At 42.7% G+C, this 72089-nt stretch overlaps 1 protein-coding gene across 2 annotated transcripts; it reads left to right on the top strand.

The window, feature by feature from the left end:
- Positions 1–32823: 32823 nt before the first annotated feature.
- On the top strand, positions 32824–70197 carry nsmfb (NMDA receptor synaptonuclear signaling and neuronal migration factor b). Of its 2 annotated transcripts, XM_052461780.1 has the most exons (16): positions 32824–33191; positions 42687–42748; positions 43287–44057; positions 45561–45633; positions 46716–46721; positions 49234–49311; positions 61018–61082; positions 62123–62212; positions 63766–63893; positions 64186–64269; positions 64524–64557; positions 64693–64763; positions 64923–65002; positions 65137–65239; positions 67648–67723; positions 68310–70197. In XM_052461780.1, exons 1-16 carry the CDS (start codon positions 33121–33123, stop codon positions 68405–68407), a joined length of 1890 nt encoding a protein of 629 aa, XP_052317740.1. In that variant the 5' UTR covers positions 32824–33120; the 3' UTR covers positions 68408–70197. The 2 variants fall into 2 exon arrangements, 1 of the variants encoding a protein (XP_052317740.1); XR_004827558.2 differs by lacking the exons at positions 32824–33191; positions 42687–42748; positions 43287–44057; ... (10 more) ...; positions 67648–67723; positions 68310–70197 and adding exons at positions 51221–51306; positions 51594–51714; positions 51868–53067 and having other exon boundaries at positions 48880–49311.
- Positions 70198–72089: the final 1892 nt, after the last annotated feature.

The following is a 72089-nucleotide window of genomic DNA, read 5'->3' as shown; positions in this document are numbered from 1 at the left end:
GATCTCTTTTAGTCCCCATTTGGACAAATTTTCCAAGTCTTGAACATTAAAATACAATTTATAATACGAACACATTTTCACATATAACACACTATTACAAACATACATAATATTTTATTTCTTTATTTTTATTTCACCTTTATTTAACCAGGTAGGCAAGTTGAGAACAAGTTCTCATTTACAATTGCGACCTGGCCAAGATAAAGCAAAGCAGTTCGACACATACAATGACACAGAGTTACACATGGAGTAAAACAAACATTACAGTCAATAATACAGTATAAACAAGTCTATATACGATGTGAGCAAATGAGGTGAGATAAGGGAGGTAAAGGCAAAAAAAAAAAAAAAGTCCAAAAAGTCCATGGTGGCAAAGTAAATACAATATAGCAAGTAAAACACTGGAACGGTAGATTTGCAGTGGAAGAATGTGCAAAGTGGAAATAAAAATAATGGGGTGCAAAGGAACAAAATTAATAAATAAATACAGTAGGGAAAGAGGTAGTTGTTTGGGCTAAATTATAGGTGGGCTATGTACAGGTGCAGTAATCTGTGAGCTGATCTGACAGTTGGTGCTTAAAGCTAGTGAGAGAGATAAGTGTTTCCAGTTTCAGAGATTTTTGTAGTTCGTTCCAGTCATTGGCAACAGAGAACTAGAAGGAGAGGCGGCCAAAGAAAGAATTGGTTTTGGGGGTGACCAGAGAGATATACCTGCTGGAGCGCGTGCTACAGGTGGGTGATGCTATGGTGACCAGCTAAGAGATAAGGGGGGACTTTACCTAGCAGGTTCTTGTAGATGACATGGAGCCAGTGGGTTTGGCAACGAGTATGAAGCGAGGGCCAGCCAACGAGAGCGTACAGGTCGCAATGGTGGGTAGTATATGGGGCTTTGGTGACAAAACGGATTGCACTGTGATAGACTGCATCCAATTTGTTGAGTAGGGTATTGGAGGCTATTTTGTAAATGACATCGCCGAAGTCGAGGATTGGTAGGATGGTCAGTTTTACAAGGGTATGTTTGGCAGCATGAGTGAAGGATGCTTTGTTGCGAAATAGGAAGCCAATTCTAAATTTACATTTGGATTGGAGATGTTTGATGTGGGTCTGGAAGGAGAGTTTACAGTCTAACCAGACACCTAGGTATTTGTAGTTGTCCACGTATTCTAAGTCAGAGCCGTCCAGAGTAGTGATGTTGGACAGGCGGGCAGGTGCAGGCAGCGATCGGTTGAAGAGCATGCATTTAGTTTTACTTGTATTTAAGAGCAATTGGAGGCCACGGAAGGAGAGTTGTATGACACACTGAACTCTATCAGAAAAGTAGTTGGTGAACCCGGCGAGGCAATCATTTGAGAAACCAAGGCTGTCTAGTCTGCCGATGAGGATGTGGTGATTGACAGAGTCGAAAGCCTTGGCCAGATCAATGAATACGGCTGCACAGTAATGCTTCTTATCGATGGCGGTTAAGATATCGTTTAGGACCTTGAGCATGGCTGAGCTCCCATGACCAGCTCTGAAACCAGATTGCATAGCAGAGAAGGTATGGTGAGATTCGAAATGGTCGGTAATCTGTTTGTTGACTTGGCTTTCAAAGACCTTAGAAAGGCAGGGTAGGATAGATATAGGTCTGTAGCAGTTTGGGTCAAGAGTGTTCCCCCCTTTGAAGAGGGGGATGACCGCAGCTGCTTTCCAATATTTGGGAATCTCAGACGATCAGCCCGGCTGATTTGTAGGGGTCCAGATTTTGCAGCTTTTTCAGAACATCAGCTGACTGGATTTGGGAGAAGGAAAAATGGGGAAGGCTTGGGCGAGTTGCTGTGGGGGGGGTGCAGTGCTGTTGACTGGGGTAGGAGTAGCCAGGTGGAAAGCATGGCCAGCCATAGAAAAATGCTTATTGAAATTCTCAATTATAGTGGATTTATCAGTGGTGACAGTGTTTCCTATCTTCAGTGCAGTGGGCAGCTGGGAGGAGGTGTTCTAATTCTCCATGGACTTTACAGTGTCCCAGAACTTTTTTGAGTTAGTGTTGCAGGAAGCAAATTTCTGCTTGAAAAAGCTAGCCTTGGTTTTTCTAACTGCCTGTGTATAATGGTTTCTAGCTTCCCTGAACATCTGCATATCACGGGCGCTGTTCGATGCTAATGCACAACGCCATAGGATGTTTTTGTGTTGGTTAAGGGCAGTCAGGGCTGGGGAGAACCAAGGGCTATATCTGTTCCTGGTTCTAAATTTCTTGAATGGGGCATGCTTATTTAAGATGGTTAGGAAGGCATTTTAAAAATAAATAAATAAACAAATAAATGTAAAAAATTAAAACTTTTTTTTTTTTAAATAACCAGGCATCCTCTACTGATGGGATGAGATCAATATCACTCCAGGATACCCTGGCCAGGTCGATTAGAAAGGCCTGCTCGCTTAAGTGTTTCAGGGAGCGTTTGACAGAGATGAATGGAGGTCGTTTGACCGCTGACCCATTACGGATGCAGGCAATGAGGCTGTGATCGCTGAGATCTTGGTTGAAGACAGCAGAGGTGTATTTAGAGGGCAAGTTGGTTAGAATGATATCTATGAGGGTGCCCGTGTTTAAGGCTTTGGGGAGGTACCTGGTAGGTTCATTGATAATTTGTGTGAGATTGAGGGCATCAAGCTTTGATTGTAGGATGGCTGGGGTGTTAAGCATGTTCCAGTTTAGGTCACCTAGCAGCACGAGCTCTGAAGATAGATGGGGGGCAATCAGTTCACATATGGTGTCCAGAGCACAGCTGGGGGCAGAGGGTGGTCTATAGCAGGCGGCAATGGTGAGAGACTTGTTTTTAGAGAGGTGGATTTTTAAAATTAGAAGTTCATATTGTTTGGGTACAGACCTGGATAGTAGGACAGAACTCTGCAGGCTATCTTTGCAGTAGATTGCAACACCGCCCCCTTTGGCAGTTCTATCTTGTCTGAAAATGTTGTAGTTTGGGATGAACATTTCCAAATTTTTGCTGGTCTTCCTAAGCCAGGATTCAGACACAGCTAGAACATCCGGGTTGGCAGAGTGTGCTAAAGCAGTGAATAGAACAAACTTATGGAGGAGGCTTCTAATGTTAACATGCATGAAACCAAGGCTATTACGGTTACAGAAGTCATCAAAGGAGAGCGCCTGGGGAATAGGAGTGGAGCTAGGCACTGCAGGGCCTGGATTCACCTCTACATCGCCAGAGGAACAGTGGACGAGTAGGATAAGGGTACGGCTAAAAGCAATAAGAATTGGTCGTCTAGAACGTCTGGAAGAGAGAGTAAAAGGAGGTTTCTGGGGACCATAAAATAGCTTCAAGGTATAATGTACAGACAAAGGTATGGTAGAACGTGAATACAGTGGAGGTAAACCTAGGTATTGAGTGATGATGAGAGAGATATTGTCTCTAGAAACATCATTGAACCCAGGAGATGTCATCGCATGTGTGGGTGGTGGAACTAATAGGTTGGATAAGGTATAGTGAGCAGGACTAGAGGCTCTACAGTGAAATAAGCCAATAAACACTAACCAGAACAGCAATGGACAAGGAATATAGACATTAAGGAGAGGCATGCTTAGTCGAGTGATCAAAAGGGTCCAGTGAGTAGTGAGGTTGGTTGGGGTCACGGCGATTTAGACAGCTAGCCGGGCCATCGGTAGAAAGCTAGCATAGGATGGAGGTCTGTTATGAGCCACCTCGTGCGTTTCCGTCGGTAGGATTAATGGGGTTCCTTGTGGTAGAGGGGATGAATCCAATTCGGAAAAGAAATACACAAAAAAACTATAGATATAGTTATGGAGGCCCAAGATTTTTTTTAAATAAAAAAAAATATATATATATACTAACATAATGACCCAATAAATACTCAATCTAAAAAATATTGATTCTTCATGTACTATAGTCCCACAACATTTCTATGTATTATATTTAAATCATTTTAAAATAATGTTTACATTTATATATTGAAAGGTTTCTGGTTTGCTCAGTCAATTTCTTTATTGCTCTAAATTCGAAATGTTCTTTTGCCTATTTCTCTTTTCTGTCTGAATAACACATAGATGGTGGACAATCTATTCCTAGTATTTACGGAATGTCTGTCTCTTACCAACTGAATACCGTTGTGAATAGAACTTGGCCGTTTCAAATGATGTATATTATGAAATAAAATAAGCATGTTTTTTTCCAATTATTTTCAGTTATTGAAAGTGTTCTTCTATGGGGACAGCCAAAGAACCCTTTTAGGTTCTAGATAGCAACTTTTTCTTCTAAGAGTGTAGTTTCAGGGGCTCCCGAGGCTCTCGAGTCGGATCCCGAGTGGCGCAGCGGTCTAATGCACTGCATCTCAGTGCAAGAGGTATCACTAGAGACCCTGGTTTGATCCCGGGCTGTATCACAACCGGCCGTGATCGGGAGTCCCATAGGGCGCCGCACAACTGGCCCAGTGTCGTCCGGGTTAGGGGAATGTTTGGCCGGGGTAGGCCGTCATTGTAAAATAAGAATATGTTCTTAACTGACTTGCCTAGTTAAATAAAGGTAAAATAAAATAACCTAAGAGTGTTTTCCATAGTGCACTACTTTCGACCAAAAAAAAGGTTTTCTTTGATGGAGTATATAAGGACCTTTGAAAACTTGATTTTAAGTGTGGACCGTCTACACAGAATCTTATGTTTCAAGAGTCTATGAGGAGTTCAAAGACAACACCAATCTGAAATATCTATTATTGAACTTGACATGGGGAATACGAAGCAAGCGCAGTTGATTATCCATTTTGATCCAGCATTTTCTATACCGTATATATAAATAAATACATTCATAGAGATTCAGCCTTGAACTAGGTGTCCACACACATACATTCCCAGAATAGGAAAGGCAGATTGTCTAGTTATGGAGCTAAAGCTTTTTAAGACTCTACAGTGCAGATGGAATGCTTTGGCAGGTGATGATGCTATGGCCAAAAATAGTTACAAAAATAGTTGTGGCCAAAAATAGTTACATCAAAGGGTTCTCCTAAAGGAACAGCCGAACAACCCTTTTAGGTTCTAGATAGCACATTTTTTTTCTTAAAGACTGTTGGGTGCTATTGGGGCCTGCGCCTTGGCCTCTTGTTGACAGTAAGGGAGCTGGTCTCATTGGTCCAGTATTAGGGAGTGATGATGGACGGATCTGCAGGTAAGAATAGCACCTACTGAGGCTGCATCCCGAATGGCCTGTAAGGAGTGTGTATTGGAGGCGAAGTCAGGTGCAGGAGAGCAGAGTGTAGTGAACAGGCACACTTTTTATTCCGTTCCAAAATGACAGCACAAAGTAACATAAAATGTGCCCAAACACGGAACATAGACAAAAGTAATGCGCGTAACAATATCCACAATTCCAAAATACACGTAACACAAACAATCTTAGACAAAGACATGATGGGGAACAGAGGAATAAATACATATATAGATTGATTGGGGAATGAAAGACAGGTGTGAAGGGAACAAGACAAAACAAATGGATACATGAAAAATGGAGCGGCGATGGCTAGAAAGCCTAGAAAGCCGGTGACGTCGACCGCCGAACGCCGCCCGAACAAGGAGAGGAGCCGACTTCGGCGGATGTCGTGACAGGCACCCTATTCTCTATATAGTGCACTACTTTTGGCCTGGGCCTGTAGGGCTCTGGTCAAAAGTAGTGTGCTATGTAGGGAATAGGGTGCCATTTTGTGCAAACCCAAGTTCCGTTGTGCAGCTATTTCTGTCTGCTGCTGTTTGCTGAGTGGGAGGGTATATGTTAATGTACCTCTGATGTGCGTCAGCAAGCAGTGAAGCCTCTAAAAACAGCTCTTGCACCCCGGGAGGGCGCTGAGCTTTACACCCCTACAAGTCCAGTAAAATCTATGAGCAATGTGCATACTACCGCACAACAGTACAGATAATTAGGATGGAACCCCTATGATAATGCGCTTAATATGTGCATTCAATTCAGAGAAAGGCCCATATGGGATTGGTATGTTATTAATCTCAGCAACTCAGAACCAATTTTATAGACTAGGTTCTGAAATATATCCTAGTTTGAGTGATGAATGGTTTGGAAAGGTTGGTTTGATAGATTATGCTATGGTAGAAGGATCATTCTGCCCTGTGATGGTGTTCCAGTGTGCGTATGTGTGTGTAGGTGTGTGTGTGTGTGTGTGAATGTAATTCTCTTCTGGTTAGATGGATTCTGCCCTGTGATGGCACACGGCCAAGTTGTGCTCTCAAAGTGCTTAATGATGGGGAGAGGATGTGATATACCCACTGCACCATGTGATCAACACATGAGTGAACACTCACCCTCATACTGATTAGTAGGCTATGGCACGTGATGTAGACATCTACGCTATATGCCGGGAGGGATTCTCTTCCTCCTCATTGCACCCTGGAGTCGTTTCTTCACATTTCTATTTGGATCCATCCAAAATGATGCCCTATTCCCTTCATAGTGCATTACTTTAGACCAAGGCCCATAGTGCTCTTGTCAAAAGTAGTAAAATATCTATCGAATAGGGTGACATTTAGGAGACACAATCCACGACATTTAGAAATCTCAACATATGGCTAGTTTTCTCTACATTCATTGTTGTGGGTCTTGATGGAAGTTCAAAAGGTCATACTTTGTCATCATCACACTCCTCTTCCCCCTCTCCTCCATCCTTTCTCACCATCTCTCACACTGATTTGCAGTGTCCTTCTCCCACACCGTTGACAGTCTCTCTCCTACATACTCTCCACGGCTCCACACTTCCCTGTCACTCTCCAGGTTGCGTGCTGTGGGAAATGTCCTTCATGCCTCTTCTCATATGCTTTAATTGGAAATGGAGAACGAGTGTAATAACCAGTTCTGCAATCAGAACTGCGTCTCAGTAATTCAAGCATTCAAATGTATGTATGGAAGAAGACATTTTGGCAGGTTATTCTACAGTTTATAAACAACACAGTTACGCTCTCTGGTTCCTCTCCCCTTTTTGTTTACAGAATCCCTATTTCTCTCTCTCATTTCATGGCTCACTTGAATTGCAGGGAAAAGGAGAGGTGAGGATGATGATTATTTTGTGGTCATTTACATAAACCTGAATGACTTTTGTTTGCCTTTCTCCTCTGTTGTTGCAGAATACATTGGAGGTGAGGTGACTCTGAGACATTATGACTATAAAGGTGCATTTAAATACATGCGGAACTGAACTCACTTCAATGTCGGATAGAATGAATTCTAACGCTGTTAGGATTCAATCAAATTCTACAGATGCTAGACCTGAATTACTTTTGTTTACCTTTCCCCCTCGGTTGTTACAGAATACAGTGGAGAGAGGTGACCGTGACACTCTCTTTCCGAGAAACCTGCCATTTAAAGGAAAACGGCTCCATTTCAATGCCTCTTGGCAAGCTTTGGAATCCTCTAGGGCAGTGGGGAACCTTCTACACCTTCAGAGAAGGCTTAAGGATTTATGAAATAATTATTGTAGTTTGAACATATACGTTTCCTTTTCATTTATATTTGATCTTCTCAATAATATTAAAATTATATTCTGATTTAATGTCTTCAGTTTGTGTTGGAAAGGATAGACCTACTGTACTGTTTAGTATTGTAACAAGGGTTAGTTTGGGTTACTATGGTTACTGGTAACCGTTTCCTGTTAGCCAAGAGTATATAAGGATTTATTGTATAATATCCGGTTTGTTATAGCTTTGTATGATGTACACTCAAATTGGCTGGTCAGGACGGTCAAGATATTCCCGTTCTGTCAGAGCTAGACTGCACCTACAACTTCAATCAACTACAGAGATGAAACAATGAATTCGGAAATCTAAACTGTTGTGTCATGAGTGGTCCAAGTCTCCATGTGAGTATCTTATATCCATGAAAAGAGGTCTGTGCCTAAGCTAGCAAGCCTACCTAGATGTGCCAATCTCCATCACGCGTGGATAAGAAGATAACTTCAGTAAATGAAATGTATGACAGTATTGTACTGTACTGACAGACCTATCACATTATCAAGTCACAATAGATAACTCAAAGTACCTGAGTGTTTTTTGTTTTTGTTTTTAGAGCGTAGATCAGCTTTAATATTGCAGATATATTGCGGATTATATCAATTATATCAATCAATTGTCTGCATAATTTCAAATCCCCCATAAATGTTTTTAAATAATTGTTTTAAATATATTGTCCTTCTTTTTCCCATAACTCTACCACCAACTCCCCTAATTGGAGTAAACTAAATGACAACAATAAGAGTGTTTGTTTGTGCATCACTAGAATGCACACTTCCTCAAAACTTGAGGATAGAGCAGTGAGTGTTCCACACATTTAGCTGTGAAATGCACTTTGAGGATCAATTGTACTGTAATACTGCTGACCAGCTGTTACTGAGTAGGGTTTGTGTGCCACCCAACAGGTTGTAGGTACCAGTAATGTGCAGGGGTGATGGATGGAGACAGACCCAATTAGAATCGAGGTAGGAGGGAGCATCATCTGCTCCCTGCTTTCTCTTTACATACCAGACCTGTGTTCAAACACTATTTGAAATCTTTCAAATACTTTAAGCATTTGCTTTAGACAGCCTGGAGTGACAGATAAGCAGGGTTTGCAGTTTTGCAACTATTGTATTGGTTCCATTGTACCAGTCAAACCCAGCTAAAGTATTTGAAATGGTTCCCAATAGTGTTGGAACACAGGTCTGGTATACAGTAGTCCCAGGCAGGCAGTACTCTGTGTGCATACTAGATAAGCGACCCCATTATGGCTGGCTCAGGCTCTGTGTTGTTTAGCATGCAGCCAGTGTGTCCATTGGACATGTGCTACTGTTCATCCATCACGCTAACAGCACTGTCCAACATGAGCCAAGACACACACACACACACATCTATCACCCTAACAGTAATGTCTGACATCAGCAGAGCAGCCATAACTGCACTCTGGGGGACTGACATTTTATTTGTGTGTGTGTGTTGGAAGGTAGTGTACAGTAGCAGCAATGACATGACTCAGCTCTGTGACTCACTGTCCATGCCTGCCAAACGCACGCTGGAGAGCCAATAAACCAGCCCCGTACGTACGCACACAGAGAAAAATTGCACAGATACAATCACACGCACAAATACACATGCACACTCACCTTAACCATTGTCAGTTGTATATTGGGGAATAGGAGAATACAAATCATGTATAATCTTGACCTTGAATCCATTTACTGCCACTATGGTAATTACCATATCGTATTATGATAACATTGCAAAGCTTATGGTATAATTTGCACATTCAAGAAGGTTTGCAATATTGCTCATTAGTATTCCGACCTTGCTCAAAATATATAGCAAGATACCAATAATTCACCAGCGGCAATGTAATGAGAAGCCATTTAAATATGGCATCAGAGGGCAAACTGACAATACAAACATTCAGCTGCCTCCAATGAGATGACACTCCTGTTGAGATAGTCATTTTGCTGTTTAATGTTCGCATGGGGTTATATTGGATGGTGAGCTGGTGGAGGAGAGGAAGTGGAGGAGGGATGAAAGAGGAGAGGAGGGCTGGAGGAAGAGGTGAAGGGATGGAGGAGGAGGAGGTAGATAGGAGAGGGAATATTATCAGTATCATCAGGTGATGTTTGGCAGCATTGGCTGTGTTGCGTTGGGGGGTTAGACAGTGAGTAGGCTGCAGATCATGTGTAGGCAGTTAATTGGATTACTGGAATGGCTAATTAGATAGGCCTTCTGCCAAGCAGAAGAGTGTCTGAGCCATACATTTTCTGGGGTCCTCCCGCATAATATTTTTGGTTTATATGAAACTCATTTCCTGCATTCCAACACAATCTAATATGACCCATGGCCCTTCTAGCCATCTATATTTAGAACAACAAAAAGTTGGCAAAAATGCCCACAGTCATCAAGCTAGGTAAGAGGTCATTATTGAATATGTTAAAGTGAGACTGAACTAGATCAAAGGTAATTCAATAGTCAATATTGTGTTGCACCTTTAGCCAGTAGCCTAACAAATGAACAACTCTTTCAAATAAAGTACAAAGACTTATCGTTAGATAGTCTTTATTAAGACATCCTCTATGTCAAATTTCAGGCAGTCCGAGCCGCCTGGATGCCCGACCTCACCAGTCTAGTCAATAACTCAACTCTCTCCCCAACACAATTTCCTTCCCACTTTTTTTTTGTCTCAAGGGCAAGGTTTAGAAAACAGAAGTTTATTAAAATGCATACACCTAAACGTTAACACATAGAAACAATACATCCACCATATAATTCACATCATAGGTCTAATAGTACTGTAGAGCTCTTTTTACTTGGACACAATAGAGCTGTGTCACCCTGTTGTCATGACGTTGGCCTGGGGCGGTAGGTTTATGACAGTCATAAATACCTCTTCCCTCCTTTTTCCTCTCTTTACCCTACTGAAGTTACATTTGAAAAACCCTTGGTTAACATAGAGATTCTGGGAACATCAGAAGGTGGGGGGAAATGAACTATACTCTGGTAATCTGAACAATGAAACATATGCGGTGGTACTTACATTTAAGTCATTTAGCAGACGCTCTTATCCAGAGCGACTTACAAATTGGTGCATTCACCTTATGACATCGAGTGGAACAGCCACTTTACAATAGTGCATCTAAATCTTTTAAGGGGGGGGGGGGTGAGAAGGATTACTTTATCCTATCCTAGGTATTCCTTAAAGAGGTGGGGTTTCAGGTGTCTCCGGAAGGTGGTGATTGACTCCGCTGTCCTGGCGTCGTGAGGGAGTTTGTTCCACCATTGGGGGGCCAGAGCAGCGAACAGTTTTGACTGGGCTGAGCGGGAACTGTACTTCCTCAGTGGTAGGGAGGCGAGCAGGCCAGAGGTGGATGAACGCAGTGCCCTTGTTTGGGTGTAGGGCCTGATCAGAGCCTGGAGGTACTGAGGTGCCGTTCCCCTCACAGCTCCGTAGGCAAGCACCATTAATGAATATGATGTCAGTTCGATGTCATCTGAGACATTCTCATCAATGATCAGATGACATAAACTCTACAGTGGAAAGTCTACACATCAGAGTTATCGGATTCAATGGTATTGTTGTTCAATTTAAATGTTTGAATATGACATTTTTCGTGATGGGATGAAATGTGATTTTAGCTTCTAAAATGTGAGATTTGAGTTTTCATAAGATAGGGCTCTGCTCAATCAGTGGCCCGCCCCTGTGAAGGGACATAGGCTATAAAACTTTTCAAACACGCCCTCCTCTTCCCTTCCTATATAAGCCCTTGACGACAATATAACCTCCTGTTCCGAGGACGTGAGGACGACGGTCCTATGTCAGAATGGTTCAGATAATAACTACAGAACGAAGCCAACATCAGCGTGAGCTTGGTTTGAGAATGGTATGAACTTTGAACTCTTATTCACTACAGAAGTGATACCTCCTCGCCGTTGAGTTAGCAACAGGAGATGCAAACGAGGGTTAGGAAGGAACAGACAGAGTATCCCGTCTATCACCCAACGACGTTACTACAACGTATCCAATTGACAACCAGATACATTCTTCAAAGGACTCGGTTGGGCAACACGGCCTTCCATCTACCACCAACCTAACGAAGCGCAGCTCAGAGTAAATATTTATTACATTTTCCTTTTCCAAATGGGCGGTAATTCCTTTTTTCCTCAGTCTTCCCGCTCTTTCACTCAAACCCAGCCCCTTTTCTTTTGTGTAACAAGCTGTCATATCTGTTCCGCCCACCATGGACGTTTTCCTTTATGACGTGATTTTGAAATCAAGTTATGATTTAATTATTTGTATGTGTAATTCTGTGTGATTAGTTAGGTATTTAGTAAATAAATAATTAAACCCAATTTTGTATTGCTGATTCAACTTGTTAGCCAGGGTTCGTGAAGATAACCAAGAATTTACAACTTTCAGATGAGATTGAATTAAGATGACGATTAATATTGACTGCTATTGATGTAAAATATTACTAGGTCTTTAATAGGCAGAAATAATAGTGTTAATTTCGCCATCAGCTGGAAGAAAGTGTCCCCTTTTCTCAGCGGAGGGATGGTAAGGCCCGTGTATACTACTGGCAGCACCCTGCAGTGAAACACTGTTTCACATTCATTTTCAATGGAAGGAAAGCAGTGAGGCAGCCTCTGCTCTCTCCCTCCCCTCAAACAGACCATCAGATGCAGGCCACCAGTCCAGTAAAATAAAACAAAACAATGATTATGCTCACTCAAAAGTAATACAACAAATGATCTATTACAAGTGTGATCGTATACCTACATTTTTTTTAAATATATAATTTCAAAATAGTCTGCGAAGAACAACATTGGCAGGGCAATTCAAGCATAGCCAACATGCAGTGATAGTGTATTGGGCAGGTAGTTTACTACAAACCTCATTGCTCATTTTAGTAGGTTAATGTTGTATAGGCTTACATTTTTTTAAGTCATGTTTAAAAAAAGACGTCTGAGCAGTAGATCTCGGCTTGCATTTTGATTCAGAAAGTGATCATGACTTATAAAAGGTGACCACTGATCTAATTGCTTGGCCTTTTCACCAAATCAATGCATGAACAAACAAGCACTTGCAGTAAATGTCAACAGGTTCCATCTTGTTCCCATTCTGGCCCATGTTTGACAAACACATCAGTCTCGGGTTCCATTAGCTAATATCCATCTGTAGAATTAGACTGATATCCAATGAAAGTATAATTAATTCCATGAGCTATTGAAAAGTTTTCCTCTTTTCAAATGGAGTCGCTGGAGCGTCTTCAAATGATGATGTTGAAGATAGATGTTTTTGTGAGGGAGAATACATTTTTGGGATAGAAAAACGCTTCCAGTGTAACCCAGGGCTGTCCCGACGAAAAAAATATTGGTGGACCGAAAGTTGTCTGTTCTTTTGACCAATCGATTGCTTGAAATGTTTAAATGTGTAATCAACTGTGTGCATTGAGCTTGTCTGATGCTTTAAACTTACAGTTTGATGCCTCGAGAGAAGCAGAAGAAAAAAAACTTAACCTGACCCAACTATTCTCCTCTAGCTTGTGCTGGCTTTCGCAGATTCTGCCATTACTCCCCTGAAGTTGCCGATAATAGACTACACGAGGAGTCGGCAAACCTTCTCATCTGGAATGCCGATTTAACTTACCATTTCTACCGATCTGCATGCCAGTTGTAGTTTTCATTTGCACATTTTCATGAAACAGTTTCCTTTAACTAATATCTTCACATCTTCATATCTCAAAATCATTGTCATGTGGTTAATCAACATTTTATCCAAATCTAAATTAAAATGATTCAAACTTAAAAAGTAACTTCTATTGTCAACTATGTAAAAAAAAAAAGCCAACCTAAAGCCATAAAGCTGTTGGGACAGCTTTATCCTGATTAAAAATACATATCATATGAATCACATTGGTTTCACATGGCCTGTCTGCAACGAACTTGAAACATTGAATCAACTATTAACTTGTGTTCGGCCCACAGTTTGCACTAGCGAGTTTCCAACATTGTATAAAATATTCTAGGCACACAGTTTCCCGGGCTGGTGTGCTCGGGACAGACACAGCTGTAGACTATTTGCACAAGGGATAAGAAGCAGTGCTTGACTTAGGCAGGAGCTCACTGGAGCTGAGTAGCAGCATCTCAAATGTTCTACTGCTTGAGCCCCTGTATCTCTTATAGAATATCAGCTCAAAAGTATTGTGGAGCTCCTGCACCATATAAACAGTACCAGCAACCAAACTAAGTATGGGAATTTATTTCAGTCCAAGTCAAGCACTGATAAGAAGCCACTTTATGACGTTTCCACTGAATCAGAGCTTTACATTTTTCCCTCCTCATGTTGAGTGGTTATCGAAAAGGAAAGCTGGAAAGATGTTTCAAATACCTTGAGGAACTATTGTAATTCTCAATGGATGTAAAAACAGACTTTGTTTGCTTGCTGTTTGAGGTGAAGAAAACATTTATTTGAGAAGCTCCACAGTTCATTAGTGGTGGTGCGTTAAGCCAATCAGAAATATTATCAGATACCGAAATGGGCACATTTATATTCCTACATTTCCACGCTGGCCAGGTAGTCTATAGGCCTAATTTCTATGCGTGTGTGTCCTTACTCAACATCGACAGGAGCTCTCCAAACAAAAGACAATGACTAAATTGACAGAACTCGTCAATAAATAAGCCAAAACTTGTTTATCACAAGTGTAGCACAGGTTGTGCACTCTCAGTGGCGACCCTTAATAAAACATTTTTTGGGGGGTGGCTGCCTGTTTTGCATGTTATTTTGCCATTAATACGTGTCACATATCAGTTTGCAAACAATGTCAAATATATATACAGTTAAAGTCGGAATTGTACATACACCTTAGCCAAATACATTTAAATTCAGTTTTTCACAATTCCTGACAATTAATCCAAGTAGAACTTACCTGTTTTAGGTCAGTTAGGATCACCACTTTATTTTAAGAATGTGGAATGTCAGAATAATAGTAGAGAGAATGATTTATTTCAGCTGTTATTTCTTTCATCACATTCCCAGTGGGTCAGAAGTTTACTCAATTGGTATTTGGTAGCATTGCCTTTAAATTGTTGAACTTGGGTCGAACTTTTCGGGTAGCCTTCCACGTACCCTTCCACAAGATTCCCACAATAAGTTGGGTGAATTTTGACCCATTCCTCCTGACAGAGCTGGTGTAACTGAGTCAGGTTTGTAAGCCTCCTTGCTCACACACACTTTTTCAGTTCTGCCCACAAATGTTCTATTTTCTTGAGGTCAGGGCTTTGTGATGGTCACTCCAATACCTTGACTTTGTTGTCCTTAAGCCATTTTGCCACAACTTTGGAAGTCATTGTCCATTTGGAAGACCCACTTGCGACTAAGCTTTAATTTCCTGACTGATTTCTTGAGATATTGCTTCAATATATCCCCATGATTTTCCTATCTCATGATGCGATTTATTTTGTGAAGTGCACCAGTCCCTCCTGCAGCAAAGCACCCCCACAACATGATGCTGCCACCCCCGTGCTTCACGGTTGGGATGGTATTATTCGGCTTGCAAGCATCCCCTTTTTCCTCCTAACATAACGATGGTCATTATGGCCAAACAGTTCTGTTTTTGTTTCATCAGACCAGAGGACATTTCTCCAAAAAGTCCAATCTTTTTCCCCATGTGCAGTTGCAAGCCGTAGTCTGACTTTTTTATGGCTGTTGTGGATCAGTGGCTTCTTCCTTGCTGAGCGGCCTTTCAGCTTGTTTTACTGTGGATATAGATACTTTTGTACCTGTTTCCTCCAGCATCTTCACAATGTCCTTTGCTGTTGCTCTGGGATTTATTTGCACTTTTCACGCGTCTCGTTCCTGAGCGGTATGACGGCTGCGTGGTCCCATGGTGTTTATAATAGTGTACTATTGTTTGTACAGATGAGCGTGGTACCTTCAGGCATTTGGAAATTGCTCCCAAGGATGAACCAGACTTGTGGAGGTCTACAATTTTTATTTTTTTGGTCTTGGCTGATATCCTTTGATTTTCCCATGATGTCAAGCAAAGAGGCACTGAGTTTGAAGGACGGCCTTGAAATACAATCACAGGTAGACCTCCAATTGAATCAAATGATGTCAATTATCCTATCATAAGCTTTTAAAGCCATGACATAATTTTCTGGAATTTTCCAAGCAGTTTAAAGGCACAGTCAACTTAGTGTATGTAAAATTCTGACCCACTGGAATTGTGATACAATGAATTATAAGTGAAATAATCTGTCTGTAAACAATTGTTGGAAAAATGACTTGTGTCATGCACAAGTAGATGTCCGAACCGACTTTCCAAAACTATAGTTTGTTAACAAGAAATTTGTGGAGTGGTTGAAAAATAGGTTTTTATGACTCCAACCTAAGCATATGTAAACTGTATATATATAATTGTGTCGATAAGGCCTCCATACAAACATGGTCTCTTTTTTGCTTTCTTGAATAAGGCAGCTCCAAAATGCTGGTGTTTCAACCTAGCTAATTTCTCTCTGTAGTGGTGGGGCAACCAGTGGAAAGTACGGAGCGTAGGGGTTGGTAATGTTCTCTAGTTGTGCCGTGATTGGCTCAGTGTTCTGTCACTCATGGGGACACTACGTCACTGCCAAACCTAAGGGTAGAGCAAAAAAATTCAAGCCCCTTAGAGCTACATTAGAAGTGCCCATCCAAGAAGGTTCAAGGTCATTGGCCACAGATAAAACAATGTCAAATCACATTATATCTACAGTAGCTTGATTGGACTGATCATCATATTTTCAAAATCTTAGCTAGTAGTCATCGTGAATCAAGTCGACAATCTACTTCCAAATCCTTTTTAATCCTGGTTATAAGAAGAGAAATAAGGAAGAGAAATTATAGATAAAATGTATCGGTGCTCATCAGCCAATGGACATGAATATTACACAACAAGTTGGAAATCGCAAATTCAACAATGAGTGGTTTTGAAGGAATCAGTGACTAACTGCAAGCATTGCAAAGCAATCACTAGCCTGCTATTCAGTGGAGTGGGTGTGTGGTCCCAATTCTCGGTTTAAGGTTCTCTTTTCTTAGTTTAAAATTATAAACATTCAACATTGGCCATGCTGTCAATCCAACATGATTCCTACCACGCTCAAAACAACAACTCCGAACTGGGAAATTTGACTTCAGTGAGTTCAAGACAACTGGGGAAAAAACAGCTCGGACAGGGAAAATACACTTTGAATGGTCATCTAACTAGGAATTGTAAGTAGGGAACTCGGGCCTCTTTCTAGAGCTACAATCTGAAAATGACTGACGTCATCATGATTCAACCTTCTTCTTTCCGAGTTGCCAGTTGTCTTGGAAGCAGCATAAATCCAGAGAATGCCAGACTTTAATGAAAGAGTTTGATGCCACGAAGGAGCGCGGCGGCACCACCTTCCTGTTCAAGTGGGCACAGCACAACAAGGTGAGTCCAAAAATGTTTTGTGTGTTGCTGAAATAATTATGTAATATGCCAGGGAGATATGTATACTGCAGCTAAAAAAGTAATACTAAGTAAATGTTGTGTAGTAAGCTGTTAGTAGCCCATGTGTCTCACCCTAATAATTTGGTATATTTTCCCCTCTTCATTTCGCCTACTGTTCTGACTTGGTGGTGCACATGTAGTCTATAACCTGTTTTAGAGAAATGTAATCATCAAATATTGTAAGAGCTTTCATTGTCTGCTTTTATATGCCCCCTTTCTTTATCCTACGGTTCTGACTTGGTGTACAGGGAGAACACTGTAAGAAAGGAATGTTCAGAATTCTTTCGCTGTACATTTCAAAAGTGCTGAACAAATAGTTATATTGACTCCGTCCGTCTTATCTCGCTTATTAATGTCTTAATCGAAATCATGGATTGCCTCGTTTCCGCTCGACGTCCCCTTATGCCGTAGTTTGTACATCTCAATTGTCAGTAGAAACCCCATTTGTTTAAGCAAGTCAGCCATATCAGCTGTGTTTTTTTGAAGGCAGTAAATGAGGCTGAATGAACTGTTTCACTGCCAGACAAGACTCTGCTAGGTGTAGCAGTGGTAAGATGTTGGGACTGCTGTTGCGACTCTGCTATTGGGATAACTTTATGTAGGCCCTAACAGTTTGTGGGCACCGTTTTTCACTGTTATAGTGCAATTCATGTATTGTTTAGTGTTGTGTTGAGGTTTTACTGGCATGCATTCCCCAATAAAATTGCCCCACCAAGATTTACGTGCTAAAATCGCCACTATGCACTCTGCAAACAATGTGTCAACTCTGACAATGAGAACAGGAAGATTGGAACAATATTGAATGCATAATTTTTTTTAACCTTAACCAAAGTAACAAACATTGTAGATTAGAAATTCTAGGAATTCATGGTAAATGTTCTACTGGTGATATATGGGGAATTGATATACACTAACAATCAAACGCAAACAATTCACACAATGAAGTTATTAAGCAATGTGCACAAATTGGCAGGAGAGACTGCATTCTGGAGAGAGAGGTGCATTGTGACTCATTCAACTGAGACTGCTCTTCTCTGTATCACGGAGGCGCTCCGCACTGCTAAAGCTAACTCTCTCTCCTCTGCTCTCATCCTTCTAGACCTATCGACTGCCTTCGATACTGTGAACCATCAGATCCTCCTCTCCACCCTCTCCGAGTTGGGCATCTCCGGTGCGGCCCACGCTTGGATTGCGTCCTACCTGACAGGTCGCTCCTACCAGGTGGCGTGGCGAGAATCTGTCTCCTCACCACGCGCTCTCACCACTGGTGTCCCCCAGGGCTCTGTTCTAGGCCCTCTCCTATTCTCGCTATACACCAAGTCACTTGGCTCTGTCATAACCTCACATGGTCTCTCCTATCATTGCTATGCAGACGACACACAATTAATCTTCTCCTTTCCCCTTCTGATGACCAGGTGGCGAATCGCATCTCTGCATGTCTGGCAGACATATCAGTGTGGATGACGGATCACCACCTCAAGCTGAACCTCGGCAAGACGGAGCTGCTCTTCCTTCCGGGGAAGGACTGCCCGTTCCATGATCTCGCCATCACGGTTGACAACTCCATTGTGTCCTCCTCCCAGAGCGCTAAGAACCTTGGCGTGATCCTGGACAACACCCTGTCGTTCTCAACTAACATCAAGGCGGTGGCCCGTTCCTGTAGGTTCATGCTCTACAACATCCGCAGAGTACGACCCTGCCTCACACAGGAAGCGGCGCAGGTCCTAATCCAGGCACTTGTCATCTCCCGTCTGGATTACTGCAACTCGCTGTTGGCTGGGCTCCCTGCCTGTGCCATTAAACCCCTACAACTCATCCAGAACGCCGCAGCCCGTCTGGTGTTCAACCTTCCCAAGTTCTCTCACGTCACCCCGCTCCTCCGCTCTCTCCACTGGCTTCCAGTTGAAGCTCGCATCCGCTACAAGACCATGGTGCTTGCCTACGGAGCTGTGAGGGGAACGGCACCTCAGTACCTCCAGGCTCTGATCAGGCCCTACACCCAAACAAGGGCACTGCGTTCATCCACCTCTGGCCTGCTCGCCTCCCTACCACTGAGGAAGTACAGTTCCCGCTCAGCCCAGTCAAAACTGTTCGCTGCTCTGGCTCCCCAATGGTGGAACAAACTCCCTCACGACGCCAGGACAGCGGAGTCAATCACCACCTTCCGGAGACACCTGAAACCCCACCTCTTTAAGGAATACCTAGGATAGGATAAAGTAATCCTTCTCACCCCCCACCCCCCTTAAAAGATTTAGATGCACTATTGTAAAGTGGCTGTTCCACTCGATGTCATAAGGTGAATGCACCAATTTGTAAGTCGCTCTGGATAAGAGCATCTGCTAAATGACTTAAATGTAAATGTAAAATTGTGCATTTGGGCGCATAGTCAATCCGACTTCTGCATTGGCTATGTAGCATTTACGGTGATATGGCCTCAGCAGAAGTCAGAGCAAGATTGGCCTCAGCAGAAGTCAGGACATTCATACATCTTGTGCTTCGAGGAGCAGTGCAAAGCTGTTGTCAAGGAAGTGAGTTTGTGTTTATACAGGATGTACCGCCCCCACTTACCGTCAACCAATCATGTCAATGCGGTTTGTGGACTTCAGAAAACAGCAGAGGGAGCACCCCACTATCCACATCGACAGAACAATAGTGGAGAAGGTGGAAAATTCCTCGGCGTACACATTACGGACAAATTGAAATGGTCCACCCACACAGACAGCGTGGTGAATAAGGCTCAACAGCGCTTTTGGCTTGTCACCAAAAACACACACAAAATTTTACAGATGCACAATCGAGAGCATCCTGTCAGGCTATAACACAGCCTGGTACGGCAATTGCTCCGCCCACAACTGTAAAGCTCTCCGGAGGGTAGTGAGGTCTGCACAACGCATCACCAGGGGCAAACTACCTGTCCTCCAGGACACCTACACCACCCGATGTCACAGGAAGGCCAAAAATATCATCAAGGACAACAACCACCCGAGCCACTATTTGTTCACCCCACTATCATCTAGAAGGCGAGGTCAGTACAGCTGCATCAAAGCTGGGACTGAGAGACTGAAAAACAGCTTTTATCTCAAGGCCATCAGACTGTTAAACAGCCATTGCTAACATTGAGTGGCTGCTGCCGACATAGACTCAAATCTCTAGCCACTTAATCATTAAAAATTGGATGTAATAAATGTATCACTAGTCACTTTAAACAGTGCCATTGTACAATGCCATAATACAATGGCAACAGATCCCTAGCGGACCAACACAATATGATACTTGTTCCACAAGATGATGATTTAAAGAAAGAGGGCTAGAGAGGAAAGCAAGAGAGAAAAGCAACACTTGGACCCATTTGTAAACTACGCTTAGTTTAGCCCTAACACCTTGCCCCGAACTGCCGCTCTTATGGGTCAGAATTGTTATTATTTGTTATTGATTATTTACGTGTTGAAGGTCTCCGTTGGGTATCTCTGATGGTCTGGTCTTTTGTTTTCAGGTGTAAGTCTCTGATTGTCCACAAGATGTCACAATGTCCCTTCTCTTAGTTGTCTGTTCCCTTGCACTCGTTCTGTGAGAGTGGGCTTCTGAGGAGGCTAATCAGCTGTGTCGATGCTCCCAGCGTGGGTAGGAGGGCTGTGTAGACAACTGGTGACTTGAAAAGAATAACCAGGTGCTCCTGCTTGAATTCACCTTCCTAGACACTGTAATCAACCCTAGCATTGATTGTTAAGAGGTTCCTTTGTCTTCCTCAACCTTGTGTTGCATTTTGGGATCGTGACTAATCGTGGACCCTGGCTGCAGTGCGTGGTCCTCTAGTCTGATATGTAAATTCTTAACTCACATGTTTTCTACCCTAGGGTAGAAAGGGGCATTTCCGTCTTTATGACACTCTTTCTGGGTTCCCTGAGGCTTAGCTAGTTATGAGGTAAAGTCTCACAATATACTATGATCTTGTTAGACAACTAAAATCAGCCTCTTCCATCACAAAAATATTCTCTTTGATCTGGATATTTTCTACAGAACGCACAGGATGTCAATATCATACACACATTATGAAACTCTTCAAGTCATAATGTTTCCATTATAACGTCCTTATTTAACTTTTAATGACATCACAAAATCGACCTTCATTTTCATATTCCAGCTATCATCGTTACCACCATTTTGGCTGATGAAATATAATGTCCCAAAGTCCATTTATTGCATGTTACAGTTCTGAGGTAGACATTCCAATCCCCAACACTAAAGGAAAAAGGATTGTAAAAAGAAATAGATGAAAATGGTGGTTAAATCAACTAGTTGCTAAAACAGTTGATTAATACATCAATGGTTATGAGTTCTTATCCCACATGGGACAGATATCCCTTTCAAATCCTTTATTTACAATCTTCATCTTCATCCGCTATGTTCATCCCATGCCCACACACTTCTATTTCTGAAAAGTGAATTCATACCTGTGAGATGGGTCGCCCTGGTAGTAGTTGTAGGTTTTTATACAGTACCCAAGACCAATCTGTGAGTTCATTTGACCATTGGAGAAGGAGCTACTGCGTAAATACTGCGATTGGATTGAGCATCTAATCTTCACCTAGCTAACGTTAGCCACAACAAATTGGAATTTGCTACATATCATATGTTTTTCAAATTCGTAACATAGACGATACCAACATGTTTCAAGCAGACCACCATAGTCCCTGTACCCAAGAACACTAAGGTAGCCTGCCTAAATGACTACCGACCCATAGCACTCACGTTTCATGTAGACATGAAATGCTTAGAAAGGCTGGTCATGGCTCACATCAACACCATTATCCCAGAAACCCTAGACCCACTCCAATTTGCATACCACTCCAACAGATCCACAGATGATGCAATATCTACTGCACTCCACACTGCCCGTTCCCACCTGGACAAAAGGAACACCTATGTGAGAATGCTATTCATTGACTACAGCTCAGCGTTCAACAGCATAGTGCCCTCAAATCTCATCACTAAGCTAAGGACCCTGGCACTAAACACCTCCCTCTGCAACTGGATCCTAGGCTTCCTGACAGGCCACCCCCAGGTGGTCCTCAACACGGGGGCCCCTCAGGGGTGCGTGCTCAGTCCCGTCCTGTACTCCCTGTTCACTCATGACTGCACGGCCAGGCACCAATGCAATACCATCATTAAGTTCACTGATGACACAACAGTGGTAGGCCTGATCACAGACAACTATGACACAGCCTATAGGGAGGAGGTCAGAGATCTGACCGAGTGGTGCAAGGACAACATCCTCTCCCTCAACGTGATCAAGACTAAGGAGATGATTGTGGACTTCAGGAAAAGGAGGACCGAGCACGCCCCCATTCTCATCAACGGTGCTATAGTGGAGCACGTTGAGAGCTTCAAGTTCCTTAGCGGCCACATCACCAACAAACTAACATGGTCCAAGTACACTAAGACAGTCGTGAAGAGGGCACGACACAAACTATTCCCCCTCAGGAGACTGAAAAGATTTGGCAACAGTCCTCAGATCCTCAAAAGGTTTTACAGCTGCAACATCAAGAGCATCCTGACAAGTTACATCACTGCCTGGTATGGCAACTGCTCTGCCTCCGACCACAAGGCACTAACAGAGGGTAGTGCGTACGGCCCAGTACATCACCGGGGCCAAGCTTCCTGTCATCCAGCCATCCACCTCTACACCAGGCGGGGTCAGAGAAAGGCCCTAAAAATTGTAAAAGACTCCAGCCACCCTAGTCATAGACAGTTCTCTCCGCTACAGCACAGCAAGCGGTACCGGAGTGCCAAGTCTAGGTCCTAGATGCTTCTAAACAGCTTCTACACCCAAGCCATATGAACAGCTAATCAAATGGCTAATCAGACTATTTGCAGCCCCCCATACGCTGCTGCTACACTCTGTTATTATCTATGCATAGTCACTTTAATAACCCTACCTGCATGTACATAATTAACTCAATCACCTCGACACCAGTGCCCCCACACATTGACACATTGACTCTGTACCGGTACCTCCTGTATATAGCCCCACTATTGTTATTTACTGTTATCTCTTACTTTTTTTTCTTAAAACTGCATTGTTGGTTAAGGGCTTGTAAAGTAAGCATTTCACTGTAAGGTATACACCGATTGTATTCAGCGCATGTGACTAAAGTTTGATTTGGAACAGAAATGGCGCCCCACCAAATTGGACGTCTTCCGACTAGCTTGGAAAGAGAGTACCGTGCAATATCGAAAAGCTCTCATTGCTGCTCGATCAGCTTACTTTTCCAACCTGATTGTGGAAAATAAAAACGATCTAAAATATATTTATGATACTGTAGCGAAGCTAACTAAAAAGTAAAATTCCCAAAGTGAGGATGGCCTTCACTTCAGCAGTGATGAATTAATGTACATCTTCGACGAAAATATCATGATCATTAGAAAGCAAATTACGGACTATGCGTATTTCTCCAAAACTCAGTTGTCCAGAACTGCCAGGACCTCGGATCAATGGAGACACAATTTTTACCCCCTGTATCTTTTAATGGCATCAGACCAAGACTCTGCTTCTTTCCTCGTGCTCCTTCACCTTAGTGCCGCTTTCAACACCATTGATCACCACATTCTTTTGGAGAGATTGGAAACTGTAAATGGTCTACACCGACAAGTTTTTGCCTGATTTACATATTTTCTGTGGGAAAGATATCACTATTATTTTCACTGTACACTGAGCATACAAAACATTAAGAACATCTGATCTTTCCATGACATACACTGACCAGGTGAATCCCGTTGAAAGATATGATCCCTTAATGATGTCACAGGTTAACAAAGGATTTTTAAGTCTTGAGACATGGATTATGTATGTGTGCCATTCAGACGGTGAATGGGCAAGACAAAAGATTTAAGTGCCTTTGAACAGGCACTTTAATGTTTGGTATACTCAGTGTATACTTCCATATTTAAAAAAAACTGGTACTGTGTTACCTTCAGATGAGTCTTGTGAGGCTTGTGGGGTATGTAGGTGTTTGTGAGAGTCTCACTTTTCCATATTAGTGTGTAGCCAAAAGTGTTTTGGACTCTACAGACAGATGTTGACAGATCGACGTTACCGACTTCAGACGAGTCCTGTGACACTTGTAGGGGTCGTAGAGCAAAACGGAGACACCACAAACACTTGCACGCTACAGTAGTTTTCACGAGAAGACAGATTTTTGGGATGTCTCATGGTCTGACAAACACCGCTGTAGCTCGTCCACCTTCCACCGCTGATGCGGAAGGCCCCCATTGGTGGGTGCAGTGGATTGAGATGCAGCCCAAGCAAAAAACAGATATATCTAGTGTAAACAGACAGATTCATTTTTTCTAATGCTGATTTGATTTCCGCGGGGGCACGGCCATCGACTCTAGGGGGTTAACAACTGCTTCCAAACTGGCAGCGACTACAGGCCAAAATAGATCAAAAGAACATGTCAAAATGCTCAGACTTGCTGCCACTCCAATCGGTCCCCTATACATGTTTTATTGATGGGGCACTACTACCACATACCAGTTAAGTTGGTAAAGTATTCTTACTAACTAACATATACCAGTTAGATTGGTACAGTATTCCCACTAACGGGTGCAACAAATATAACCTCTCACAAGGCACGTCTCACAATATATTAATGAACAAGAAACAAAAATATCATGCACTCACATGTGGTCAAAAAAGGGTTTTTGGCGCTCCAAAAATATAGTACGGTATTGTATTCTGTGGGAAGGAATTACTGATACCTGCACGTTCACAATGAGGAGGCCTGCACTCTAGGCCTCGCATGCTAGCAGTGAAAATGTAGCAGAAACAAAACGTAATGTTGCATATCACACTGCTTTCTTCCATGTGCTGTGCTCTCCTGACAACAAATAATCAACACAACATAGTAATTCAGTGAATTGTGCTCAGTTAGCCCATGGAATATGGTGTTAGGTAATTGCGTAGCTACTGTTACGATAATATTTATATACATCTATTAGCAAGTACAAACTACAAGTGCATAACTAGATGGAAAAAGCATTTTTTTTATAGTTATTTAGTTGCAATGTTTTCAGAAACCATGTATAACATTTGATTGGCAATGAAAAAGCCTCATGTTGATGTTGGTCACATTACTAATGTGAGTTTGTAATGCTGTGCGCACTGTGCAGTTCCAAAATAATTCAAAGGGTGGAACCCTAGACCACAAATGAATGTTTTACATGAAATAATGTTCTGGTTATGTGCAACACAGCAGGATTGGGATTTGAGGCTGCTATCCTTTGGAGTATTGTGGAACTGCATAAACTCACATCAGCAGTAGGCTTGTATTTTAACTGTAGAGTAGTAGGACACAGACACAGCTTTTGCAGATAATATGTACAAAACTCGTTAAAAAAAATATTATTTCACCTTTATTTAACCAGGTAGGCTAGTTGAGATTCTCATTTGCAACTGCGACCTGGCCAAGATAAAGCAAAGCAGTGTGACACAGACAAAAACACAGAGTTACACATGGAGTAAACAATAAACAAGCCAATAACACAATAAACAAATCAATGACACAGTAGAAAAAATTAAATATATACAGTGTGTGCAAAAGGCATGAGGAGGTAGGCAATAATAGGCCATAGGAGCGAATAGTTACAATTTAGCATATTAACACTGGAGTGATAAATGAGCAGATGATGATGTGCAAGTAGAGATACTGGTGTGCAAAAGAGCAGAAAAGTACATAAATAAAAACAGTATGGGGATGAGATAGATAGATTGGGTGGGCTATTTACAGATGGACTATGTACTGCTGCAGCTATCGGTTAGCTGCTCAGATAGTTGATGTTTAAAGTTGGTGAGGGAAATAAAAGTCTCCAACTTCAGCGATTTTTGCAATTCATTTCAAATCAAATCAAATCAAATTTATTTATATAGCCCTTCGTACATCAGCTGATATCTCAAAGTGCTGTACAGAAACCCAGCCTAAAACCCCAAGCAGCAAGCAATGCAGGTGTAGAAGCACGGTGGCTAGGAAAAACTCCCTAGAAAGGCCAAAACCTAGGAAGAAACCTAGAGAGGAACCAGGCTATGTGGGGTGGCCAGTCCTCTTCTGGCTGTGCCAGGTGGAGATTATAACAGAACATGGCCAAGATGTTCAAATGTTCATAAATGACCAGCATGGTCGAATAATAGTAATGCAGAACAGTTGAAACTGGAACAGCAGCATGGCCAGGTGGACCGGGGACAGCAAGGAGTCATCATGTCAGGTAGTCCTGGGGCATGGTCCTAGGGCTCAGGTCAGTTGAAACTGGAGCAGCAGCATGGCCAGGTGGACTGGGGACAGCAAGGAGTCATCATGTCAGGTAGTCCTGGGGCATGGTCCTAGGGCTCAGGTCCTCCGAGAGAGAGAAAAAAGAAGGAGAGAATTAGAGAACGCACACTTAGATTCACACAGGACACCGAATAGGACAGGAGAAGTACTCCAGATATAACAAACTGACCCTAGCCCCCGACACAAACTACTGCAGCATAAATACTGGAGGCTGAGACAGGAGGGGACAGGAGACACTGTGGCCCCATCCGAGGACACCCCGGACAGGGCCAAACAGGAAGGATATAACCCCACCCACTTTGCCAAAGCACAGCCCCCACACCACTAGAGGGATATCTTCAACCACCAACTTACCATCCTGAGACAAGGCTGAGTATAGCCCACAAAGATCTCCGCCACGGCACAGCCCAAGTGTGTGGGGGGTGCCAACCCAGACAGGATGACCACAACAGTGAATCAACCCACTCAGGTGACGCACCCCCTGCAGGGACGGCATGAGAGAGCCCCAGTAAGCCAGTGACTCAGCCCCTGTAATAGGGTTAGAGGCAGAGAATCCCAGTGGAAAGAGGGGAACCGGCCAGGCAGAGACAGCAAGGGCGGTTCGTTGCTCCAGAGCCTTTCCGTTCACCTTCCCACTCCTGGGCCAGACTACACTCAATCATATGACCCACTGAAGAGATGAGTCCTCAGTAAAGACTTAAAGGTTGAGGCCGAGTTTGCTTCTCTGACATGGGTAGGCAGACCGTTCCATAAAAATGGAGCTCTATAGGAGTCACTGGCAGCAGAGAACTGGAAGGAAAGGCGGCCAAATGAGGTGTTGGCTTTGGGGATTATCAGTGAGATATACCTGCTGGAACGTGTGCTACGGGTGGGTGTTGTTATCGTGACCAGTGAACTGAGATAAGGCGGAGCTTTACCTAGCATAGACTTATAGATGACCTGGAGTTCGTGCACCAAACACGCTTGAGAATAATTTTAAAAAAATAGTATTTGTGGTAATAAATCACAGATTCCAAGGTCTATTGGCTACAGCACAATATTTATACCTATTTAATGACACAAAAACAAATACGAGGAAACCGTCCAGGTTTGGATGCCTCTTAGCAGGTCAGCTCCAACAGTTGAAAATCTAGCAGTTGAAAATCTGATCTAGCTCAGCAAATATTCTAGTTAGGCAAGGGAATTATAGTTTGGGTTCACTAGTACTGTTGCTGACCTCAGAACGTGCCCCCACATGCAGACACAATAACAAAACCGTCCATACGTTTCTGTTTGCTTTTCCCTCCTGCATGAGCTGGATCTGGGATTTCATTGATTTCACAGAAGGACTTTGTTCTCTCGTACAACTCTGTGGCCGTCTCATCTCTATGCTTGCTTTTCAAAGCATCGCACACAGCTTCCGTGTAGTCAACTGCATAGGCTAAGTCAACTGTTTCCCTTTGTAGGAACTTGTGGAGACCCTCAGTGGTGGCCAGAAGGCTTTTGAACATCAGAAGGAGACAGAGAGTTGAGAACTTTGACAGTTTTGCCAATTGGCCCACAGCTAGGGCACTATTAACAGTGGCTAGGCACTGAAGTAAAGCAGGAAGGTTCTCCAACACTGTATCGACAGACTACAACTGGCATGCCCAGAGGGTGTTAGAAAACCGTTAGAAACCCAGTTGCTTCTGTAATTTTTTGAATTTCTGATGGTTAACAAGACTTCCACTAAAGAAAGAGTACATTCCCTCAAACATGTCAAATAATTCATTAGCTTCTGGAAATGGCTTTGCAGGTGTGGCACAATACCAAATGTAATTAATGAGCGTAACAGTGGACATATATTGTTTCTGTGAGAAACATCCGGAAGCAACTGCCCCACTCGTCACCGAAGCACCATCATAAGGTTTTGCCACACATTTTAGGTATTGAATATCATTTGATGTTAAGAGTAGCTCAATTGAATGGGTTATTGCCTTTGCATCAAAACCACTTAGCGTGTTAATGCCAACAACAAAAAAACGCTTGAACACCCTCTGGAGTCACATACCTAACAACTGTTCAATGTGTTCAATTTGTTCAATGTCAACTGTTCAATGTGTGTTGACCCTGACTTCATCTGCCATTACTGCAAGCATTTTAGATTCCTTCATTTTCTTGACAATTGTTACTGTTATTTTGTTGTGAGCCGTACCCAACCATTTCATTGTGTGAAGTTGGAGAGAGGTCGGGCCTGTGGGATGATGGATTTTACGACTGAACAAAAAGGGTTGAATACTTTGAAGAATTTCATAAACTCAAGGAAATTACCTCGATTGCTACTTGTTTCTGCTTCGTTATTACCACAGAATAGGATGGTTTGTCTACAGAGGAGAATTGCTATTGCTACTAGTCTTCTAAGATATTCTCTTCTTTCAGTTTTTTTTTGTTGTTGAAATTTGCGACTTGTAACTGTTCTGCTATGTTTCCATGTGTAGCACAGGCAGTGTAGTATTGCCATGAAAGCACTTTTTTGTGTGTGAGGATTTGCCCTCATGTTCATGGAAAGTGTCCAGAGTGCTCTTCCAATTTTGGCATCTGGTGGTTATCAAACAATCTCTTTCCTTTCCCAAATTGGCGACATGCAAAGCAAAACGCAGCATTTGTGCTAACAGAATATTCCAGCCAATTAAACATTTGGAACCAGCTTTATTGGAAAGCTCTTTTCTGCCATCCAAATTGCTGCTGCGGATAGTGGGCAAGTTGAACTTGACTTGGACCTGTTTGCTTAACATCCAAATCATCTGGCCCTTGCTGCTTTGGTCCTTGCCGTCTGAGTTCTCTCTCGTCTGTGTTCTCTTCTTCTGTTCTCCTGAACGCTCCTCTGTCTGTCTTGTGTGGGCCTCCCCTCTCTCTCCCTATGGTTCTTATGTGTTCTCCTCTCTCTATCCTGTGTGCTCCACTCTCTCACTCGCCTCTCTTCCTTTGCTACATGAAGATCTGCTTTACACTATCCCCTATATTATTACAGAGACAGAATAATATCAGTGCCGTAGCAATATGGAGTAAACACACACACACACACACAGAAGCAATTTTAACAACAAATAATAAGTTTACCTGATTTGAGCTAAAGTAAACATCTGGGACCATTTCTGTTCCTTGAAATAATAGCAGTTCACTCAATCTCAAGCCTGATTCAACTCTCATATTTGGACAGTAATTGATTAGACAGTAATTGATTAGTTAGTGATGCTTTTCAGGTGGTGAACAGAGCTCCAGCAGATGGATTCAGTGTTCATAACATTTTCTGGGTAGTCCCTAGTTAGCTAGCTAGCTTAACGTTATATGTCAGTGCAGCTTTTGAGTCAACATGTTAATCGGCTAACAAATGGGCTAACAAAACACGTTGTTTTTTCATCTAAATTAACTATAGTAGTAGCAATCTAACAAAGTTTACCTCCGGTTCTCCTTCTCAACTTTGTGCTCTCTCCCTCAGGAAAGGAACAGTCGCCTGCGTGCGCTGAAATATAATTTCATTGGAGGAATAAAACATGATTTTGAAAAACAACTGTTTTAAAAAATGATTATTATTTTTATTAACAAATATCAACAAACAAAAGAGGAATAGTCACATGCAAACAGGCATACAAACAAACTGGAAAACGACTTTGACTCCGCCTCCTAAAGTGCCACTGTACACATGGCAGGCCGGGGCTCATGATTGGAGTCTTCATTGTAGTGTGTAATGCAGTGTAGCCTAGTTTGTTTTACACCATCCCATCAGCGCAAAAGACTCGAGGCTGAGCTAAAATCATTCAGGGCTAAAGCCCTGAAAGCCCGGGTCTGGTGATGTCACTGCTCGTAGGTCTGGGCAAACAAACCAAAGCACCTTTTACTAAAGCAATAAAGGGGTACTCTTCTCTCTGATGGTCTAGCAACCATTTTGATCATCTATAAAGCCCTAAAAAAACAGAACAAAAAAAGACCTAAACCTCTCCCCCAAAGCCAATTCCATCCCTGGCTAATTTTGGGGTCGGAAACTTTCCCATTATCTGCCCATTGCACTCACAGACACACCCACAGGTCATTGTCTTAATTATTCATATTTTGGCTGCAAGTCTGATGAGAACCCACTAGTGCTCTAGTATCTCCACATGGAACTGTCAAAAAACATTGGAAAAACTTCAGCAGGCATGTGAAAAAAAAATCACACAGACGTTTCAGCGTCAACTTCCTTCAGAGTGTGTACCTAAACCACACGTCCCCTGCTTCTCTACCCCTCCCCACATCCATTGGTCTCTGTCTGAGATAATGAAGCAGGTGGGAAGTCTCTGATGTACTCAGTAGCAGCCAGTCAGTCCTGTAGATCCAAAGATAAAGACTGCCTCCCAAATGTCACCCTATCCCCTAGTGCACTACTGTGGGCCCTGGTCAGAAGCAGTACACCACATAGGGAACAGGGTGCCATTTGGGAATCACACACATATATATTTTTTATGTTGCTCAGATGGTGGTGGAGAATAGTCTGCTCCATGCTTACAATGCTGTATACTGTATGTGTATGTGTAAAGCAATGTACCAATGCCATTGTCTCATAGAATACACCGAAGGCACATTGAAGAACACTCTTATCTTTTTCACCAAAAATGTCTTCATATTTGTCCATAGCAAACCAATTATAACCCTTCATCCAGGTCCTCCTATCTCTTTCTCTCCAACTCTTTTCACCCACCACCCCTATGGCCTACCTACGATGACGTCCTTGTGCATCAGCTGTGTTAGAATAAGGGCTGTGCCCCAAATGGCACCCTATTCCCTATATAGTGCCCTAGTTCAAAAGTAGTGCACTATATAGGGAATATGGTGCCATTTGGGATAGAAAGTGTCAAAAGAGGCAAGAATGTTATCTGGTGTGAAAGATTCCCTATAGCAGTCATTCAGGTCCTGTCTGAGTCCGTCAGCTGTACTCCTGCTGCTAATGCTGTCGAATAATCTGAACATCCTTCCTAACAAAGGTTCTGGGGTGCGTGCCAAATGCACCCTATACCCTATATTCCCTACACTGACCAGGGCCCATTTATAGTGGACTACTTTAGACCAAGACCCCTAAGATGCCATTTCGGATGCAGACAATGACAAAAGTTCTGGATTATTATGCTTGAGAATCTCCACTTTGTATTGTTTGGGGTGAAATATTGTAAATGGATTGCACTGCAGTTGTCACAGTCTGCATTTCTGTCATAGACACTGTCCGTGGTGCTGAAAAAGCTGTTGTTGTGGCGAGAGGAGTAGGAGTTGTCAATGGTGCTGAAATAGCTGTTGGCGCTTGGGGTGTTGTCCACAGCACTAAACCACATCTGTCAAAATCAAATCCATTTTTATTTGTCACATACACATGGTTAGCAGATGTTAATGCGAGTGTAGCGAAATGCAGAATTTGGTCAGATGGATGGTATGCTTGGTATGCTTGCTTCAATGATGTCACCTCTGTATATACTGTGTTGATGACGATGACAAGGTAACCAAGATGGGTGATTCAGGCTTTGCTTTGAGACAAGGGCTGACTTACTTCATCTTTACAAATAATAATTTTGCTAGTAGCCTACCCACAGTTTAATGGTGCACTGTAAAGAGGTTATCGTGAATTTGACAGTAGCTTACAGGCAGCTCAGAGGCAAGTAAACATCTGTATTTCATATTACAGTACACCTACTGTAATGCAAATATGGTATCAAAGCAAATACTGTGTAATGACACACAGTACAATACCAGAGAATTGACTGTATTATACTATAAAAAAAAAAGTAAATACTACTGTAACCGGAATGAATAGATGAATGAAATTCATTGCAGGGTTTGTATTTCAGAGTAGTATGCTGTAATTACAATGGATTGGTGCAAGCAGGTTGGCTTCTAGGTAAATGTTTACACATTACAGCATGTTAATGAAAATGTGTTGTTTTATATCACTTGCACTTCTAATGGCCTAACAAAGGCAACCAAACTAGCAGCGACTACAGGGCAAAACAGACCAAAAGGACATGGAAAAATGCTCAACCATTTAAGGTTCAAGACTTGCTGCCACTCCAATCTGTCCCCTATACATGTTAAATTGATGGGACACTATAACAGCATAGGAGTTCAATTGGTATGGCATTCTGCCTCACGGGTGAAACAAATATTGCTTCTTCCAAGGCAGTCCTCAAAATACTGTATGTTAAAGGAACTAACTGATTCAAATGAAGCGTGGTCGTCACTAGTTACCACAACCACAAAGTCATAAACCCCGCCCATTTCTACTATTTCTCTTCTGATTTTAAACCTAACGTTAACCCTAACCACACTGCTAACATTACCCTTAACACAAATCTTAAATTGAGAGGAAAAAGCTAAACATTTTGGGGGGAATCTGTACAATATAGCCAATTTAGACTTTGTCGTTGTATTAACTAGTGGAAACCTTTTCACCACTAGTGGGTGTATAATAAAGGAGTACAACACGAGGGGCACGCAAGCAACCGCGCGCTCCGAGCCGGGCACGTTCTGCTCTCTGAATCACCAGCGCTGTTCCTGCGCTCACAGTCATCCACTACAAGCTTTCCATAGTTACCAATAGATTTTGTAGATTGAACGTAATTGAGTAGGCTATGAAATTACAAAACTGGTTCATTTTTTTTTACAACTCAGGGTAAAGGGGGAGTTTTTCCATTTAAGAGTGGTTCCGCTTTACCTCCGTGTTTTCAACGAGCTTTTATTTCCTTAATATCTGATCGCCCATCAGTGTAATGATCTGGCTTTTTGCTCGTGTCGTTTCCACTTCAGCATGGGAACTGCAGTGTCCAAAAGGAAGACTTTAAAGAACGATGCAATATCTTCTGTGACCGCAAAAGTTAGGTGAGTGCCTGGCCGGGGGCTCCTCCGTAGCTGGCAGGTATAGTGATCAGATGCAGGGTGTAACCAGGTGCATGTTGCGGCGCTGATAACTGTTGGAATAGCGGTGTTGGTGAATAGCGACTCTGCTTTATTGTTCAAGCAGTAATTCCAAACGAGCTAAAACCTTTATAAACAATGATATATCAATGATAGCCTATCAAATGTGTTTCACTGTTTACTGTTGTGGGGTTGTGTGATCAAATATCTGCTTTGCAAAAGTATTTGCTATTATTTATTTAATTACATGGATAAATCTGCTATCATATCAGCCCATAATTTATATTCCTCGAATGTATTTTATTTTTATTGGGCTAGCTACAACGATAATGTATTTTTTTCAAGTCATTGAACAGCCATGGGAATTTGTAACAAATATGCTTTGAGCAATAAGAGTTAGTAAAACCACCGAGACATTTATTTGTCGGCAATACTCCTTATTAGGGCGATTTTGCAACTATGTTAAGAAAAAAGCGTTTTCTTTTACACATAAAAGTTGACACTAAAATAAGCTTAAACGTTTTGTTAATTTTTCAAATATGCTTTTTTGAGTCATTTTCAAAAGTATTTTATTCCGGTGTTCCACTGTTTCGCATTGAGAAGGCAATTGTCCCACACCCTGACTTTAGATCTTCTGCTATGTATTTCAACATGAAAATGATTTGTAAATATTTAATGCACCTGGTTAGAAAAGGAGTCAAATAAATGAAAGCTATATAGATTTGTTATGTGTCATAACTCCTAAATATATATATTTTTCTTCTACAAAATACAGTTGTCCCACAATTTTATGTCATTACCATTACTTTGAACAAAACGATACATTATAGTGCTTTTATCATAAGTCACACATGAACTGGGAACTGACCGTGGAGAACAAGGATATGCCATGGAGAGTGTATTCTATTATGTCTCCATCTTCAAGAAAAGCAACTTCGAATATGTCAAGATCTGAGAATAGTCTTTACAGCAAAGGCTCTAACTCTTCTAGAATATCCTCTATTTGAAAGAAAACACTTCATTTTGTTGTCGTTGGAATTTATAGCTGATCATATTAACAAACTAAACCTCATGGTCTGGCAGGTAAATCCATAAATGTTGCAAATTGTCATTACCAACACTGTCACTACCGCCACAAAATGTGTCGGTAATGACAAAGAACAGATTATTACCATTACAAGGTACTATTTGTATACCTTTAGTATAAAATGCTCAATAGTGCTTAGTCAATTATATTTGACTGTCTTTGTAGCAATCAATGATATTTTAGATATCGATTTCCACTCACTTACTGTACACAACTAATGCAATGTATTACTGCCACACAGTCATTACCAACTTAATGTACACGTATTTCCTAAGAAAAAACACATGTAAACATGAACTATCACACATCTGTCTACATCAAGTAGAAATATGTTCCCAATATAACTCATATAAAAATGATATCATAATTAGAACAAGAAATTATGTTGTTGATGCTAGCCCCCGTGCAGGTATACAAGCACAGCCAGCAAAGGCCCATATTTATGGATTAAGGTATTCAAATAATTATTTATAAATGTGGTGGTACCAAAAACCTATAGTCAGATTAACCAAATAATCCAAAAAGCCATTATGTTTTTCAATCAGTTTTAAACTAAAACTGAATGTTTTATAATGCAACGGTAACGACATGTGTAGAGGGAAACAGAGAAAAATGGAGTGAAGTCCATCTATTGTCAAATAAAATGGTCACAGGCATTACCAGTTTATGGTTCCTGACAAAATGAGAAAATTATTTCTGTTAATGCATTTAAAAAAACAAACATGTTACATATGCCCATAATTGCAAAATCACCCATTTATCTACTGTAGGCTATTGTGTTGTAACTCAAGCAGTGCCCTTTGTACTATCTAGCTTCTTAATGCCCAGTAGCCAAGGTGGGGTTATGGTATTTAACATGATAAGTTATTTACAATCCTAGAAAAAAGGGTTCCAAAGGCTTCTACCAATAACCATTTTGATCTGAAGAACCCATTTTGGAAGACAATGGTTCTTCGTAAGGCAAAGGGTTCTTCTACCTAGAACATTTTACATCCTAAGAACCGTGTTTGGAAGAAAGGGTTATTTGATGATTCTTTTGGCAGGCAAGAAGGATTGTTTGGAAGGCAAGAAGGTTTCTACATATAAGCATTTATCATATTTCCCAGTATGCTCTACTGCAGGGTGATCTTCAGAATTGTTTTTAATATCTGTGTTTTTGCATGTACATTGATGAATAGCATATATATTTTTTAAACTAATCCAATTTGTTAGTATTATAGATGATTGAGGTAGTCTCAATATTCAGTCTTCTCTACCCTGGCAGCCATTCTGAATGCAGGTTGCGGGTGAATAAAAATTCCACTTGTTGGATATCCTATCTCTGTCTGGATTCCAATAGTAGCTTCACATCCCTTTGCAAGCCAGCATAATGTGATTTGCAGGTCTGATGTGGCCTCTAAACCAGGAGTTTCCTAACACCACTGTATTATGGGTATAACTTGGCCCTCGAAGAAAGGCATTGTGATATATGTAATGTATTGTCAGAAATCATTTTAAATTAAAGGCTAATAAGGCTGGTGGAACCATTCATAGAGGGTTCTAGGAAGAACCTTTAGATGATAAAATTGTTATTGGTAGAACCCTTCATATCATATAGGGTTCTAGGCGGAACCCTTCGTAAAGGGTTCTAGGTACAGCCATATACAGGGGGTTCTATGAAGAACCCTACATACAGGGTTATAGGGTGCTAGGTAGAAGCAAAGGATTCTAGTTAGCACCAAAAAGGGTTCACCTATGGTAACAAACTGAAGAACCCTATATGTGTGAGTGTGTGATCTGATATGAAAAGGTATATGAAATGCTACCAATCAACTGCACACAAAATTGAATCCTAAACCCTTGATTTCCAAATGGCATGAAGCATGTAGGCAACAACACATTTCTAAAAAGTTTCCATAATTTTTAAGCTTTCCAACCAACAGGCTCTGGCATCTATGGTGTACCAGAACATTTATTTTACACACTCTCCTTCTTCATCACTCTCTCTCTCTCTCTCTCTCTCTCTCTCTCTCTCTCTCTCTCTCTCTCTCTCTCTCTCTCTCACACACACACACACACACACACACACACACACACACACACACACACACACACACACACACACACACACACACACACACACACACACACACACACACACACACACACACACACACACACAGAAACATACTGACCTTTACATCCACTTACACAGCCTCAACCGCATAAACACACACACACACTTTTGATCTCTTTCTGTTATGCTCTGTCATACACACACACACTCACTCTATCTATCCCCCTCTCTCTTTCTACCTCTCTCTCACTCTATCTCTCTACCTCTTTCTTTCTCCCTCTCTCTCTCTACCTCTCTCTCTACCACTCTCTCTACCCCTCTCTCTTTCTACCTCTCTCTCTCTCAATCTCTCTCTCTCACATACTCACACACACAATCTCTTTCTGTCTCACACACTCTCTCATTCTCATCTCCTTCTCTGTTTCTCATCTTAGTCTTTCTGTCTCTCTAACACACACCGTCAATCAAACTGATCAACATTATCAAAGACACATATTATTGGACTGAAGCTCAAGAGCTGTGTTTTCCACTTTTTCTATGACAGATTCCGAGACGTGTTCCAGACCCTTCAGAAAGCAATCACCCTTAACTATAGTGTTCACTTTAAACACTACGATGGTATCATTTCCATGAGTTATGGACTTTTTATTATTTTTTACCAACCTGTAGATAGACTATAAAATCAATCGATGTCATGGTGGTGTGGTTGTACATCACTTCTGCCTCAGAATCACAATCACTGGCTGATTAGTCTCCAGCAGCAGCGACTAAACATTGAAGGTCACTTTTTCCATGTAGCTAACATGGACACACTTGTTCTGACAATTACCCCGTGTTACCCAGGACATATCTTACGACATATCTTGTTTACTGCTAGAATAAAGTTTAAAATGGGTAACAAGTTGAGGACACAGACAGGATACCGTCTACTTCTTTATTCTGGTATGTTCTATTATTCATCTTGCAATGCTGGACTGGACGGTTGCTGGACACAGGACTGAGAGTGGTTTCAGCCAAGAGGTATATTTATGCCATCAAGGTAAATGGACTAATATGTGTACCTGAAAATGCACTGGAGCAAAATATTGATATATTTGGCCTGGTAACATTAGAATAAGTGTATACTTGGCTACACTGGGTATTTTAGTAGAGTTAGGAGGACAATTATTGCAGGCGGCTTGAAGTTAGCTTTCTCTGGCCATGCAAGTCAATAGAACTCCAGAAGTGTTGACGAAACTGTTTCATCTGTTGTACAGTGTCATTTCCTGGCTCTACTCATCATACCAGGCAGAATGTAATGTGTGGCCACTTGCAGAGCAGTGCTGACCAGTGACTGTATGGCTGAACACAGCAGAGAGAGCACAGTGGAGGTTAGCTCCATTACACTCACGATTAGCCCTTTCTGGTTATTACTGCGCATCTTGGCTTCTCTCCTAATGATTCCACATCCACATTACAGGCCTGAAACGCATCTGGTGCCATGGCATTGATGTGACGAATAGCTGGTTCAGCAGCCTCTTGGTGTATTCCATTAGGATATTGTACATTGGCGTTGGGGTGGGTGCGTCCAAACTAGCACCTTATTCCCTATATAGTCAACTACTTTTGACCAGAGCCCTTTAGTCAAAAGTAGCACACTGTGTAGGGACTAGGGTGCCAGTTCGGACACAATCTTTGTATTACACAGTCACATGCTGCCCTAGTACTGAACCTACAGCCACTTCTGACAGAGAGGTAATTGTCTGCCTGACACCTAGTGTTTATTGTCTGAATCTCAGGCCATCTCAGTACTAATGTATCTTAATTAAGCCACCGGCCTTTTCACCCAACCTGTGTTCAATTTTCTCTCTGTGCTCTCAGGCAGTCAGAGGGGCACAGAGCGATATCCAGAGAGAACAAATACTTTAGACTAGGGCTCCCAGATGAAAATAGAGTGGGTGATCTCTCTCTCTCCCTCCCTATCACCCTCCCCCCTCCTCTCTGTATGGCAGGGATTACAGTGCAGAGGGGATGTATCTGTGGTATCTAGCTGCTGTAATTACTCTGATTACAGCCTGTAGAGGGAGCCTGGACTGGAATGACACAGGGAGACAGTGATCCTGTACAGTGGAGGCTGCCTGGCCCTCATTGATCTGAGTAATTACGCCCATGTTACTGTTGCGCCAACGGCAGATGGAACAGCCGAATGGAACGCAGGACACAGCGGGTCAGAAACTAACGCTGCACACCGGGCCGGCGACGGCGCTCGCGCTCAGCATAACTCATCATGTTATGCAAAGTAGGGCTGAGGGTGCGTTCCAAATGGCACCATGTCCCCAATAGAGGCCCTGGTCAAACCTAGTGCACTATGTAGGGAACACGGTGCCGTAGGCTGAGACTGTCTGCGTGTGGTCAAAATACTGATTAAGCTTACTTGGCGTTAACTACCCAGTGATTTCCTACATCTGGTGTTGTTGTTGTTGTTTAATCCAATTACAAAGCAATCATTCTTACGGACTCTGATAAACATCAATTGAATCACCTAGGAACCTCAGTGTAGAGAGTGAAACGGAGAAAGCAGCCAGCGGGTACTTGGAAGGCAAATTAGAGATTTCCATTTGACTCCCAGGGAGAAAGAGAGGGGGAGAGAGAGAGAGAGAGAGAGAGGGAGCGAGAGAGAGAGTGAGGGAGAGAGAGAGAGAGAGAGCAATTGAGGACAAGAAACCAAGACGCTAAGTGGCCAACTCGATATTTGTTGTGTCATCTTGTCATTTCACTCAATTGGATGTATTTGTATTGGAGAGAGAACACAGTCGAGAAGAGAAGGCGAGAGAGAGAGAGAGAGAGAGGGACTGAGGGAGATTTTTTGTATTTCTTTTTATTTGACCTTTATTTACATCGTGTTTTTCTCTCATTGAGATATAACATCTCTGTTCCAAAGGAGACCTGGTCCAATAGCAGCAGAGGGAAAGAGAGGGAGAGAGGAAGACAGAGGGAAAGGCGAGAGAGGGGGGGTGGAGGGAGAGAGGGAAGGTGAGAAAGATGGGGAGAGGGAGATATATAGGGTGTCTCATAAAGAGGTCATCCTCTCAGTTAGGAGATCTGTGATGAGATTCAGTGGCTGAGCAGGAACACTCTGTTTGAACACTCACCCCTCTTTCCCAAATGACTCTAACACATTATAAAAGAGCCCGGTTTGGTGTCAATGAGACACCCAGTAACTGGGCTACACTCATGATTTCACTAAGACACCCAGGGCCAGAACACCGAAGGCTGGCTTTTTGACACAGATAGGAAAAGTGGCTTCAGACTGTCACTTCAGGCACTACCTCATTGAGCTGAATTTTTCGTTCTTCATGTCTAAGGGCCAGGATTCCTTTCTGATTACCTGATGAGGAACAACTCTGGGCTTATAACTAGGGCCTATAGTTTTTCCTGGGCAGGTTACCCTACTCATGTCCTCTATTACGGCCCCTAATGCATTTTGTCGTCACCGCCCTCTGCATACACATCAGTATGATGTATTTACATTGCACCGCACTGTATGTATATGTCCCCAGGCACAGCAGTGGGATGTGTGGGCTTGGCTACACTATTCCTGCCTGACCACACCACTGCATACATGAGTGTGTTTACTTCCCTATACATCACAGCACCACAGACAAAAGCAAAGGCGTTTGCTTTGCTTTCACAGAACATGCCATTTGGGTTTACATCACTTCTCTGAAATAATCTTCTCCGCTTTCTTACTTCAATATGCATGATTGCAATCCGAGGTGAGCTACGAACAGGGAGATATCAGTTGGTGTTGTATTGGACCTTTGTAGTGCCACAAAGAGATTGGCTCCATGCCAGTTTGTCCTCTGGAAGTGGTTGTTGTGAATGTGTTTTGTCATCCCCATGACCTTTTTACACACATCCCTTTAGAATGTGTATAGGAAGGAGTGGAGCCAGAGAGATAAGGGATGATAGCATTCTCTCCTCTCCCTCTCTCTACCAGTTGCTGGGACTTTTCAGGGCAGGTTGTTGTTTTTTGGGATGAAGCAATTTCCACTAGATGTGCCAGCTGCAGAGTCAAGCCTATATATCGGAAACATTTATGAAAACACGAATGAGCTTGTTGGTCTTCATTTAAGGTTAGGTTTAGGCATAAGGTTAGCAGTGTGGTTAAGGTTAGGGTTAGGCATAAGGTTAGCAGTGTGGTTAAGGTTAGGCATAAGGTTAACAGTGTGGTTAAGGTTAGTGTTAAGCATAAGGTCAGCAGTGTGGTTAAGGTTAGGGTTAGGCATAAAGTTAGCAGTGTGGTAAGGGTTAGGTATAACATTAGCATTGTGGTTAGGGTTAAGCATAAGGTTAGCAGTGTGGTTAAGGTTAGGGTTTGGTTTAAAATCGGAATTTATGACTTTGTACCTGTGCCAGCTAGTGACTACAGAGCTGCCTCCAGTACATGAGTCATCCCAATAAATGTCAACCTGCATTTTCAGGGGGAGAGCTGCTACACGTGCTGCATCATATTTAATTAGTTTGAGTGTGTGTGTTGTAGCAGGGAGAGGGCCATGGCTACAACAACAAAGCAATCCCATTTCATAGCAGCATCCCCCGGAGATGTGTACAGACTGCACAACGCCAGCCAGCACCACTGACTGGGGGAGGATTAAAGCCCTGTGTATCTATGTAGGTGTGTGTGTGTGTGTGCGCGCGCATGTATGCGTGTCATATGTGTGTAACTATGTACGCACATGCTCTACTTGTGTTAGCCTATATCCTCTGTGTCTCTAGCAAATATTATGTGCAGTCTGCATAGCTATGTGGGCGTGCTTAGAAATGTGTTTGTAGAAATGTGTTTGTGTTCGAAAGTTGATCTAATTACCAGTATTAAACCACTTAGTACTGCTGACCATGTTTTTTTTCTGTTGACTATTAAGAGAGCAAGAACAATAGCTCTAGCCACTAAATAAAACATTTCCACATTCACTCCACATTTTAAGGGAAAGGGAATTGGGAAATACATTTTTTTTTTAAATGAAATGTATGGTAATATTTCATAACCCACCCTATTAGGTTTTAAGTATTCATAAAGATGTTCCGTATGAAATCCTTTGTCAGAGGGTTGGTCATGGAGCCGCAGATTGTGCAGGCCCAGCACTTAAAACCTGATTCAACAATGGTCTTGATTGTTAGTTCAATCTGGTATTTTAGCACTGAGCTGGAATAAAATGTCTGCACAGTGTACAGCCTTCACATGACCATATCTGAAGCACTGTTCACATTCCAAGTTGGCCAGTTGGAAGGGAAACCTACGCCTCTGTTTGTGTCCCAAATGGCACCCTATTCCCTATATAGGTCCACTACCTCTGACCAAAGCCCCGTGGCCCATGATGAAAAGTAGTGCGCTGTTAGGAAATACTGTAGGGTGCCATATGGAAGACACATTTGTCACCACAGTCTAAAACCGAATGAAATGACCCTGCTACGGTGTGTGGTACAGTACATGGGAGATCGTATTAGGAAGTATTAAACCTGGAGAAGAGAATTGCACGCAGCATTGGTTTTGTATTGCAAATCTATCCCCAGGCCCATGCTAAGAAACCGTAGGGGAGATTGAATTTGTGACATGTAAAAGGAGCGCTTTTAAGTTTTACGAAGGTAACGATTGAATTCATGTACATACTCAGCCTCCCACGTCCCTCTTCTAACGCTCCATGCCCAGTGCTCCCCACGGGACTACGTGTGTTTGTGTGTGTGCGTGCATGTGTGTGTGTGTCTGTGCTTGTCTGTGTGTGTGTATTTGTGTATATGTGTGTGCAAGCGTGAGGAATCATATCAAACCTGTCTGGAACACACTGCATATTGGATTTCACCTTCTGTAGGAGAGAATAATGGCCACTGTGTAGAACACGTACCATGAACATTTTTGCGATGTATAGATAGACTAGCAGCGTGAAGTGACCTTCCCGAGTAGTTTCGTCTTAAGAAGACAGTTCCATAGGGAAATCAGAGTAAAGCCAAGTCAATGAGACAAATGTTCAGGTCTAATCAATGATTGCGCAAGGCAATCATAAAACATTGTTTACGTCGCAAATGGAACCCTATTTCCTATAAAGTGCACTACTTTTAACCAGAACCCTATGGGCTCTGGTCAAAAGTAGTACACTATAGGGAATCTGAAGCTATTTGGGACGTAGCTAGCTACTGAGTAGGAGACGCCTTGAAATAGTGAATCACTCTCAGTTGGAATCAGCAGGAAGGCTCACAGTGAGAGGCAGGCAGGCAGGCAGGCAGGCAGGCTGCCAGTGGTCCAGTGCTAATCAGTGTTGTGTTGTGCTTCTTTTTGCAGAGCAGCCAGAGCTTTTGGAGATTATCTGTCTCACACACACCCTGAGAACCGTGCCGGCTCAGGTAGGCAACGTCTTCACCTGTGCCCAGCCTCATCTGTTAGCCTACATCTCAACCTCATCTAGTACATTTCCAAGGACTTGGCTTGTCTTCATATTTCGTGTAACCTTCCGCATCACTCGGCCTTCCTCTCATCTCACTGTATAGCAGTTAGAAGCAGAGAATGCTCTGAAAATTTGACCACATTATTGGCATATTTTACTGTGAGAGGGTATATCTTCTCAAGGCCCAGGACCAGGCAAGTCTGCCAAACCCCTTCTATCCTTCAACTTATCCTCTTAAAGTCCCTCCCAATTCCCCTTCTCCGTCATCCATCTCTTCACATCTCATTCCCCCTCTCATCTCCCAAAAGCTTTCTTGGCTCCCTGATGTTTGCTCAAATGATGCCAAGGCCTTGAGATCAAAAGACAAACAGCTCATCTCTTCGCCCTCTCTCTCTCTCTCTCTCTCTCTCTCTCTCTCTCTCTCTCTCTCTCTCTCTCTCTCTCTCTCTCTCTCTCTCTCTCTCTCTCTCTCACTCTCTCTCTCTCTCTCTTTCCAGATCACCTGCTGTCTGATACCTTTATCGGCCAAGACACAGACTCCCCTGACCTCAGTCATCTCCACAACAACCTGCACCCTCAGAATCAGCCCCAGGCCCACAGTCTCCAGTCACAGCCCAGCACCCTGCATCCCCAGTCCAGCTGTCTCCATCCCCAGCCCAGCACCCTGCAGCCAGATAGTTTGCAGTCCACAGGACCGTCCAAGCGCAGGCTCTCAGCAGGGCGCAGCTTCTCCTTTGAGCAGCAGCCTCCTCCCAGGTCCACTGAGGGAAGTCTGACGGGCCTGAAGCCAGCTGCCCAGCGGGTCTACACCATCACCAGGGAGGGAGGCATGCTAGGGGGCCGAGGCAGCGAGGAGAGCCTGGAGCTGGAGGTGCTGAAGCAGCCCCTGTCCCCTCCTCCCTCCTCCAACCAGCCCTCGTACTCCAATCCACAACCACCAGGCAGCAAATACCAACACGGCGGCGGTGGTGGTGGCAACCATCACCGTGGCAACCATAACCATGGCCCACAGAACCACAGGTCCCAGTCCCAGCCCCTGCAGAGCTCGGGGAGCGCCCATAACATCCGGGACTGGGGGGTGCGGAGGGGGGGCTCGCGGGAGGACTGCACCCCAGAGTCTGTGACCTGCATCAGGGCCCCATGTCAGAGCCAGCGCTCCCTGGATCTGGAGACGTCCCCGCAAGACGGAGGCAAACAAAGGAAGAAGCTGGAGAGGATGTACAGCGAAGACCGAGACAGAGACAGACAAGGCACTGCTGAGGAGAGAGGTGAGGAGGAGGAGGAGGGGGAGGGAAGAATGGAGGGGAGTGGGGCCTTAGGTGTCTATATATCTCTTTATCGCCATCCCTTGTCCACTATGATAAGAATAATTTGGAACAGAATGTTTTTCTCAAACGCAAAGCGTTTCCATTTGTAATATTACAACAACAATGATGTTGCTTCAAACAGTGGGGCCCGCAGCTAAATCTTAATCTCAATCACACCTACTCATTCAAGGGTTTTTCTTTATTTTTACTAATAATTGTGAAGACATCAAAACTATGAAATAACACATAGGGAATCATGTAGTAACCCAGAAAATGTGAAACAAATCCAAATATATTTTATATTTGAGATTCTTCAAAGTAGCCTCCCTTTGCCTTGATGACAGTTTTGCACACTCTTGGCATTCTCTCAACCAGCTTCATGAGGTAGTCACCTGGAATGCATTTCAATTAACAGGTGTGCCTTGTTAAAAGTTAATTTGTGGAATTTCTTTCCTTAATGTGTTTGAGCCAATCTCTAATATAAAATCTATTTTGATTTGTTTAACATTTTGTTTTGTTACTACATGATTCCATATGTCTTATTTCATAGTTTTGATGTCTTCACTATTATTCTACAATGTTTGAAAATAGTCAAAATAAAGAAAAACCCTTGAATGAGTAGGTGTGACCAAACTTTTTACTGGTACTATATACTGTAAAAATATATATAAACTCATCATTATTTTTATTTTTTATGAATATTACTAACAACAGATTAAACACATTTTGGCCAAGATCTGTGGAATAAGTGTAGAGTGAGTGATACAATACAATGTAATATTATTCAACTAGAATTTATGTTCTTAACCCTGGGTTAACATGAGCCTGGGAGGCTCACAGGGATTTTGGTATCCACGGTACACCAATTGGGGCGGCAAGGTAGCCTAGCGTTTAGAGCGTTGGACTAGTAACCGGAAGGTTGCAAGTTCAAACCCCCGAGCTGACAAGGTACAAATCTGTCGTTCTACCCCTGAACAGGCAGTTAACCCACTGTTCCTAGGCTGTCATTGAAAATAAGAATTTGTTCTTAACTGACTTTCCTAGTTAAATAAAGGTAAAATAAAAATGATAGATTTTACAACTCAATACTTCTTGTATTCCCCAACAATCTTTATTTTTCATAAATTCACTGTATTTTAAGCTTTAAAACACCAAAGTTGTCTATCTGCCTCATGCAAAACTGTGTAGAATTGCAGGATATTAACGTTAAAGCTGCAACAACCCAAAATCAACAACCCAAAAAGGCGAGCCTTTAAAATGTTCTTTCCCAGGGCCCGAGACTTGGTTTGAAGGGGTACCTGACTAATTTACTAAAAAAAAAGGGGTCCCCGGCCCCAAAAAAAGTTTGAGAACGGATCTCAGCTCTAACATTGTATGAAGCATGGTAACTGCTGAGAGAGAACAACAACAAGAGAGAGTCTTATGTTGTGGGCTAAACTGCTGCTTTGTTTCCCTGGTATGTAGAGGACAACCCTAATAGCTGGTTCCCCAAAGAGAATATGTTCAGCTTCCAGACGGCAACCACAACAATGCAGGCGTGAGTATAGGATACGCCCAGTCCAGATATAACACAATCCTAACGAACATGACATGGCTTCCTCAAGAGTTCCGTGTTCTCAACACGGATCTAAAGATAGATGAGAGTTCAGAGTGCCTCCCAAATATGCACCGGATTCCCAACAGTATATAGTACTCTATAAAGGGAAAAGGGTGCCATTTGAGACGTTTTGACTCCTTCACATGGCTCTACCTTGGACACAGTTGGAGGCCAGTAGTTTCAGAGAGGCTCTGTCATGCAGTACAGAAGGGCTAATGACTGTGCAAGGCCTTCGGACCTTGGGCACTGTGTGTTGCATGAGCAGGTTCATTAGTCTACACACATAGACACACGAGGCACGCGCGCGCACACACGCGCCCAAACACACGCCCAAACACACACACACACACACACACACACACACACACACACACACACACACACACACACACACACACACACACACACACACACACACACACACACACACACACACACACACACACACACACACACACACACACACACACACACACTGCTGACTGCTTAATGATCACATGTCTGGTTGAACTAGTAATTACGGCCCACACACACCCTGCACTCCCAGCACGCCACTGTCATTCACCCTGCTCCCTCTCTCACTCCACTCATCTCTCCACTCATCTCCTATCTGGCCGTCCCCCTGGATCCTACACTCTCTCCATCGCTCCCTCTCTGTGCACCTCTGTCAACGTCTTTGTTTATTTTTCTTCTCCATCTGTCGGTGTCCCTCCTTTTTTCTGCGTCATCTGTCCCCCCCTCATACTCCCCATGGAGGCCCTGCACTTTATCCCCTATATAGTGCTGTACTTTTGACCAGGACCCATAGGGCTCTGGTGAAAAGTAGTGCACTATATAGGGAATAGGGTGCCATTTATGATGCACAGTGTCCTTGACTGGAATATCATATGATTGACAGCTAGCTCTCCCAAACGTATATCTCTCTGTCAAGTTCTTTATTTATTACTAAAGTGTCTTAACTTGATTCTCCTCTCTTTCCTTCCCTTCCTCCACACGGCCTGCACCAACTCCTGCGCCTACAGTATATCGTGAGTAACTCTCTCTTTCTCTCACTCCTTCTCTGTGCCCCTCAGACAACTCACTGTTAAACTCTTGGCTATGTCTCCCTGTGTGCTATTACCCACTGTATCCTTCATCCTTATTAACCCCTCTTAACCCCCCCCCCTGCTGTACTGAGTGTTCGATGTTACGGAAAAACATCAACAGTATCCAAAGCTCCAATGAATAAACAATACATATTCTGCACAATCGGTCTAAATTGTAGATAAGTGCAGATTGAATTCTCACTATAACAGTATAGCTGGTATTAAATTGTATTAATCTACGGATCAACAATGCAGAACATAAAAGACACAGTACTGTAGCACAATGAGTCACACTAGAGATGGTAGTGTAGTGTTCTGTTCCTCTGTAGCCAGGGTCATGACACACACACACACCCCTCTCCACACTGACGTTGTTTTAAGTTTGGCTTCGTCAGTTCATTCGGTGCAACAAAAGGACGACTGACTTCAAAAGGACTCATTCGGGAAGGAACAAAGAATTGCCTAACTGTAGTTACGCAATATTGTATAATACACAAGTGCACAAGTGTAATGAAAAGTACACATTGTAGGTGGTCTCAAGAAAAGGCCATTATGCGACTCATTGTTTTAGTGGTGCCAGTCTAGATAGAAGTAGATCGCAACTGACACCCTATTCCCTATATAGGGCACTACCTTGGTCAAAAGTAGAGTACTATGAAGGAAATAGTTTCCCATTTGGGACGCATTGAGAGTGAATAGATTATATTTCATAATTAAGCAATAAGGCACAAGAGACCATGCTATGTGCTGAATACAGTCACGGGTATATGCTGTTGTTCAGCCCGATGCGACGCGAAGGGCCAGCCAACCCATTTAACTTAGACTGTATACTGCACATAGCACGGTCTCGAGTGCCTTATTGCTTCTATAAAACGGTTACCAACATATAAAATGTAAATAAATGACACATTTTCATTAACTTTATCTTGATAATTCAATTCATACTATTTAAGTATTCCTTTAGACGAAAGAGTCCGGCAATGTTGTTTGGGAAAAACACTGGTTGTTCTTTCTATACTTCTAACAAACAATTGTTGCTAAACTAGCTAGCTAGCCTATAGCTTATTTAGTTATGTCTGCTAACTTTTAAGATGTTTTGTTCTCATTAATCTTTACATTGCCATTTATTGTACATCCACTATAAAAGTGTCCCATGTCGCCTGGTACATTGTCTCCAGGAACAGTATCCATTATCTTCCTCTTTTCTGCCGGAGTGGTGCACCAGGCGACACAGAACACTTTTTTTAGTGGATGGACGATAAATGGCAATGTACAGAGCGTTAGCAGACATAACTAGGCTAGCTGTAGGCGAGCTAGTTATCCAGTTTAGCTAGCATAGTCCAAGTTGGTATTAGATATAACGTTGCACCCCCTCCCGCCTGTGGGGAAAACAACCTGTGGTTACCTTGGTTACTCCATTGGTGCACAGCAAACACTTTTTCGAATGTAATTTTTTTGTTGTCTCCTTGTTTTAGTTAATTACAAAGCTAAATTTAAGAAAAGGGCAACACGTTTAAAGATTACTTCTCAACACTGCCTGCTCCCGAGCGTTTTCACTACATAGAAAAACATGCCCATTTTAATGATGGTGCTGTGAGTGAGTGACTGCTAGCTAGCTACCAACAGTAGCATTAAGCTAGCCAAGACCAACACAAACAGACTATACAGCTAGCTACAAGTAGTAAGTGGAGTTTCAAACAGACTATACTAAACAAGTTAAATGTATTGTTATTTTAATGTTGGTAACCGTTTTATCAAAGCAATAAAGCACTCGAGACCGTGCTATGTGCTGAATTCTGTCACCGGTAAATGGGTTGACTTCGGGCCAAACAACGCAATTTACTTGTAACTATATTCAGCACATAGCACAAGTCTTTTGGGCCTTATTTCTTAATTGTGCACTGTCCAGTATACATAGAACAGGTTGTGAAGTCATTTGTTTTATAATCCTCATTAGTAGTTATTAGTTAATACCACAGCATACAGCAGTCTAGTTTATGCACAGTAGGCAACACACACCAACACACACACGCACACACACACACACACAGGCACACACACACACACACACACACACACAGACAGTTCTCATCATCTGTGTGACAGGCAGTGATTGACCCCAGTGCGTAGAATATGGATAGCATCTGTCACACATGATGGTTACTCTTTTTGGCACCCTGTCACAACATATATCCATTTAGGAGGTACACACAAACACAATTGCTGTCTTGGTGGTATCCTTATGTGTGTTGTTGCAGTGTGTGTCGTGTACAACAAGCACCTGTGCTGCTGGCTCTAACCCACTAGCCACTAACCAGTGCTAACCCTGTGATGGCTAATTCTCTGTGGCGTGGATCCCCGCTCACTAACGCCTTCTAACCCTGCACTCACAAACCCAGCCCCTCACTTCTGACCTCTGAGCCCTGACCCCGTTAACACTGTGACGTCCCAGCAGGGCATTCCGGTGCATTGCTGAGAGAAAGAGGAGGAAACGAGAACAGGAGGCAACCTCTACTATAACAGAGACTGAGAGGTACCTTCCATGTCTGACCTGGCTGCCCTGTACACAGTGCTGTAGTGTGGTGTGGCCCCCGCCCCAACAACCCCTGCGCAGACACACACGTACAGACGCACAGGCGCACAGGCACCCTCTAACATTGTTGTTGTGCCCCCCCTCACACTCACACCCTGTCCGTCAGACCAACTCTAATGATCGACCATGTCTTAGTAGCCTCTCACTGTTCCAGGTAGTGTGATCATACAACACTTTGCCTAAGAGCCAGACAGTTGACTCCAGAAGTCAATAATGATTGGTGTGCGTGAGTGTCTGGGTTGCTGTCTGTGCATGGATGGGCTGGCGGTAAAGGAGGAAAGCTAGTGTCTGTCTCACCAACTCAAACCCAGCTCAGAAGTTGCACACTACAGTATATATGGAATAGGATTCCATTTGGGAGACAAGCCTAGCTGTACTACTGTAGATGGGACCAGGAGCTGGGTTTGCGTTGGTGAGACTGACACTGCTACAACAGCTTGTCAACATTTTAGTTCCTTAGGCCTGGCGGCTGTGCGACAATGGGCAGTGGTGTGTAACCGTGACAATGAATCAATGTATGAACATTTACAGCATGACATTGGCATGACAGTTTTAATCAGTGTTAAACACCGAGCTGCTGCAGTGCACACCATGTGACTGTGTTCATGGAGACTGGACTGTAACTCACTTCTCTGCCGGACAGCGTTGTGTGGCTGTGACTGTATGAATCATGTGTCACAGTGTAGCTCTTACAGGATAAAGGGTACAATAAATTGTTGGTGTATTCAGTGCACCAGGGTTCTCATGTGTTGCAGAGGAGTATGGACAGTGTTTCATTGTATCAATTTGGTTCCATTTATTATATTCAGATTAAAGGAACACATATGGATGGGTGGAGATTGGACTGAGAAGTTTGTATATGAAGAGTAACGCACGCACGCTAATACACACGTGCACACACCAAAACTCCTCTCATTAATTTAGGCCTGGAGGAGGTGCTCTCTCGCTCTCTCTCTCTTTCATCACTGAGTCACTTCAGGGAGTGCATCGTACTGTCACAGGCACCCAGTTGATTTGTGTAAGAGACCTTGACAGTATTTTATTTGTAAACCAGCTGTCTAGAAAACACACGTTAGCTTTAGCTTGGTATCTAACACGCAAACCGTTAGGCTGCCGTTACACGATGCAACTTGCACACAATTTGAGTCTTTTGCAACTGAGTTTTTTCTTGATTGCTTCGCCGAAGCACCCCCCTGCAACTAATCTGTAACCTGGTTGCATCCAATTGAAACTTTTCAACAGCCAATCAAAACAAACACTTTTGTCACATGATCCATTCCACGGTTCGGAATCATGACCCAGTTGTCATGTCAACACACAGCTGTCAGTGCTGCGCAGAACAACCCTCTACCAAGGTTGACAGAACAAAGACAAGCACAGCAGGAGATGTTTAAGTGATAATGCCCTTGAAGACGGTGTTTGGAGGATAGGTGTTAGGCCCGAGACAAAGTTGAGCTTAACAACACCCGTGCCAATATATCCTCCAAACATCAGTTTTATACAACAGGTTACCAACATATTCAAATAATGACTGACATATTTTCATCAAAAAAAATTCATACTATTTCATCCTTCCACAAGATATAGTCCCGACACAAATCTAGGGTTGCTACCCAATCTAGGGTTGCTACCTTGCTAGCTAGCCAACTACGGCTAACTTACAGTCACGTCAAAAAGTGCAGGCAGAATAACAGCAAAGTAGCTGCATTTGCATTTGTTTAACCCTCTGTGGCATGGTGTTTCCTCAGGCAACAAACTACCTTTTTGTACCTCATACCCCCCCTTCCATTTAAAAAAAATATATATATATAGATATATTTTCTAACATGTCTGTGTCCAATGAAATGAGGGGCTGAAGTGAGTGTGGCCTTTTGTCTGGGGGTGGAGCAGTCCTTTCACGAAGCAAAGCCGCATGGGACACAGGGCCACCAATTGGTAAGATAAAATCACTTTTTAACATGTTTAAATTCAAATAACTTCATATAAAAAATACATATGCACGTGCATGAGTATGTAAAGAAGTATGTTTGATTGTTTAAATACTTATTTTGTTTTTATTTATATACTAAAACTGTGTTTTTTTGGTTCGTTGCCTCAGGGCAACATTGTGCCGTTGACCACTTTTGTTCGGGCAACATCATGCTAAAGTGTGGAGATGTGCTCGGATGCATAATTATGACCATGGTCAATGTTTTTAGTTTACTATCTACTGATACTTACAGGAAATGGACACAAGAATGTTTTATGGGCAGAAGGAACATCATCGAGCAGTTAGGGTCATTCCCGCTGACAGTGAGGACAGTGAGCTTGAGGAGAGTCAGGAAGAGTGGATCCCCGAATCAGGTTCGAAAGAAAGTTAGGAGGTCAGGGGTCAGTTAGGGGTCAGTCAGCAAAGTAATGTGTGTGTGGTGTGTGTGTGTGTTTGCATGCGTGTCAGTAGATGAAGAAGGGTATATGACACATTCAAATGTGTGCTTCCTGCTGTCTTTTATAAAGGAGAATGCCTGAGGATGAAGATGTAGCAGAGGTTGATGTTCCACGCCTACCCCGAGGGACAACACCCCACAATGCATATTTCAATGCTTACCCAGAATGGCATGGCCTGCTTTCAAGATCTGATGATATCATGTCCCCCCTCCAGTACTCCAAGCAGTTTTTCTCTGAAGACATTCTGGAAGTTATTGTAGGGCAGTCAAATCTATATGCGATACAATGTAACGTAAACAAGCCCCTTAACCTCACTCCAAAATAATTGGAGCAGTTCCTGGGTATTGTGGTGTACATTGTTTGGTTTACCAGGCACCTTCATGTTTTGGAACAAAGCCTGCCGAGTGTCCCAAGTAGCTGACACCATGATACTGAATAGATGGGAGGCCATCAAAAAATCGCTGAGGTTGGCAGTTGGGATCTGAAGCGAAAGATTATATCGCTAAAGAATACAACAAGAATATGGGTGGGGTGGATCTGCTCGACTCACTGTACCAGGATAAAATCAGATCAAAGAAGTGTTACCGCCGGCTGGTGTTCCACTTCCTGGATATGATCATCGTGACCACCTGGCTGCTCTACCAAAGAGATTGTGAAGGCACTGGCATGAGAAAGAAGGAACAAATGAAGCTGTATACCTTCAAGTCATACATTGCAAAAGTGGAAAGAGTCTGGAGCACGATAAATGTTATCCCAGTTCCACAATTGCTGGTGAGGTATGAGGAGAAGAGGAGAAAAGAACCCGCTGCTCCAATTTCAGTCCCCGATGTGCACCTGGATGCCACAGCCCACTGAAAAGAAGGGGAGATGCAAGGTACCAGGGTGCACAGGTACACCAAAAGCCAAGTGCCAGAAATGTGATGTCCACCTCTGTTTCACATCCACCAGCAACTGCTTCCTGAGGTTCCACACAGAATTGGAAATCAGAGTGTGCTTTGTCAAAAAGAGAAACACTGATTCAAATAATAACCCACACACACACACACACACACACACACACACACACACACACACACGCACACGCACGCACACACACACACACACACACACACACACACACACACACACACACACACACACACACACACACACACACACACACACACACACACACACACACACACACACACACACACACACACACACACATTCATTTGGATGTTAGTTTATTTGATTGTTTGATGTTTTGACTTTGAAGCTTCTTATTGTGATTGACTGGAACTATTTGTGGTTGATGTTTGTCTAAATTAAACTTGTTCTAATGCATATATTGCTTGTTTTCCTTATTCCACTTATCATACATACTATAGAAAACCTTGGTGTTTCAGCAAGAAACCAACATCTGTTTGGGGGACGACAATGACACATTTTATGATGGATATATTATCAGGGACCCCGAAGCTCCCCAAAAACCAGGTGAAATATTTTTCCCCCAAAACATAAAAAGTCATGCCATAGAGGGAGGGTTAAGCTGTTTTCCAGAGACATTTATTTGGATACATCCATAACAATGAGCTAATGAGGCATGCTTTCGCCTGGAAAATGTGCTCACTCATCAGGACACTGATGTTCAGAGGAGCTAGCCAACAACACAGCTAACACAATCGCTTCAAGCTGGAAAGACTGCAAACTAGCTGCACTTAGTTTCTTTTGACATTTTTTCAATTACATTTCTTTGTGTATATCCATAAAAATGATGCCATTAGATTCATGATTTTGACTGCTTGAGAAACGTTGCCTGCCTGTATCTGTCTCGTCCCGAATCCCGACACTATGGGACAGCTGGACATCGAATTTGAATATCGAAACAATGTTGCAAATGTCAGAGAGACAGACAGTAGGGTTTTTACAAATCTCCACTGTTGAAATGGGGTGTGTTTAGAATTCTCAAACAATATGACAGAAGCATCTTCAATTTGATTGGCTGTTCCATGCAATTTTAATCGCATTTGAGTTGCTTCATGTAACAGCAAAGTTACTTGAGATGATGCCACTTGCAACTAAAATTGCATGATAGTTGCTTTGTGTAACCCCAGGCTTAGGCAACAGTCTCAATAAAGGTATTTCCGTTATAAATTGGACACAGCAGAATGCACAACATTAGTTATCCTTTATGAGTGTTTCTTCCAACATGTTTGTCTTAACTATGGCATTCATACTACAACAGTATAGAGAGCGATTCAGTATTGCGTACTGGACAACACGTGGGAACAAATACCTAACTTTGAGAGAGTCCTCTTAAACAAAGACAAGCGACGACAGCGCTAAAAGCGTCTTAACATGCATGCACAATAGCATCACGTGTCAAATAAACATTCATGAATTATGGAGAATTTTTTTTTAGGCTTGTTTCTCTTCTTCCACTCTGTTCCACTTACATTTAGGGCGGTTTCTTTTCTCTGTTTCCCCTCATCCTTTTCCCTCTCTACTTCCTCCTTTAAAGCAGGCAGTGTTTGTGGGTAAACTGACGACAGCAACTCTCTCACACATCACACACACACACACACACACACACACACACACACACACACACACACACACACACACACACACACACACACACACACACACACCCATATGCATAATGCCTGTGTTTGATCCACAACATGAATCAGAACCATGGATATGTGTATACCAGACAGCTGTGTAGAGTGAGAGACAAGGGAACAAGGGATGAAGTAGGTTGAAGAGACGAGGAGAAGTAGTGAGGGATGAGAGGGAGGGCAGTATTCAAATTCAAAGTCTAATTTCAACTTCTAAGTTAGAGAGGAAGAGGAGGTTAAGCACACATAACTTGTACCTTAAGCCATACCAGTGGCAATTTTAGCATGTAAGTCTTTTTGGGGACAGTTCTTTACATTTTTTAGATGCATGCCAGCAAAGCCACTAAACAACACAACACTAAAACAATACAGTAATGTTTTAATTTTTACATTTTTTATTTCACCTTTATTTAACCAGGTAGGCTAGTTGAGAACAAGTTTTCATTTACAACTGTGACCTGGCCAAGGTAAAGCAAAGCAGTGCATCACAAACAACAACACAGAGTTACACATGGAATAAACAAACATACAGTCAATAATGCAAAAGAAAAAGTATATATACAGTGTGTGCAAATGAGGTAGGATAAGGGAGGTAAAGGCAATAAATAGGCCATAGTGGTGAAATAATTACAATATAGCAATTAAACACTGGAGTGATAGATGTGCAGAAGATGAATGTGCAAGTAGAGATACTGGGGTGCAAAGGAGCAAAAAAGATAAATAACAGTATGGGGATAAGGTAGTTGGATGGGCTATATTTACAGATGGGCTATGTACAGGTGCAGTGATCTGTGAGCTGCTCTGACAGCTGGTGCTTAAAGTTAGTGAGGGAGATGATGAGTCTCCAGCTTCAGTGATTTTTTACAGTTCGTTCCAGTCATTGGCAGCAAAGAACTGGAAGGAAAGGCGGCCAAAGAAATAATTGGCTTTGGGGGTGACCAGTGAAAAATACCTGCTGGAGCGCGTACTACTATGCTGCTATGGGGACTAGTGAGCTGAGATAAGGCGGGGCTTTACCTAGAAAAGATTTATAGATGACCTGGAGCCAGTGGGTTTGGCGATGAATATGAAGTGAGGGCCAGCCAACGAGAGCATACAGGTCGCAGTGGTGGGTAGTATATGGGGCTTTGGTGACAAAACGGATGGCACTGTGATAGACTGCATCCAATTTGCTGAGTAGAGTGTTGGAGGCTATTTTGTAAATGACATCCCCGAAGTCAAGGATCAGTAGTATAGTCAGTTTTACGAGGGTATGTTTGGCAGCATGAGTGATGGATGCTTTGTTGTGGCATAGGAAGCCAATTCTAGATTTAATTTTGGATTGGAGATGCTTAATGTGAGTCTGGAAGGAGAGTTTACAGTCTAACCAGACACCTAGGTATTTGTGGTTGTCCACATATTTTAAGTCAGAACCGTCCAGAGTAGTGATGCTGGACATGCGGGCAGATGCAGGCAGCGATCGGTTGAAGAGCATGCATTTAGTTTTACTCGCATTTAAGAGCAATTGGAGGCCACGGAAGGAGAGCTGTATGGCATTGAAGCTCATTTTGAGATTAGTTAACACAGTGTCCATACAGAATGGTGTCGTCTGCGTAGAGGTGGATCAGAGAATCACCAGCAGCAAGAGCGACATCATTGATGTATACAGAGAAGAGAGTCGGACCGGGAATTGAACCCTAATTAATTGCACTATAACGGTGATTAAAGATGCCCACAAACTGTTAGGGCCTACATAAAGTTGTCCCAACAGCAGAGCTTTCTTTTCAGCACCATGGAGTGAATCCTTACCACCGCCACACCTGGTTATCAGCGGAGCCTTGTCTGGCAATGAAACTGTTAATTCAGCCTCATTTACTACCTTTAAAAAAAAGCTGATATGGCTGACTTGCTTAAACAAATGTGGTTTCTACTGACAATTAAGATGTACAAACTATGGCATAATGGGACGACGAGCAGATAAGAGTCAATCCGTAATTCCGATTAAGACATTATAATGAGGGAGCTAGACAACAAAATCCCCGTTTTGCCCGGGGTTGAAGACGCCAGCTGTCTAGTAATTTTAGTGCAGCATTTGATTCACCTTGTTATGCTGTGCTGACTTGACCAGGAAGATGGCGCGGCAGTCCTTCTTGTGGGCAAATTTCGTCATCAAAGTCTGGCATTCTCTGGATTGATGGTGGTCTCAAGACAATTGGGAACTTGGAAAAAAACAAGGTTGAATCATGATGTCTGATCTTCAGGTCGTAGCTCTAGAAAGAGTTCCCGACTTGGAATTCCGAGTTGGATGACCGTTCAAAACATATTATTTTCCCAGTCTGAGCTTGTTTTCTTTTTAGAGTTCCCAGTTGTCTTGAACTCACTGAAGTCTGAGATTTCCCAGTTCTGAGTTTCCAGTTTTTTCTTTTACGCGCCAGAATTCATACTAGATTGACAGCATGGCCAATGTATTCAACCTTTTAGGCTAATAATAGCCTAAACAAACCATTATAGCACCATTATTAACTTGACATGCTTGCGCCACCATTATCTTAGGCTATATTGTTGAGCATTTGACACAATATTATACTCCCTACAATGCAAAACCCAAACTTACCTCTTTTACTGAACGAATTTGATCCAAATCTACCCCTGGCGCAGTGCTGACCTCCTCAATCCTCCGTTTTGCCTGGGGTTGAAGCGGCCAGCTGTCTAATTCCCTGTCCTTGAGCTGACGTAGTAACTGCTGTGCTCACCGGTGGTGAGATATAAACAACTCATTCACTGGTGCTGTATTCAAACTTTTCTGGCCCATGGTGTTGCTTATGAATGTTTATCCTTTTCAAATATTTAATTGGTCACTGCAAATGTAATTGGTCATTGCAAATGTATGGAAGCATGCTAAACTGTGTCCTATTCCGAACAACAGCAAAGAACCCATTACTCCTGCCAATAGTCGACCAATTAGTATACTCCCTTTACTAAGTAAGATATTGGAGGGTATTGTGAGTAGACACATATGGGAGTACATGGAAAAGAATGATCTGATCACAGCCAATCAGCATGCTGTTCGCAAAAACCATTCCATTACCACTGCATTGGTTGACATGACTGACCAGAAGCTCAATGCTATGGATAATGGCAGGTTTGTGGGTGTACTATTTTTAGATTTTAGTGCAGTATTTGATTTAGTGGATCATAAAATAATTTTGACACAGTTGTTGCATTATGGTTTTAAGGAGGAAGCATTGAATTGGGTACAGTCATATCTAACTGACAGGAAACAGTCCACCTATAACAATGGTTCATTTTATTCCCCTCATGCTTTAAACTATGGAATACCGCAGGGCAGCTTCCTTGGGCCACTACTTTACTTGATAATTAACCAACGACCTTCCTTATGCCTTATCTGAAACTCAAGCTACTATATTCACAGATTATACTATAATTTATGCAGCAAGACAATCGGTTCAACAGGTACAGCAAGCTCTACAAGTAGAGTTGGAAAATATCGTGGGTTAGGTGGGTTTGCCGGAACAAACTCGTTTTAAACACCAAGAAAACCAAATGTATGTTGGTCTGTACTACCAGGAAAAGGCCAACACAGCATGGGATACCATTAAGTATGGGGGGAGTACAAATTGAGGAAGTGGCAGAAACCAAACTACTAGGAGTGCAGCTAGACAACTGCTTATCATGGTTGTCTCAAATAACTCATCTATGTTAAAATAAATATTAAAGCTGCATGCATGATCAGAAGGATAGCTACATATTTAACAGGAAAGATTCTTAACCCAAGCATTAATTGAGAGTCAGGTGAACTACTGTTCTATGGCCTGGGGAAATGCATCAGCAAGTGAAGTTAGGAGGCTGCAGATTGCACAGAAGAAAGCAGCAAGGATTGTTTTAAGGTGGAGATATGGTTATTCTGTTGTAGTCAATGCGCAATGCTCTTGGTTGGTCATCAATCAATCAAGATAATTGAAAAAACATTTATTTTATTTCATAATATACACCATTTAAAACGGCCAAACTCTATTCACAACAGTATTCAATTGGTAAGAGACAGGCATTCAGTAAATACTAGGAATAGATTGTCCACCATCTATGCGTTATTCAGACAGAAAAGACTGTATTTATCTGATCAATATGTTAGTGCGTTATGTCTGTTTGTAACAGTGTGTTATATGTGAAAATGTGATCGTATTATAAATGGTATTTTAATGTTTAAGGACTCTTTGAAGATTAGTCCAAATGATGACTAAAATAGATCCTAATCAAATAAAATCAAAATCCTTTTAAGCTTGGAAAAGAGATGCTTAAACGTAGACTTGGGCCACACACCCACTCCACTGAATAACAGGCTAGTGATTGCTATGCAACGTTTGCAGTTAGCCACTGATTCCTTCCAAACCAATCATTGTTGAATTTGAAATTTCCAATTTGTTGTGTAATGTTTATGTCCAATTTTCGATGAGCATGGATACATTTTCTCTATAATTTCTCTTCATATGACAAGGATTGAAAAGGATTTGTCAGTAGATTGTTGACTTGATTCATGATAATGACAGCTTGTCTAGTTTGCTATGATTTTGAAAGTATGACGTTGACATGAGTCCAATCAAAGCTATGGTAGATATAACTTGATTTGACGTCATTTTATCTGTGGCCAATGACCTTGAGCCTTGATGGATGGACAGTTCTAATGTAACTCTATGGCAGCACCCAAGGGGCTTGATTTTTCAAGCTATCCCCATAGATTTTGCAGTGACGTAGTGTCCCAGTGAGTGACAGAACACTGAGTCAATCACATTACCAACCCTTACGATCGGTATTTTCCGCTGGCTGCCCCACCACCACAGAAAGCACTGAGGCTAGGCTGAAACACCTGCATTTTGGAGCTGCCTTACTCAAGAAAGCAAAGATGAGACCATGTTTTTGTATGCGGCTTTATTAATTCATTTTTTGTTTTTACATGGTTTGCAAACTGATATGTGACACGTATTAATGCCAAAATAACACATTTTTTATATTAATAACAAAAAATATATATAAATAAATAAAGTAATACTGTATATATACATACTACTGTATATATACTGTATATATACATACAGTGCCTTTGAAAAGTATTCAGACCCCATTACTTTTTCCACATTTTGTTACGTTACAAACTTAATCTAAAATCAAAATACAAATAATAAAATAAATAATAATAAATAAAAAACAAAAATACATTATTTACATTAGTATTCATGATTTGGAAAGGCACACACCTGTGTGTATAAGGTCCCACAGTTGACAGTGCATGTCAAAAAACCAAGCCATGAGGTCGAAGAAATCATCCGTAGAGCTCTGAGACAGGATTGTGTCGAGGCACAGATATGGGGAAGGGTACGAAAAACTGTCTGCAGCATTGAAGGTCCCCATGAACACAGTGGCCTCCATCATTCTTAAATTGAAGAAGCTTGGAACCACCAAGACTCTTCCTAGAGCTGGCCGCCCGACCAAACTGAGCAATCGAGGAAGGAAGTGCCTTGATCAGGGAGGTGACCAAGAACCCGATGGTCACTCTGACAGAGCTCTAGAGTTTTTCTGTGGAGATGGGAGAACCTTCCAGAAGGACAACCATCTCTGCAGCACTCCACCAATCAGGCCTTTATGTTAGAGTGGCCAGACGGAAGCCACTCCTCAGTAAAAGGCACATGACAGCCCGCTGGGAGTTTGCCAAAAGGCACCTAAAGACTCTCAGACCATGAGAAAGAAGGTTCTCTGGTCTGATGAAACCAAGATTTAACTCTTTGGCCTGAATTCCAAGCGTCACTTCTGGAGGAAACCTGGCACCATCCCTATTGTTAAGCATGGTGGTAGCATCATGCTCTGAAGATGTTTTTCAGCGGAAGGGGACAAAGTAAAACATTTTTTTAAAAGAGCTAAAATGTCTAAAAACGTGTTTATTTTGCTTTGTCATTATGGAGGTATTGTGTGTAGATTGCTGAGATGTTCTTAACGTTACAAAGTGTGGCAAAAGTCAAGGGGTCTGAATACTTTCCGAATGCACTGTATATATTTTTAGCTCAACAGGTGGGGCTCAAAACAGTCGGGGCTCTGCCCTGAATGACGGTTCACAACTGAGCCATACCATTGCATGTGTTTCCTTTAAAAACGTTATTTAGTAATTGCTTCTGTTTATGAGGATGCAATATACAGTACCAGGCTCCAGTAACACGGTTATCTGTAGGCGTTACTGAATCTCGTCAGTATTTACTTTCTGTGTAACTAACATCACATGTTTTTTTTTTCATTTTTTTTTCAAGAGTTTGTACACTGTCAGTAGATGACAGCTGAATCACAGGAACTTGTTTCACAAGATTGGATATAAAAAAAAATCACAGATCCACAATGTTTTTGAGTCAGACTGACATGAGTCAGACTGACCAAACTTGGAAAAGAGTTCATCTCTTTTGATCCAGTTGAATCATGTTGTGGGAGAGTTCGAAAGGAAACAGATTGATCAAGACTGAATAACTTGAAACAGCAAAGCACCCCCCCCCCCAAAAAAAAAACCAAAACATGAACAGGCATTGATTGACACGCCGTTTCACTTTCCCTTCTACTGCTCTGTTCTTTTCTGTGACAGGAACTTCCGGAAGCACCTGAGAATGGTGGGCAGCCGCAGAATGAAGGCTCAGAGTGAGTTCCCCAGTGAGTGTGGCCCTGGTGCCTGTGCCGTCGTAGCTTGTTATTATGGGATCTACTTTCGTCAGTGTGGTTGTGCTATATGCATGCAGCCTGTACAGTACATGTGTCAGTGTGTGCTGGATAAAATATACTGCATGGTACATTCATGCATTCATAAATAATTGTGGCATGGCTCAATATTAACTAGTTAAAGTTACAGTAAATGGAACCAAGTGGTCCATTGTGGAAGTGTGGTGAAACTGTAGTAGTATAGTCTCCCAAGCACACCGAATCTCACTTCACCCGCCCCCTTCCACATGTTCTCCCCTCTAAATTCTGTGTCCATCTCTTACATTTCAACCTGTCTGAAAAATAGACATCCAACTCCCAGGAGAAAGTGGTCAAAGAGTCAAGACGATCAACGTTACGGCATAAAAGCTTTCAAGTTGGCGTTTTATAGTAGGATGTCTGGTTAGAAGAAGCTGGTAGAGGTGTTGACTTTATTAGCAGCTTTTAAGTGACTGGGTGGTTTGGATACGACAGGCCCAGCTGTGAGCTGGAGTACCAGATGCTCACCCACTCAGCATCACTGTTTCGTGATGATGACTCAGTCAGAGCAATACAAGGAACATGTTTTCAGCCAGGCTGTTTTGAATGAACCGGGATGTGTTGAACATATGGGAAGTGTTTGTGTGTGTTGGCGTCTGTATAGCGGACTGAATCCCACTCCGTTGTGAAAGACGTTTCTGAGTTACTAGCATCTGTGTTGAGTGGCTACATCCCAATTATCTGTCCTTTTCTCCCAAAGTGTTCCTTTGTTCACTTCCCTTCACTGATTTGGAAGGAAATTACAGGTATTAAAATACAAGGTGGAAACTCCCTCTAGTAGTCTCCACCATTCCAATGCTTTTAGACTTGTGGGAAGTAGTGAACAAGTGTACACTTCAGAAGAAAATAGATATTATTGGAACACGCCCAGTGTGTTTTGGGCTTGATTAGGGAAAGTGCGTGTGGCACCCCCCGCCTCCTCATCCTCCACTCATTCTCCTCCACTCCCTCATCAGCATATGCCGACCGCCGAGCCAAGAGTTTCAACCGCTCCTGGAGTGACCCCACCCCTATGAAGCCAGACTCTCTCCATGGCTCCAGAGACAGTGAGTCCAGACACATACTATACACACACTCGCTCATGCAAGCCGACGTGCCCAGGAGACATACGCAAAACACACTTTCTCACTCAAGCACGTACAGTTAAGAATAACTTTACTGAGGCACAAAACAGGCACTATAGGTACACTATGGACACGCACACACTCACACAAACACACACACACTCACACACTCATTTGAAAGAAGCTCCCCTGTACAGACTGTTTGACCCTGATTGTATTTTTCCGCTACCTATTCACGTCTGTCTTTTGGCGGCGGCGGTCTACTGTACCTTGCGTCTGTACGTCTGTCCTTTACGCCTGTACTGTGCGTCTCTGCCGTCCTCCATATCTGTCCAGGGTCTGTCCGAGTCTGTGCTTGTATGTTCCAAGCTCTGTCTTTCATTCTAAATGTTTTGTGTCCGTGTCTCTCTGCAACCTATTGTCTATGTATCTGATGGCTTTGTGTGCCTGCTTTATGTGCCTATGATTTCTTGTGCTACAGTGCATTCGCAAAGTATTCAGACCTCTTGACTTTTCCCACGTTTTGTTACGTTACAGCCTTATTCTAAAATGGATGAACAAAAAACAAAATCCTCAATCTACACACAATACCACATAATGACAAAGCAAAAACAGGTTGTTCGGGAATTTTTGCAAATGTGTAAAAAAAAAAAATAAATAAAAAATACCTTATTTACACAAGTATTCAGACCCTTTGCTATGAGACTCGAAATTGAACTCAGGTGCATCCTGTTTCCATTGATCATCCTTGAGATGTTTCTACAACTTCATTGGAGTCCACCTGTGGTAAATTCAATTTATTAGACAGGATGTAGAAAGGCACACACTTGACTATATAAGGTCCCACAGTTGACAGTGCATGTCAGAGCAAAAACCAAGCCTTGAGGTCGAAGGAATCGTCTCCGAGACAGGATTGTGTTGAGGCACAGATCTGGGGAAGGGTACGAACACAGTGGCCTCCATCATTCTTAAATGAAACTGGCACAGAGAGACAGGAAACACAGGGATAAATACACTGGGGAAAATAAGCGACACCTGGAGAGGGTGGAGACAATAACAAGGTCAAGTGAAACAGATCAGGGTGTGACAAGACCCTGAGAGGATCTGCAGAGAAGAATGTGAGAAACTCCCCAAATACAGGTGTGCCAAGCTTGTAGCATCATACCCAAGAAGAGTCGATGCTGTAATTGCTTTCAAAGGTGCTTCAACAAAGTACTGAGTATAGGGTCTGAGTACTTATGTAAATGTGATATTTCCTCGATGTGTGTCTCTCTATGATTCCTGTCTTCTTCTCTCTGCAAACAGCCAGCAGCCAGGTGCGTAGCTTTTGATTGCAGACTCTCCTCTAATCAGCTCTGTTTGTGATCCTTTCATCTCTCCCCGACTCTGTGTGTGTGTGTGTGTGTGTGTGTGTGTGTGTGTGTGTGTGTGTGTGTGTGTGTGTGTGTGTGTGTGTGTGTGTGTGTGTGTGTGTGTGTGTGTGTGTGTGTGTGTGTGTGTGTGTGTGTGTGTGTGTGTGTGTGTGTGTGTGTCAGATGGGGACCTGCAGTCCTCGTCAGGGGCTCTAGATGAAGGGTCACAGGAGGATGCGGACTGGGAGGAGGAGAGAGAGCTGGAGAGAGCAGCCTGCGAGGGAGAGGACTTCACCCCCCCCAAAATCATAGTGAGATTCTCAGCTCACCTACGAGACCAGTTAGCCATCTCATAGCAGTGCAAAGTGAATAGGGTACATTGTGTTGTTAATAGCTAAGTGTAAACTGTAGTAGAATATCTCTGTAGTGCTGTTCTATATGACCTTAAACAGATATCATACTACTAAGTAGGGTAGTTCCTGACAAATGTATTTATCTCTTTCCATTCTTATTATGATGTTACTTACAGTATATAATGTACCCACTGTAGACAGTTTTTAGTGGATTTTTGTATAGATGTTGAGACTGTCTGTCTTCTTCCAGCTGATATCCTCTAAGGTCCCGAAGGCTGAATATGTCCCTAACATCATCCGTCGGGACGACCCCTCGGTCATCCCCATCCTTTATGTGAGTCCCTCTCATCCACTGGTCCGTTGCACTACTCCTACCTGTTATGATCATTCCTGGATATTCTGATGACTGTCATATTGATTTGCAAGAGTCTCTTCTACACTTCCTAATTTTTTCAGTTTATATGGACAATATCAACTTTTTAAATGCTACGCCATAACGTGCATAGCATAAACCACCCCGTTCACACAGTAGTTGGAATTGTCTTACTGTCTCATCTTACTGTGCCCTATTTTTCATTTTTTCTGTAGGATCATGAACATGCCACATTCGATGACATTATTGGTGAGTAGAGGAAGTGTTTGTTTTTCAGTCATAGTATGCCCTGAATAATGATCATAGTACAGTATGTGGCCTCTCCTCAGCCTGCAGAAAAGTAACATTTATACTTTCCTCCCTCATCTTTCCCTCCAATCACAGAGGAGATAGAGAAGAAGCTGACGGCCTACAGGAAAGGCTGTAAGATCTGGAACATGCTCATCTTCTGTCAGGTGAGAGAGGGGAAGGGGAGATGGCTTAGACACTATTGTGTGTTTGCGTGTGTGAGCTGGAGAATGGGTTCTTATTGTCTCAAACTCATTGTTTAAGTCAGCTTATTGCTGCAGCGGTAATTGTTGCACGCACATAACCGGAATGAACCTGTTCTCCAGGGAGGTCCGGGGCATCTGTACCTGCTCAAGAACAAAGTGGCCACGTTTGCCAAGGTGGAGAAGGAGGAGGACATGATCCAGTAAGATCACTCACTTCTGACAACAATATCACCATCACAACTGTCACTGGATTGAAGGAGCATAGACCAAAGTCATACACTACCATAAAAATGCAGATTAATTTAATCTCTTCCACTTGTATTTGTATGGACAGGTTCTGGAAGAAGTTGAGTCGGTTCATGAGCAAACTAAACCCTGAGGCCAACCTCATTCACATAATGGGCTGCTATGTTCTGGGGAGCGCCAATGGAGAAAAAGTATGGATTTAAAGTTTCCTATTGTAGTTGCAAAATTCTAGTAATTTTCCCTAAATTACCAGGTTTTCTAGTAATCCCAGTTGGAGGATTCCTGGATTTCCTGCGTTCTCCCCTCCTGATTCCAGGAATTTCTGCCGAAACCTTTGGGATTTTGTGAAAGTTACTGAAATGTTGGCCCCATAGTCTGGGTAGCAGTCTGTTTAGCTGTCATTCCACTCCTTGACAATCCTCGTCATGCTAATCTTTGTCATAGGAGAGCCAAACAGACTGGTACCCAGGCTAACCCTACCCAGTACTATATTAACTTATGTAAAGAGTTGTTTCCTGTTCTGTCACTGTAAACATGTATTACCACAACTGTACTGCCTCATTATAGATGACTGCACAGTATATAGGCCTATTTTTATTTATGTAGCCAATATAGAGCCACACACACACACACACACACACACACACACACACACACACACACACACACACACACACACACACACACACACACACACACACACACACACACACACACACACACACACACACACACGCACACACACACATCCCCCTGCCCTGCTGGCCCTGCTGGCCCTCCTCACCCACAGAGACTAAGCCGTACTGGCAGACACTGCAGGGAACAAGCAGCTATGCACACAAACAGATTCACGTACACACACAGACACACACACACACACACTCAGGCACGCACACACAAACACACACAGGCACTTAGTTCAGATGGTCTTGAAAATGCATGCACTCTCACACAGAAACTCCGTACATATGCTACAGGATTTGTGTTTACTCATTTAAATAATTGAACATACCGTTTTCACACGCTGTATTAGGCAGTAAAATGTACAGCAACACATACATGCATTTTGTTCATTAGCACGCTGTACAGTGTGCACACCCTCTGACACAGACATCAGTGTTGTTCCAGTCTAGCTGACATTTTCGCCACGTTGTTCCTTCTCTGGAGTGTGTGTGTGTGTGTGTGTGTGTGTGTGTGTGTGTGTGTGTGTGTGTGTGTGTGCGTGCGTGGCAGTCTGGAGGCTGTACAAGTCGCAGAAATGAAACAGGGAAGCATTTTTCAGTGCATTTATCAGTGTTCTCTTCTGCTATCTGTAATCCCCTGCTACCTCAGCTGGAATGCACATAGAAAGCTTTAGTCATCCGTCTAATAATAGTCTGCTAGTTTCAGAGAGACCTACGTACCGGTACACACCCAGCCTACCTGTAGCTGCAACTCAACTCTAACATCTCCTTGATTGATGTTGTGTGTCTCCCAAATGGCACCCTTTTCCATATACAGTGCACTACTTTGACCAGGGCCTATAGGGAGTGGGATGCCATTTTGGATGCAAACCTTAACTTTGTTATACAGCTCGTTTCCACTCCTTTAGTTGTATTCACTCCCTGTACAGTCTTCTTCTGGGGAGCAGTCACCTCTAGCCTACAAAAAGACAAAAACATAATTAGTTCCTCCTCTGAATTCTGTTAACCCGTCTGCTGGTTTCTGCCGATAGAATCTACCACCGAAATCCTTCTGTTGTACAGTATTCCCCTCTTTTAAAATAGTGACCCGGCTTTAAGGGTTCAAACGATTGTTGTTCATCTCTGTCGACACGGTCAGGGGAGTTCAGGTTAAGCACTGTAACACTGGAGCACGTTATATTCAGAGTCCCGCTAGGGGCCGCGAACCCTGACCTCTCCCACACACGCACACAAACTCCCCAGAGGTTCCGTACATTGATTTAGATCATGCATGCTGCTACTTCTACTGCTCTGTGAAAGGCGTCAGCAGATAGGAAACGGGCTTCTGGAAAAACATGTTAATTGGTTGCGAGGCTCCATGGGGCAGTGGCACTGGCTGGTCCAGACTGCAGGGAGTGGAGCAGGAGTGGAGAAGAGAAGAGGTGCAGGGAAAGGGGAGGTGCAGAGAGAGGGAGAGGAGCGGGGAGAGGGGGGGTGTAGGGAGTGAGCAGAGAAGTGGGCAGGAGGAGGGTTATGTAAGGTACAGTAATGTGCTCTGACAGGCTCTCTCCAGCAATGAGCACTCTCCTCGTACACACAACGGCCACTCAACAACAGATATACTCAGTGAGACAAACACAGGTTAACACTTCAGTGTCACTTCCCATTCTGCTGTATACACAAGACACACTCTGCCCCTGTCGTTCCCACTATGAAGGGCTCTTTTCGGTTGATGTTATGACATATTTAACTTTGGAGTTAGTTGTAATTGCTTTTGGAGGTACAACTGAGCGTTAGTTTCCTTTGGAAAAAGAATGAGTGACAATATGTCTGCAATTGTTTTTGCTGTGAACAGAATACTATTTTCTCTCCTCTCAAGAGGTTTGTCTGTTTTGCCAGATGGATGTTTTGAAAATGTAAAATGTTCTGCTTCACAGCTAATCCAGAATCTGAAGCAGCTAATGAGACCTCATGCCATCGAATTCAAGTCCCCACTAGAGCTGTCTGCGCAGGGTGAGTGTAACACGCATGACCACACACACACAATTTCACATATGTACATTTTCGATTTTCCAATATCTGCTACATGCTGCGCTCTACACGTTCCCTGAATGTAAATAGTGAACATTAATCAAACCTAGTAAGGCAAACCAAGTTAATCAGGACATTAGGGAACACACTGGCAGACATGTCTGAACTTCCTGAGCTCTGAACGCACCCCTCATCAATCATTTCCCCCTGACACTTATTGATGTCATGCTAATTATTTCTCAATTAATATCTCATTATCTCCACTGAGTGTTTCCCTCTCCTCTGTTGACCCACAAGACCCCACTATTTCTCCACCTCTTTCTCTTTTATCTTGTCTCCTCCATTTCCACCGGTTTATAGCTTGACCAAGCTTTACAGTACATGAACACTTCAATCAACTGTATATTTCAATCAACCTTTGAGAGTAGTTGTTGGGAAGGGGGGGGGGGACGTGAATTATTTTATTTTCTGAGAACGGATTAGCTAGTGGAGAGGTGAAGAGAAATCAACTGGACTTAACCGGAGCCCCTTGACCCCGCCCACCCTCTCTCTATTTCTCTCTCTCTAGGCAAGGAGATGATCGAGATGTACTTTGACTTCCGTCTCTTCCGCCTGTGGAAAACCCGCCAGCACTCCAAGCTGCTTGACTATGACAACCTTTTGTGACATTGCTCACCTTTCACCTTTGTCAGCCTACTGGCTGTGTATCTCATCACCGATAGCCTACAGTGACGGCTTTCCTTGAGAGGTCCTGGACGGGAGCGCTCTGTAGAAGAGGTGCAACAGGAAGACGGGGTTCAGGTGGTTTTACTCACTGAGGAGGCTTCAATCCTAAGCTCTCGGATGAATTGAAGGCACTAAGTGAATTCCAGTAGCAGCTACTGTCAAGAGGTGAACTGTATATCCCCCCCCCCATCCATTTTCACCGTCTCAACCAATGCCTCTACTGAGAGAGAACCAGAGAGTGAAGGTAGAAGAGAGAAGTGGATAGATCATCCTTTAGTCTCAAGAGACACATAGAGTTAGATGTTATGCTCAGGAGCCCAGAAAGTCTTCTTGGAAAGAGAGAGAGAGAGAGAGAGAGAGAGAGAGTGAGATGCAGCGCCTGCAGGGAAAATAAAGACTCTTTGTGAAAGGGGAGAAGAGATGGCGACAGATTTCCTCCTTTGTCTACCTGTCAGCTGTGTGAACTCAGATTAAAGCTTTTATTTCCGGAAGTACGTAGATCTCCCTAAAGAGCTAAATGTATTTATAAAGTGCTGTGATGGTTTTCGGAGCTTTAGAGAATAGATTTCCGTTATCTATACATGTACCACAAATAGAAAAGATAGTACTAAATTAGTCTTACCAATAATTCAAAGTATCTATATATCGTATAAAACAGCATTCATTTTGAACTTATTGTGTTCGTATTTCTTATGAACTGTTTGTCTTGAATAACTCAGGGTTACTGCTATCCCTCGTATGATAATTGCCGTCACCTCATGTACCGTCATAACGTAACGGAATAGGACGGAGATGTCTGTCGACTAGTTCCGATCCTCTCCGCTCAGTGGTTGTCAGGGAAACCATTTCAGTGTCTCTGAGCACCTGTGCGTGTTTGTGTGTGAACGAGGCAGTTTTTAAATGTATTATTCTTCATACACTAGGTCAATTGTAGCTTATTGCTCATTACGCATGCAACAGTGACACCGTACCAGAGCCCTGCCACGTTTATGTTTTACCCTGCTGAACTACGGACACAGACGTTTCTTTCTTGTAGTGTTCAGTTCACTCCCAGGGAATGATACCCTGATGCTGTGAGCGCTCTGTCTTACTGTGTGTGTCTGCATTGCATTGCTAACTGTGCATCACTTAATACTGCCGTGAGGTTTATGGAACGTGGACTAGGCCTAGATGACTTGTGTCACACTGCTTATGGTCATCTCCCTCTCTTTATATCTACAGTATATTTACTTGTATTGAACTAGTATTGCTGCTAGTTAGTCTAGTTACTCTCTGCACTGCCTGTGTTTTTCTTCGCTCTTGTTCGAACCAAAATCTCAGTATTCTTGTCATGTCATTCTTATGGCATTTACTTTCTGTGTATTGTGCTATTGACTTTTAACAAACGGGCTTTCTGTCTTGCCCATGTGATATTGTGCAACACTCAGTAGTGGTGCAGTCCACCTCAAACACACGCGGAGCTGTTCTGTGAAGGAGCGGGTCATGATATTGCGATTGGTTTCCAACTTTTGCTCGTGCTCAAAAGTGGCCAAATAACATCATTTACGGATGCTCTTCGCATTCCCTCCTTAAACTGTTCCACCAGAGCTAATAAGTTAACGTGTGTGTAGCTCCTCGGCGCGTGTGTGTGGGTGGTTTGTGTGTTTCTCAGAATCCTAGCCTGATGGGGCACTGCAGGGGTACTGAACTGTGAGGAGTCTTCATTATCAGTGTTCTCTCTTAGCTGGGGGAGTGGGATGATAATACACATCTTTATGCATCCATGTGGTCATACTCAACACAGAGAGACAAAAGAGAGGCCATTTTCTTTATATTCCGTAAGATTTGCTATTATTCAGCAACGTTGGTACAGAGGGTACACGCCTAACAATTCTTTGTTGACCTTCCTAGAATGAGGCAGGCACTCCATGTATTTTACTCACTTGTAGTTTTTCTACATTTAACTCTTTCTCACTAACATACGAGTATTACTGTACATGCGTTATATTGATGTGCAATCAACATTCAGTTTGTGCCACATGGGTATTGTATCTCTCCCCCACTCCTCTGTTTAATGTGTACCTTTACAAAACTGTTAACCAAGGATACAAACCCTCTATCCTGTAGCAATAGACTTTGTAACATTTCCTACACTGTTATTAGAAAATATGTGTTTGCCTTGTTTTGGTCCCAATGCACAGCAATCTCCAACATTACTGACATTGATACGGAAGCAGAGACAGAGGGAGAGAGCACGAGAGAAAAGAGAGAGAGTGAGAGAGAAAGAGCACGACTGTACACATTGATATGTGAGGTTCAGTGTTTATAGCAGATGAGAACGTGTGTATCTTGCTACTCAGAAAGTAGCCTGCTGTATGTGTGGTCTTGGACATCCCACAGTTACTGGCCTTCAACTTCCTCTTCTCAGAGCCTCACTGCTGCCTGTCTCAAAAGCTAACCCCGGGAGGGATTAGGGCCTAGATTTCATGCGGAAGATCTGCGCAATAGCACAATTTTAAATTTAAAAGACAATGTTCCTGTGTTCACGGAGACTACATTCACAGTGCACACTGCATATGTCCGGCTCGATCGGGAATTGCCCAACGCGGCTCTTCCTCGATATGGATTGAATCTAGCCCTAGGTGTTGGAGCACAAAGACATTAATTGTTACTGTATTAAAATACATAAATTTGGCCATATCTATCTGTCTTTGCGTGGCCTGTTTTAATGCAAATTAGCTATAAAAAAAAAATTAAGTGAAGTGAATTAATTGAGCACAGTGAAATACAGTGAATTCAAAAATGTTGTATGAATCAATGATGTATGGTTCTGCTTTAAAATATGTTTATGACCCAGGGGATAGGCCAGTGGACAGAGAACCATCCTTTAAATACCATGGATATAGGAATATTTATTATCTGGTATTTGAGGATGATTTCAAACCATTGTGCCAGCAGAGGAGGAAGTGGTGGAGCAAATGTAGTGCACTATATAGGGAATAGGATGCAATTTGGGATGCATACGTAAGAATGGTAATATACGAGGGCTATGGCAATCTTTCTTGGATAGTTGACAAGCATGGATAGACATTAAAACTTTGAGATTGCAAAAGAGAGACGTGTAAATGAGAAGTTGGTCTGGCCCATATTTAGATGAGAGCTAGGGGCTTTGTCCCAAATAGCTCCCTATTTCCTATTTAGTGCACTACCATTGACCAGGACTCTGCTCAAAAGTAGTGCACTTTCTATAGTGAATGCAGTGACTGTAATATATTATACTGAAGGCAGAATCAGCGAAGCGAGCGCTGACTGCTCTTCGTGGTTTGACTTATCATCCTGGCCAACGAAGCAGCCATTTCCATTTCTGTGAGTAGAAATATAATTGCACAAACCAAGACATCCATCGCACACGCTCTATTAATTCAAACCTTCTGTCGTCACCAATGAGTAAATAAGACATTTCCATGAACTTTCATCCTATTTTTAATGTATGAGTTTCTCCCCCGTTGACTGCGTCCACTTTTTATCAAGATATATTGTATGCCTCCCAAATGACACCATGTTCCCTGTATATAGCACTACGTTTGACCAGAACCCTATGGGGAAAGGGTGTAATTTTGGACTAGTTCTCTGCTCTGTATGC

Source organism: Oncorhynchus keta, chromosome 14, assembly GCF_023373465.1.
Source record: "Oncorhynchus keta strain PuntledgeMale-10-30-2019 chromosome 14, Oket_V2, whole genome shotgun sequence".
NCBI lineage: Eukaryota > Metazoa > Chordata > Actinopteri > Salmoniformes > Salmonidae > Oncorhynchus > Oncorhynchus keta.
The sequence above is the reverse complement of the archived record's forward strand: the minus strand, read 5'-3'. Positions and strand labels throughout refer to the sequence as shown.

Coding starts and splice junctions, on each gene's coding strand:
- nsmfb (XM_052461780.1), top strand. CDS start 33,121: ATGGGAACTGCAGTGTCCAAAAGGAAGACTTTAAAGAACGATGCAATA. Junction 42,749..43,286: donor TGAGAACCGTGCCGGCTCAG/GTAGGCAACGTC, acceptor CTCTCTTTCCAG/ATCACCTGCTGTCTGATACC. Junction 65,240..67,647: donor GGAGCGCCAATGGAGAAAAA/GTATGGATTTAA, acceptor TCTGCTTCACAG/CTAATCCAGAATCTGAAGCA.